The sequence below is a fragment of the Mercurialis annua genome, linkage group LG1-X (genome assembly GCF_937616625.2).
Source record: "Mercurialis annua linkage group LG1-X, ddMerAnnu1.2, whole genome shotgun sequence".
NCBI lineage: Eukaryota > Viridiplantae > Streptophyta > Magnoliopsida > Malpighiales > Euphorbiaceae > Mercurialis > Mercurialis annua.
The window spans coordinates 46,060,427-46,131,896 of record NC_065570.1 but is presented as its reverse complement, the minus strand read 5'-3'; the positions used below and the strand labels follow the sequence as shown (position 1 = coordinate 46,131,896).

General features: G+C 33.8%; 7 protein-coding genes across 8 annotated transcripts; 3 read left to right on the top strand and 4 right to left on the bottom strand.

Moving 5' to 3' along the window:
• Positions 1-6,352: 6,352 nt before the first annotated feature.
• LOC126665418 (F-box protein SKIP16) lies at positions 6,353-9,597 on the top strand. Its single transcript, XM_050358227.2, has 5 exons — positions 6,353-6,624; positions 6,980-7,711; positions 8,254-8,472; positions 9,071-9,177; positions 9,373-9,597. The coding sequence occupies exons 1-5, from the start codon at positions 6,421-6,423 to the stop codon at positions 9,449-9,451; spliced, it is 1,341 nt and encodes a 446-aa protein (XP_050214184.1). The 5' UTR covers positions 6,353-6,420; the 3' UTR covers positions 9,452-9,597.
• A 9,880-nt stretch (positions 9,598-19,477) lies between these two features.
• Positions 19,478-24,558, top strand: LOC126664355 (probable transcription factor PosF21). The gene is made up of 4 exons (XM_050356712.1): positions 19,478-20,538; positions 21,188-21,320; positions 21,534-21,618; positions 23,827-24,558. Exons 1-4 carry the CDS (start codon positions 19,877-19,879, stop codon positions 24,210-24,212), a joined length of 1,266 nt encoding a protein of 421 aa, XP_050212669.1. The 5' UTR covers positions 19,478-19,876; the 3' UTR covers positions 24,213-24,558.
• A 14,124-nt stretch (positions 24,559-38,682) lies between these two features.
• On the bottom strand, positions 38,683-42,028 carry LOC126671465 (ricin-like). Its single transcript, XM_050365235.1, has 4 exons — positions 41,174-42,028; positions 41,079-41,129; positions 40,775-40,948; positions 38,683-38,847 (listed from the first exon to the last, which is right to left on the bottom strand). Exons 1-4 carry the CDS (start codon positions 42,026-42,028, stop codon positions 38,683-38,685), a joined length of 1,245 nt encoding a protein of 414 aa, XP_050221192.1.
• Positions 42,029-47,247: 5,219 nt separating this feature from the next.
• Positions 47,248-51,617, bottom strand: LOC126671453 (uncharacterized). Its single transcript, XM_050365227.1, has 5 exons — positions 51,583-51,617; positions 51,032-51,139; positions 48,936-49,030; positions 47,601-48,291; positions 47,248-47,557 (listed from the first exon to the last, which is right to left on the bottom strand). The coding sequence occupies exons 1-5, from the start codon at positions 51,615-51,617 to the stop codon at positions 47,248-47,250; spliced, it is 1,239 nt and encodes a 412-aa protein (XP_050221184.1).
• Positions 51,618-51,779: 162 nt separating this feature from the next.
• Positions 51,780-52,715, top strand: LOC126671443 (transcription initiation factor IIB-like). The gene has a single exon (XM_050365218.1). It carries the CDS (start codon positions 51,780-51,782, stop codon positions 52,713-52,715), a length of 936 nt encoding a protein of 311 aa, XP_050221175.1.
• Positions 52,716-53,049: 334 nt separating this feature from the next.
• On the bottom strand, positions 53,050-54,301 carry LOC126665426 (uncharacterized). Its single transcript, XM_056105497.1, has 2 exons — positions 54,197-54,301; positions 53,050-53,747 (listed from the first exon to the last, which is right to left on the bottom strand). The coding sequence occupies exon 2, from the start codon at positions 53,703-53,705 to the stop codon at positions 53,253-53,255; it is 453 nt and encodes a 150-aa protein (XP_055961472.1). The 5' UTR covers positions 53,706-53,747; positions 54,197-54,301; the 3' UTR covers positions 53,050-53,252.
• Positions 54,302-57,200: 2,899 nt separating this feature from the next.
• On the bottom strand, positions 57,201-67,655 carry LOC126665376 (electron transfer flavoprotein-ubiquinone oxidoreductase, mitochondrial). Of its 2 annotated transcripts, XM_050358156.2 has the most exons (17): positions 67,049-67,650; positions 66,314-66,420; positions 65,655-65,736; positions 65,468-65,576; positions 64,317-64,363; positions 64,132-64,206; positions 63,300-63,416; positions 62,538-62,606; positions 61,503-61,595; positions 61,170-61,272; positions 59,618-59,742; positions 58,853-58,902; positions 58,702-58,768; positions 58,299-58,378; positions 57,878-58,006; positions 57,730-57,796; positions 57,201-57,452 (listed from the first exon to the last, which is right to left on the bottom strand). In XM_050358156.2, the coding sequence occupies exons 1-17, from the start codon at positions 67,568-67,570 to the stop codon at positions 57,369-57,371; spliced, it is 1,926 nt and encodes a 641-aa protein (XP_050214113.1). In that variant the 5' UTR covers positions 67,571-67,650; the 3' UTR covers positions 57,201-57,368. The 2 variants fall into 2 exon arrangements, with proteins under 2 accessions (XP_050214113.1, XP_055962405.1); XM_056106430.1 differs by lacking the exons at positions 57,201-57,452; positions 57,730-57,796 and having other exon boundaries at positions 57,888-58,006; positions 58,209-58,378; positions 67,049-67,655.
• Positions 67,656-71,470: the final 3,815 nt, after the last annotated feature.

The window sequence follows — 71,470 nt, the reverse complement described above, 5'->3', positions numbered from 1 at the left end:
CAAATTTCATGTGTTTCAGTATGTCTGCGCCTAATAGAGCTCATTTGCATGTGGGGTCTGATCCACATAATGTACCAGGTTTGCCTGTTATATCTGACACATCTGTTCCCATGAGGCTGTTGACTCAACGTCAGCATGGGACATGGACATATGGGAGGATGCTATTGGAGTGGAGGAATTAGAGAGAATTTTGAATAAAGACATAAATAGTACTGAAATAGCCATAGCTCTGTATCTGAATCGACAGCTACATCAGCTTATCTAGGATTTAAGGTAAAAGAGTTCTTAGCTGAGGTGGACCATCTAAGGAGGGTTCAACAACAAATAAGACACTCGCTGAGTCCGTAGTGGGAATACGTGAGCGAGTGGGAGATGCAGGAGAACCAAAGTTTAGATAGGCTGAGGAATTATAGGGACAAGTATACTATAGAAGATTTGAATGTGGAGGCATACACTATCGAGTTTATGCGTATATGCGAAGAAGTACCTGAGCTTCTTCGTGATGGTGAGGAAGTTGCGAGTAGGTACGTCAGAGGTTTGGGGCCGGAGTTCGAGAAACTCACGGCGGTAAAGTCTGATTCTGTAGCATATCTGGCAGGGCGCGTAAAGCAGATAGAGAATAAGTTGAGGAGGAACAACATACCCCTCCAGCCATACTATTATACCAAACCTGAAGAACTTACTACTACATTTCCTAGGGTAGGAAACTCTGGACCCGCGAGCTAAGTCCTGGACCACCACACGGTTCTCAGAAATGCGTGTGGGTCAAAATAACTAGGGTTATTCAACCAGCATTTCTGAAAATGTGATTTCGCTATATGAATATTTTCAGAATGTGATTTCCACGTTAAACGGGAAAATGTTTTAACTGTGTTTTCTGAAAACGGGTCGTATGCGAAGTACGATCTAGATTTATATTTGCGAAAAATTTATAGAGGTTTTAGGCTTGCTACGGGTTTTGGAACAACCATTCTCATTCCCTAGCGCCAGTCTCGGCTCGAGTTTCAGAGTGGAAATCGGGTCGTGACATGGGCCGAGAGGCATGAGTTTCCAAGTTTGACAAACCCTCCTTTTTAACTGATTATATCAAAAGCTTGTCGATTACTCGGGATATTGATTGGTTTGATTCGAAGGTCGGGACCGACTTGTCAAATCTAGCTTGTCTTCATGGCTTCTCGGTATGCTTTCCTATTTTTCTTCTCCTCCCCTTTTTTGTTTGTATTCATCTTTTTTCCTTATTTTTCTTTGTTTTTCGCAGGCCATTCAAACGATTTTGGTTCTAAATGATAGTCGCTAGTTAGCCGAGGGTGAGGTTCAGAGGCTTACTGCTTTGTTGGAAGATTCTGATTTCGATAGGGAGAAGCTGAAAACTTCTCTAAAAAAGCATGATTCGCTACTTTTGAAGCTGAAAGCTCAGAATTCTATTAATAATCGCCAGGTGGGGGTTATCAAGAAAAGAACTACAGATTTGACTCGTGAAATCGAGGATCTTATTTCCACCAACACTTATGTCGGCAATGGAAGGGATAAGTTGAGGACCGGAGTTGAAAAACTTCATATTCATCCTCTTGACACGAAGTCCTTTTATTCGACGTTAATGAGCGAATATCGCCTGACTATAGGAAATAAGCTTCGCGAGCAAAACCCTGATATTGATCTTTCGTGTGTGAATGAACTGGATCCTTTAAACTTGGCCAAGGCTTTGATGAATAAGATTGCAAAGGACCGAGCTGTTGTAATATTATCTTGAATGTAATTTTTGTATTTTTTTTATCATCTCGTCTTTAGGCGTGTTCTTTGTTCCATTTGTACCGCTTTGCTTTTAATAAAGAATTTCATTTGGGTAGTTGTGTGCCCTTTTTTATGTGTGATTTATTTCCTGTTTGTTTTTTGGCGCTTTGCCTTTTGAGAATTAATTTAAAGTATTTTGTTGAGTTAGTCTAAACTCGTTTTTCCTTTTTGGTTTTGGGCATTTCGCCTTTTGAGAATTAATTTAAACTCTTTTGTTGAGTTAATTTAAACTCGTTTATCCTTTTTGTTTTTGGACGTTTCACCTTTTGGGAGTTAATTTAAGTTCTTTTGTGGAGTTTGTCTAAACTCGTTTTTCCTTTTCGTTTTTGGGCGTTTCGCCTTTTAAGAGTTAATTTAACTCTTTTTTCCTTTTGAGGTTAGTCTTAACCTTTGGTTATTTTTGATTAGGCATTGGACCCTTCTTGGAGGTTCGGGATCCTTATTCCTTTTTGTGTTTTTCATGATTTTGCAAGAATGGGGAACTTTTATTGATGTAAATGAACTTGCTTACAAAATAAAGAAAATTATAACTTCCATCGGATAGGACATAAAGTCCCTAGTGACAATGTGTTGTGAATTCGACTTCATTCCTCCTTCTTTTCTTTCTTTTGCTCTTGGAGGTCGACAACTGACTCTCGTAGCATGTTTGGCGATATTTTGGTCCTCTTAGTGTCACCACTCCCTGTTCCGTTGGTATTTTCATAGCGAGTTCCTTGATGCCTGTGACTGCGGCTGAGTCGTGGAGGAATGGACTTCCTAGTATTACGTTGTATGCCAGCTCCATGGCCACTATGTTAAACAGGGACATGGATGGCCCTCCGATACCCGACAATGGGACTAGGACTCGGCGTAACTTGGCAGCGGTTCAGCCGAGGCACTTATAGGCCGCATTTGTCATAAGATTTACTGTGTTTCCTTCGTCTATAAGAATCCTCTCCATGTTCCATTTCTCGATGATAGTTGTTACTACTAGTGCGTCGCTGTGGGGTGCTTTTACATGCTTGTAATCTTAGACATCAAAGATAACCAGAGGCATGTGTGCTTCCCTGATGTTCATTACTTCTTTCCTTTGTTTCTTTCTGATGGTTGAACTACTAGGGCCCCTCCATTGATGATGTGAATCGTCCCCAGAATCTTAGATGCTCTTTCCTTATCCTTTTCCTTTACTTTATCATCTCAATGTCTTTTTTCTCCCTGGTCATTACTTTGGTTTTTTGGCAATAAACTTTCTGAGTTCCCCCGTGTTCGTCGTGGAATTTGTAAAACTTTCTAGTGTCTCTGATTTCAACTTTGATCTTGGGCGGCCATTAGACATTCTTTACGTTTTCTTTTATCCACATCACGACATTCATCCTACTTATGATGAGCGATGTGTAATTTCGCTCGACGTCTCGGGGTCATTTCTTGATTCGTATTTGTTTTAAGGAGCGAAGCGACTGTTTTCTTCCAGACCGCTGTGTCTTTCGTCTGTCCTGGATTTTGGCCTATCCCTCGATCTTTCTTTCGATTCATTGCTCTTTGCTTCCTTTCCTCTGATAGCTCTTCGACCTTTATCCAGCTCAAAATATTTCTGCATTATTCCTATCAAGTTCGTGAAGGTCGTTGTTTTATTTACTAGTAGCTTATCCACTAGCTTTCTGAATGGCGTCCCCTCTCTTAGAGCTTCGGTGACCATGACGAACGTTTAAATTATCGATTTTCATGGCTTGTTTGTTGAATCTTTTGATATAGCTCCTCGGTGTCTCTCCTTCTTCCTAAATGCACCATCTCAGGATGCTGGTGGTTGTTTTGGATGGAATATTGATGAGGTACCTGTTTAGGAACTCGGTTGATAAGGTTGTGAAGTTCTTGATTGACCTCGGTTTGAGCTTGTTGTACCATCTTTGGGCGGTTTTCTTCAGGGTGGTGGGAAAGACCCGACACAAGATTGCGTCTTAAACATTTAGTAGGCCCATTGTTACTGAGAATCTAGACGTGTGGTGTCTCGGATCCCCTTCTCCATTGAACGTCGGCAAGATGGGCAACTTCATGTCATGGGGAATCGTTTCCTCCATGATTTTGGCCGACAAAGGAGAACCTTTCAATCTCAGATAATCGATGTCTAGCTCTTTGGCTTTCAGCCTTTTTTGCGCTTCGGCTATCTTTTCCTCCAGGTCTTCTTCTGCCACATATGTGGTTTGCTTTTTTGTGGGGATTCAGACGATTCTCCCTCATCCTCCTGATTTTTCTTCTTATATTGTGCCTTCCCAGTTTTCTTTTCTTGGCTTTTGCTTTTTGCGGGAGCGTCTTCCTTCTCCTTTTCTCTTCGCTCCTCTCTTCTTGAGTTAAGTCCGCTTCTGGCTTCGTCTTGGTTTTTGCTGTTGGCGTTCCCTTGATTTTCCTCTTCTCTATCGGCATTCCTCCTTTTTTTCATTTTCAAGTGTCTCGCGTCCATCATTATTCCTTTCTGTTTCATCGTTTCCTATGGTGACTTCTTGATTATTAGGGTTTCTCCCTTCGGTTTTCATTCTTTGTCGGCATCAGCTAGGGGGCATGGCGAACTGGTCTCTTACAGATCTTATGGTTTCTTCATGGGCTTTGTTTGATTTTCGGAATTCATCAGCCATTCTATCCAGGTTGGCCTGGAAGGTTTCTAGCATCCTCTTTAGAACTTCATGATAGACCTCTAAGGATATCACGTTTAGGGTTTGTTCATTTTTTCCTCCCAAATCTGGAAAGATGATGGGATTGCTTCCTCTGACGTGTTGTCTTTGGTACTGGGGCGTGGAGTATGAAGTCCACCTAGTGTTGTTTTCTCTGGTGACGCTGGGACCATCATTTTCTGTAACATTAGATGTTTTTGTAGTGTTTGAGCCATCGTTTCCGGTGATGTTTATCCCTTGCGGGGGTGTCTGGTGTTGGCTTTTTGGATCTATCGGGTTTTTTTTAGGTTTGATCCGTCAGAAGTCATTCCTTCAATGAAAAATTTGTTTATGAGTTCAGAAAAACTCCTCCTTTTTCGAAGTTGTCAAGCTTTTTCCACAGACGGCGCCAATTGATGGAGTCTGCCTTCTGATCTAGTGAATAAACAATGCAAAACAGGATAGAAGCTAACCGAACAGTGGTTGTCTGATTAACTCTTCGATGCTAAAGTTAGTTTAGGCTTAAGCGGCGTTTTGTGTATACCTCAAACTATTTATATAGTAGTTAATAGAATACCTAGTAGACTTCAAATAGGAAAGTGATTCCTATTTAGTAGTATTGTGCTTGAATAGGAAAATGATTCCTTATTCAAAAGGGAGTCTTATTCAGGAATATCTTCCTAAATAAGCTTATCTTTGGAGTTTGTATCCGAATAGGAAAGAGATCTCGTATATTCGGTCTTCTAGAGATGATTATTCTTATATTTAGGCTTCTGCGAATTGCTTCGATGACGCGCTTTCTCCGGGTCATCATAGAATCGACCCTTCTGGGATTCAGACGAATCTCCCTTTAATCTTCAAGTTTGGTGAATCTCATGGACACAGGTGCTGATGTTATCAGGTTTTTGCCTTTTGGGCGAGTATTAGGATTCTCCCATGGAGTAGATTCTATACGACTCGATTTTCTTATAGTTATACTAGAATTTGGTTTCCATCAATTCTCATGAGTTGCCGATTCAGATAAAACACTTATTTAATTATTAAAAATTATTATTAATAGACAATTCACAATAGTTTTTTAAGTTGAACAAAATACTTATACCAAATAAATATTTTTATAAATTTTAAATTTAAATAGAACACTTATTTCATTTTTATGAGTTGTCAATTTAAATAAAACACTTATTTAATTGTTAAAAGTTGTTATTAATAGATAATTTTCAATAGTTTTCTAACTTGAATTAAATATTTATATCAAATAAATATTTTTATAATTTTTAAATTTAAATAAAACACTTATTTTAATTTTTACAAATTATTATTAATAGATAATTCATATAAATTTTTCAAATTGAATAAAATATTTATTTATTATTTTATAAATTATAAAATATTAAATTTTAGCCATTTTTGTATAAATTTATTTAATAATATAATTATTAATTAGATTTCGTACAAATGTACGGATTTACAACTAGTTATTAATAAAATTTAATTTATTTCAATAACAAATGAGAAAGATGTTAGAGAAAATTACTCTAAAACCCTTCACATTTGTCATAATTTGCAATTTAGTATCCCTTATTTAAAAATTAAACGATTTGATATCTCAATTTTGATTTTGTAAACTATAAGTCTCTTTTGTTAGTTCCGTTAATAATTTAAAATTTAATTTTAAATGATTTGGTGCCTCAGTTTCAATTATATAAACGATTTGGTATCTCATTTTCAAACGATTTGGTACCTCACATTTTTTTTCCGTTAACTATTTAGTACTTATATTTAACAGAAGGGTTTTATAGTTTTCAAAATAAAAAAAGAGATACCAAATCATTTGATTTGAAAGAAAAGATATCAAACTCTGAATTATAACCAATGTGACGGGTAATAGAATAATTTGCTTAAGATGTTATATCAATTTTCTCAATAGAGAAAAAAGGTAATCCTAGAAAAAGAGCATCGTTACAACGACAGGAAGTGAAAGAATCGACATTTTAGTTTTATAAAAATGGATTTAGAAGCAGTGGGTGATCTTGCTCTTAACGAAGTTCTATTACTTTTGGGACCCAAAGAGACAGCCTCAGTCGCATGTGTCAGCAAGCGCCTCAAAGCTTCAACTGCCGAGGAATCTCTCTGGTCCAAATTTTGTTCTGAAGATCTTCATCTTTCTTCTCCGCTTGATCCTCATGGAAATCCTCTTCCTTCATTCAAGGTTCTATTTTTGTGTTAATTTTTATCAGATAGTGTTTAATGAACTCTATTGTTATTAGGTTTGTTCAGTTTTTAGCTTAGCTTTTCAATGATATCTTTAATTTTGCGGGATTCTTTTTATTTGGTGCAATTGTTCGTGGAAAATTGTAAAGTTGTGTTCTTTTTAGATAATACCCACCTCTGAAAATGTGTACCATTGACACTTCATTTGTACTGAAAATGAAGGTTCTTATGCTGATTATCTAAGCTTTAATTCTAGCTTAGGCTTTTTAGATTTTACTTGATATCGGGAGTTTCGAATTAAAAGCAGGGTTTCGCTAACTCTCTCTTTTGTGGGTGTGTGGGCGCTTATGTAGCTTGCATATGCATCATGGCGCGAAGCTTTTCGTATGTATCCGTGGCCTCTTGTAAAACGAGTTAAAAGATGTTGGGACAGAATTGAGAGCTGGTTGGTTACGAACTTTCCTGAAGCTGCTGCTACTCTACAGCAGGGTGCATCAGAAGATCAAATTCGGCAGTTTGAGCAAGTTTTGAAAGTGAAGTTGCCTCTTCCCACAAGACTACTCTACCGCTTCCACAATGGTCAGGTTTTTCAAGAAAAAGATGAGCTAACAAGTTTTTGCGGTAATACGTTGGGCCTTATTGGTGGCTACTCTTTTTATCATCATGTGGTGAATGTATGCTTGTTACCGTTGGATCAAGTGCTCTTGGAAACTAAACAGATCATACGCCATCTAGGGATCACTGCTGGTTATGGCAAGACTAAATATATTGCTGTCGCTGCATCATCTGCGTATAGTGAAAAGCTGTTTTTCCTCAATTGTACAAGTGGTCAGTTGTATGTTGGTACCAGGAACCTTCCAACAGATGGAGAGATGATGCAATGTGTGCCAAATGCATTGATAAGGTCGGTGCATGATTCTAGAAATGAAGAGCAGCAGGATGCAATGCTGCTATGGTTAGAAGAACATGGTCGTCGCTTACAAGACGGTATTATCAAAATGCGGGGAGAAGGGGATATGAGAACAATCTGTCAATTTCCAGAAACGTCTCCTCTATGTTCCACTGCTGTCACCTATGGTGTAAAGGTAAGGGATTGCATAATGCTTTTATTCTGCCTTCTGAAGTTTTTTTTTCTCCGTTGGCTCTTGAATAAGTAATAAAAAAATTCTTGCGGGCGTTATTTAATTTGGTATATATGTGATGACTATATATCGTACATGTTTTGTGGCCACACTTGGAAGTTTGGAAAACTGATTAACTTTGCGGGTTCCTACTAGCCATGTCTTTCTTTTTCCTATATAATTGTGTATAGGAAGCTGCTTCAGTTGATAACTTCTTTGGTAATCATTTCATGATATGTGCAGATAAAAAACTTTCATCATGAAATATGCTCATTTTAATTCATTTATGTATGTCTTATAAAGCCACTTGAAGCAGCTCTGGTTGTGTAGTTTTCGTATATACAGAAGTTGCTTCTTTAGTGGTGATTCCCCTGGCTTCATGATTGGAAAATCCTAAGAGGAGGGAGGGGGGGTAGATAATGCATTTTAATCCTGCTTTTGTTTCTTTGAGATGTAATTTCTTTGCAGGTATCCGTGTTGAAATATGCTAATAATTTCTTTATCAGGTTCGTGCTTCTGCTGTTTTTGTGCCTGAGGCCTCAGACCTGGGAGGTGGTCCCGAGAAATACTATTTTGCATATTCAATTCGCATTTCCCTCCAACCAGATGGATGCATTATAAATGGAATGTATTTCAGCTCTTGCCAACTGCAGAAAAGGCATTGGATTATCCGTGCTAATGACATTGTTGAATCTGATGTGGCGGGAGAGGGTGTAATAGGCAAGGTGCGACTTGCTACTCTATGTCAATTCTTTTGAAGGACTCCAATAGGATTTTTTTTCATGAGCATCTTAGGTCCTCCAAGTCGTGTTGCAAAAAAATAAAATTTAAAAGAAGCGTTACTTTCGAAATATCAATAGCAGATACTGCAACCAACTGCATCATCAAGTCTGCCAATTTATTTTATCTAATTTTATAGTAATTTATAGTATCTAATTTACTCCTTATGGGTTTGGTGTGGTGGCTTATTGACCTATAGAAAATAATATGTTTTTAGTTATTGCAAGTCTTGCTTGATCGTTTGGTTTTCCTAGGACAACTCAATTTCTGAAATGCGAGAGGCAAATCCTTGATCAAAAGGTCAATTGTGTGTTTAATTTCGTGTTTTCCTAGGTCATTTACAGATTGAATTTCTATTCAAGTGATCACCATCAATAGGTATGAGAAACTGCCAAACTCACATAGCAGATGTAATTTCTTCATACCATAGCTGGAGCTGTCTTGTTCGCTTCTTTGTTTTTTCTTGATATATAAGGTGGTAATTCTATGATTGAGGACTTCGGCAACCATAACGAAATTTCATTGTTTCTTGTATGTTCGCAGTATCCACTGTTGCGTCCAGGTGAGGAAGAATTTGTATACGAGAGCTGCACACCTCTACCAAGTGCTCCAGGTTCAGTTGAAGGTTCTTTCACATTTTTCCCTGACAGGTACTCTGAAAGTAGACCTTAAATATCATTTATATATTTTAAGTAATATGATTAATACTTATTAGGTTTCTTAATTAATTCTTTTAATATTTAAATATATAATAATAACGAGACGGAAAGCTAGTTGATTTAGAAATCCTCATTGCTGTTTTTTTACGTTCTTTGTCTTTTCGTTTCCTTGATTGATTCTTGTAGCTTGGCACATTCAAATGGAGCTCCATTTGAAGTTGAAGTAGCTCGGTTTCCTCTCCAACTTCCAGACTACATTTTCTGATCAGTCATCTCTTAGAATAAATATCCTAGTTACTGCCACTGTAATTATTTACATCCTCTAGTTCTGTTCAAATGTGATAAAGCTGTGAAGAATTTGAAGGTTTTCTGCGTTTATATCAATAAGAACAGCTTCGGCTTTGTCGTGCATCCTTGAGATCCTATTGGCTGATTGTATTCCGATCTATCGGCCTTTAACATATAATTCAGTAATATGTGGTACTCGGTTTGGTTTTGAGAGTAAAAAAAGTTCAGTTTTGGTATAAATTAAATTGAAACTGACTGACTGATTTGGTTCGGTTTGAATATTTAAGTCTTATAAAGTCTACATTTGAGTTTGATTTGGTTTGGTTAGAATCGAATTTACAATCTTCAGTTTTCTTCCATTTCTTCTCGAATGCTTTATATTAGCTTCAAGATACGAAAACTTCACGATTACCTCCATTTCTCTTAGTAGCTGACGGTTAATCCGATTGTTTAACTGTATGAATAGATGATGTTCTAAAAAATAATACACTTTTACAATTTGACCATGCGAAGTTCTCATATTGTAAAACATCAAAATACTCGATTCTATAGTCTAGCAAAATTAATCGAATTTTGATTAGTTAATTTTTTATTTTTATTTTTAATTATATTTTTTTTAAGTTAAAATTTTAATTTAAACATTTTATACATATAACTGAGACTGGTTGATTTTATTTTATAAGAGCACCTTCAAAGTACTTTTTAAAATTGTCAAACTCTTTAGTTTAGAGAGTTTGACAATAAATATGAATATTTTATATTGTTTTATAAGTTGCATCCACTTCAACTAGCAGTTTCAGATGCTTCAGCCGCTTTAGCAATTCCAACCGCTCCAGCAACTCCAAATGTTTCAACATCTCCAACAACTCTAATAGGTCAGGAGATGTGGTAGGTCTAGATGCTCCGAAAGTTCCAGATGCTCAGCAGCTTTAGGCACTCTCCACTGTATTGCGGTCTTAATGTCTCCGCGGTTCCAATAATTCTAGAAACTCCAACAATAGTAAAAAAAAGGTGGCTGACATGCCTACTTTTCTTAAATTTATAGAATTAAGTAGTACGATACAAATATTTAAAACACAATATAAGTAGAATAAAATAAACAAATTTAAATGAGCAATAGATTGGACAAGTTCTAGAGAATCTGAATTTTTTTCTTGTTTTTTGCAAATCTATATTTTTCAAATTCTTTCAGGTTGTACTCTTTAGTTATGGATTCGCCCCATTTTTTTAAGGCTGTGGTTTTGGCCTTCCTTTTTACTTTCTATATTTTAACAATCTCCTCCTTTGTAGTAATAGGTCTTACTGCATTCATCTTTTCTTTTTGGCTTAATTGCTCTAAAAATCACCAATTTTCGTGTGTTTTTGGTATTTGACACGAACTTTTAATTTTGGCATATCAATACACGAAATATCAATTTTTGCATATATAACACGGGCACCGTTTTTGACCTAAAACGGCAACGTTTTTTACCTAAAACGGCAACGTTTTTGACCTAAAACGGCAATGTTTTATGTCTAAAACGGCACCGTTTTTCACCTAAAACGGAAACATGGTCATAAATGCAAAAAATTGATAGTTCGTGTATTTATATGCCAAAATTAAAAGTTCGTATCAAATACCAAAAATACGCGAAAGTTGGTGATTTTTTAATTGTACATTTAAGCCTTTCTTTTTCCTTTTGAACTTGGAATTTCACATTTTCACTTTTATTCTTTTGTATTTTGCTTTAAACCTTTGGAATGCATTTCTTCTCAATTTTGAGATTCTAGTCCTTTTATTCAGAAGCAGCTTCTATTTCTCTGATTGTATTCACGGATACCGCATGTGGGAGCAGATCATCAATCAACATAGCCTCTTTCTTAAAAGAGATCTTCAAGACTAATTTGTTGATTCTGTCATGTACGATATTTTTGAAACTCCAACACAAATTAGTAGCATGATTGAACCGTGATACTTACAATATTTGTTCCCTTTAAGTTCTTCCTTTTAAGGTGCCTTGTAATTTTTTGAGAAAGAGATGAATTGTTATCACCAAAAAATCAAAGATCTCTCATGTCTTTGACACATCAAATGTATATTTAGGTTGTCGCTTGACGCATGTGGTTTTTTCCACATGTCAGATACTTTCTTCACCAATATTGGACAGGCGCAAGAACTTGAAGAGTTCAAGTCTGCCACAGCAACATCCTGGTTCATCTTCTGGAAGTATGTACCTATTAAAGTTCTTCTCCTCTGATTCTCCTCTCTCAAGAGATCTTCATACTCTGTGACTTTTGCAATAAGTTCATAAAAATCACAAAACTCCATCCCTTGGAATTTCTTCCTCAATTCTATATCCAGACCCCTTTGAGCCAACTTTACTAATTCAGTCTCTGACAAATACACTTTGCAGCGACTCCTCAACTTCTTTTTGAGAATTGGCTACATCTTTTTCTAATACATTACGAGTCCTTGCAGCCATCTTTCTTATAGTCCCGCCAGGCGTGCCAAATTGTTTCTGTGTTTTTTTAAAAACCATTTGGTGCCTTTGAGTTGTGAGCATGTGAGAGGTTATACCTGAAATTAGGATTTTGAAATTAAATCAAGCGACTGTAAAAAGTTTTCAAAGGACATAAAAAAAACCTTAAAAGTTCTTAAAAAATCTTATGAGAGAAGCTTAAAATGATAGAAAGCTTCTGCAATTGAAAAAACTAAAACTCATACTATAATTGAAATTGCGATATAAACAATGTTGAAAAAAAATACAAGTTGTAGTACAAATAATTTCTAAGAATTAGGATGTTGACATTGATATCTAAGAGTTTCTAAATTTTTGTTGATTTTTGTAATCGTTGGGTTCCTTTTGTTTTTATAGCATTTCTTCAAAAACTGTCAGATGCTCACATCTTCTCAACTATCACTTTTTTTAACTGCCCACTTCTTTTTTACTTTCACATTCTCCAGTTTCCCACTTTCACAAAAACTGTCACTTTGATAAACTGTCGTAGACACCTATTTTCCGAAAAGGTACAAAATGATAAGGGACTGAAGCGTCCAATGATGATTTCTAGAGAAACCCGTCCGGGGGACGAGCTAAAAATTTGCATGTTGGGATCCAAGTAGGCGTAATCTATGCACAACTGTAAACTTGGGGGACTAAAACGCAATTAGCCATAAATAGCCCATAAAAATCAAAAGAGATCATAGTCTAAGTCCAGAAATTGGACTAATTGCAATGTCTTACAAGTTTATGGGCTAATTTGCAAGTTTTACATACTGAAATTGACCATAACCAGACTCATAGGGTCTTAATAGCCTTTTTGACACTTTTAGACACCACAACGGACTTTTAGCACATTTTTAAATAGCTAGCAAGTCAAACTCCGAATTTAATTAAAATAGTAGTAATTTAAACCTAATCCTAATACCTCTAGGCATATCACTTAACACTTATTCAATACTAATCCAAACTCTAGAAGGACGAGACTGTAAATACACTTAAGCAAACCCTAAACCTGAGCGGACTACTATAAATTCAACCGTAAGTCAGCCTAACTAGGGGTGGCACACAAACCCTGAAAAACAGACAAGAAAATTCGATCATCCCCCCTAGAATAGCATAACCGAATTTTTCAACACACACACACACACCAAATCGCACTAATTTTCAGTCTTAAAACACTAAAACACATGTTAATTCTCCAAGAACGCATCACAAGCACCAGATTCGAAGTTGGATTCTGCATCTACTTTGCCAGCAAACTCAGAACGGTAATTCTGAGGACCTCTTATTATCCCTTTGATTTTTCATGAATATATAATAATCATCATATTTGCTAAAAAATTATTTGCCAATCATCATATTTGCTAAAATTTTAGTTTATTTGCCAATTTTAGTTTATTTGTCAATAAACTAGGGTGTATGTTAGTTTATTTGCCAATTTTAGCCATAAAATAGCTATGATAGGTTCAATAACTTAATTGTTAAATCGCCATTAAACCATTGATAAGCATGTGAATTGGCTGTAATTGATTGTTTTATACTCAAATCCAGAAACCCAATTGATTAAAACCTCTAAAATGCATGTTTTTAGGTGTTGATTTAGCTATTTTTGCCATGAAAAATACCAAAAAATAGTTGCTGTAATTTTATATTTTTTTGTTCAAATCACCTTAAAACACTTTCAGACTGTTGTTTTTGCATTCCTTGTTCAATTTTATGCGTTTTGACTATTTTTGCATGAAAAATGGAGCTGAACGAGTGATAATTGAGCTAACAACGAACCAGAAAACTGCTGAAAACAAACTGCCGACTTGCTGCCCAGAACCGCCGCCGCCACAACTAGTGGCGCCGCCGGTTGCCAACTTCCGGCACTGGCAGTCACACCGGCGCCCAGTTCATCCTCCCTGCCTTCCCAGATTTTGCTCCCATATCTTCTATACTTCTCCCAGATCTTCAACTTAGGTTTCCGGGCTCATTCAGTCTCGGAATCAGGCTCAGTTTAGACCCATAAATAGGAATTTTTATGTACTTTAATTATCTGCACTGTAACAGGCCAGACTCGATGTAAAACGGACCTCAAAGTCCACTGATATACCATAAAATATAAACCGGTTCTACGAGCCTAAGGCCCATTAAAACAGCAACTTTCAAAGCAGATTTCGGGTTCACCAAAACGTGGAACCAACCGCCGTTTGAACCAGAAGAACGAGATCGACGAGATGCACAACTTTCTCGATCTGACCGAGAGCCGATTCCGAACTGGTCTATGGTCAAAACCCGCACGAGTGCCAGGCACTCAAATTCAACAAGGTTAAAAAGTATTTCTAACCTTATATGTATAACCAACTGCACTTGGACATGTCAAGAATATTTACCGGTTTCCAAAAGCATATAAATTAACTGGTTAAAGGACTGATCACATAAATTAGTTAATTGCAATTTCAGCCCATCACCTAGACATCGTAGGACTGCCATGAAACGAGTAGTAAATGGTAAATATAGGATTTTCAAGAGTCACTAATAAAATCAATCAAACCTTTACATTCTGATTTAGGCTTTGTGCATGTAAATTAATCTAGACCAGCCAGACTTATGCTATTTTCTAGAAACCTCTAAGGTTAGATGTATGATAAGAGTACCTGCTACTTACCTGAAAATGGTAGTCCAGATCGAGTAATATGCGGTCAAACCTGTTTACATGCTTTTAAACTTGTTTAATTCCAGCTTTCATATCTTGTGAATTACATATACTGTTGAGACGAAATTAATGCAGATATGTCCGGCAAATAAAACTGGTAACCGATAAGCCAAACACACGAGTCTTGGGGAGGTCCACGAACCTGGTCTTTTGATCCAATGTACGGTAATCTTATAGATAAACGAGTAAGATTTTCTAGTCGGTTAAAAGGCATTTTCTAGTTGAACTAGGTGGCGACTCCATTTTCAAAACCCATTTCCAGATCGAGAATGTCACGACCCAAATTATTGAGCCGCGACCGGCGCTAGGGAATGGGAGTGGTAGCTCCAAAACCCGAAGCAAGCCTAGAACAACTATAAATTTTTCTCAATAAAATATAATATAATTCATAAAGCATTTTTAAAAAACTACTTTAAACATTTTAATTATAAATATCAAGATATCATATTCCTTATCTGAAAACCGATGCGAAACAATTCTTAGAAACCAGTGTCTTACAAAGTGATATCTCATATCCAACACCGCCCTGTTTCTAGTCATAATCATGACCAATTCTACTTATGGAAATTGGTTAGAGAAATCAAATGGGTAAAATACAACTTTATAAACAATTAACATTTACATATTGTATCAGAGTTAACAATATAAAATACTGTTTGAAATCAAAACAATAATCTTCTACTGACACCTACTGACTACTGCAACTCTATAGGGACTCATACTTTGTGCAAGCCAAACGACTTTCGACACAAAGAAGATGGTCTGTCTAATCCGACTCCGATCACCTGAAAAGACAACAACAGTGAGGGGGTCAGCATTTTGGAAAATACTGAGTGAGTTTGCATATTACTAACGGTATTATAAAAATATAATATAAATCGATACATAATATCAGAAGATAATATGATATTCTCAAGCGATATATTCGATCGAAATCCTAGTCTTAAACTCCTAACTCATCTTACTATGTCGTATTCATATCGAATTATTTCAATCCAAATGGTCCGGTCCCGAGATAATTCAACCGAGTTCAACCGTGACCAATCACTTAATTCCAAGTCGTGGGTCCCGAGATAGTTCTACCGAGTTCAACCCACTAAATACGAGTTCCGGGATAGTTCCACCGAGTTCAACCTCGTATCTCTTATTCATATTCCAACTTCCTTATTCATATCATGCGCATTCATCTCATCAATAACAATCTAGACACGCTAGACTGACTCAAGTACTGGTGATCACACAACCTATTGACACCCAATAAGTAGTTAGTTTTTTCGGATCGCACACTAGAACATATATTCGAAACAATTGATAAAATAATATATCATACAATCAAATCGTATAAATGCGATGTATGTGATATTAATGTTCATAATATATGAAATTGGCTTATACGCGAAAGTAAAATGCAACTCACAGTGACCGCTATCCAAATAGGTGCAATGTCACTATCCAAATCACGCGAGTTCCATGCGTCGCTCGATCTCTTAGCTATTCTAGCTCGTCGGTCTGATAGCTTGTCGACACGTCAGTTACCTATTCGAATTACACGCACGTTTAATTCATAAATATCATCTGAATACTAAAACCCTAATCGTAACTTAAGCTGATATCATCTCGTTCTCTAAAACAATGTTTAACTTTGATGAACTCTTAATCGTATTTCGATTCTTATCTTAATTAGGTCTTTAGGTACCAATCTTCAATTGCGTCCTAGTCCTTTATAAAACCCTAATCATAAACGATATGTTTTACGTCCGAAATCATGTTTTCGGAGTCCGGAAGCTCTTATGGACTCAAGATATGATACGTCAAACTCTCGGGCACCAAATGGACCGAAAACGACCAAGGCAGTCTTGCCTTGGCATTGGCACGTCGTGCAGACGAGGGCAGCAATCCCTAAAAGCCATAAAAACAATCAAAAACTCATTCCAACTTGCTTGAGACATTTCCATACATACCAAACATCATCTTAACACAAAATCCATCTTAAAAACCATAAAAAAACGACGATAACAACGTGATTAAAGTGAATTCGATCCAACCGCAACGTTATTCAATACACAACAGCCATTATCCATCAATTCTCGCAACAAAAACGTCAATCTTACCTCGTTTTGAAGCTCAGAGATGATAGAGGATTGAATTCCGAAGAGATCGACACCAAGAACGCGCGATTCCGACGTCGAACGGCGAAACCCTATCGATCGTCACTTTTCCCTTCGTTTTCTTCTTTCTCTGATTCTTCTTCTTGTTCTTACTTAATTCATATGGTTTTCTTTATATATATAATGGCTAATTAGCCACTTTAGTCATTCATTTCATTAACTTAAACCATTTCCTTTATTAACTTATCCTTTTAATCAAACGGTTAATTACTCGCTTTAACTCAATTACCTACGTTTTATTTATATCCAATAAATAATACGATTTTCCGATTTACTATTTCTCAACGATAATCTTATATCCATTAATCTCTATTATACCATTACTTATTTTCAATAATTAATAATACGAGACCATTAAACTTTATTTTTGGCTTTTTCTTGGAACTTCTTTCGTCCCGATTCTTATTCCATAATTAATTTCTAATATCAAATTTTACATATTATAGACTTTTCAAAAGCGACCTACTCGAGTCTTGTCTTAATGTATTACTTCGATAATCTTTATCCTGACAAATTCTTTTAATTTATTTTCGGCTAAAATATTTATATATCAATCCGAGACGTAAATTTCTCTTTTTCTCTTTTCTCATTCCTTTCTCTTAATATTAGTAATTCTTACTTTATTCAATGAAGATATCCAAATTTCCTTATTCACATTCTTAAATATCGACGTCCTACTCGATATTATCCTTTTTATTTAATATCCAAAATTTTATATTTTTGCAATTTCAGTCCCTCTCTGCAGGACACGTTGCACCAAACGACAACTGAACTTACGGGGTATTACAGAGAAGTCAACCATAAGCCTTGAGCGAGCAGCCTCCGCTCTGCTCACAACTGCCAGCACATGTTAAATTGAAGATCCTAATGTTTAGGCAAATTGGAGATCGTAAACTCCTAGCAACTTGAAGATCCTGAGCCTCTAGCAACTTGGAGATCCTAAGTTTCTGGGCTATAATTTTTTATTTTATTTTGGGCTCTTGGTCTATTTTAATTTTTATATAAACACCTATGATATTAAAAAAATAAAAATAAAAAGATATAATATATCTTTTTCATTAGACTAGTTTTGCTTTACGTGTTTTACACGTGACTCGTAATGTGACTCGTCAAAATATTAAATGTATGTTTAGTTAATAATTATTTTTATAATTATAAATTATATTTAAATATAAAATATTAAATAATTATTGATATATATTAGTTAATTAGGAGTAGTCTATCTTATTTAAACATAATATAAATTAAAAATATTAAATAATAACTAAAATAATAATTTATAAAAATAATTTATCTTAATTAGAATTCTAAATAATTAAATAACAATAAAAATAACAATAACAATTGCTAAATATTAAAGTAGTTTATTCGAATTAGTACTCTAAACAATTATCTCTGCATAGTATTAGAAGTAGTTTATTTTAGTTAGTACTCTAACTCTAATTAACTCTAATAATTATCTTAATAGTTTTTAATTAATAAGTATGTTTTATATAAAAATATTAAATAATAATTCAAATAATAATTTATAAAAAATAATTATGTTAATTAAAATTTTAAATAATTAAATAATAATAAAAATAATAATCCCTTCTCCATCCGTGTTTTTATATATAGTATAGATAATTCAACAGTTTTTTATCATACAAAAAATCCAATTTTTATTGAATTAACTCTATAAAAAATCACGAATTTTACACGAAAATTCATTCTAATCACGACTTTTAAAAGTTGCCAAATAAAACTATAAATTTTTATTTTTTTTCAAATCTGTCCCTGATTATTTTTTGTTGTATTTTAACCTTTCATTTTCTTTTCAAATTTGCCGGATTCCGGTGGCCATGTCACCAAAAATATGTCGAAAATTAATTTGGTGATATATTTGAAAATAAATTGAAAATACATAATTATATATGAAAAATCGTGATTAAAATAAAATTTTTTGTAAAAATCATGATTTTTATGCGATTAAGTTTTTTTTTATTTCATTATTATCCACTTAATTTATAATTTTTATAGTAATACTGTAACAGAAATAAAATAATATATAATAAATATGTTAACAATCATGACCTTTCCTATATTTCTGAGGTGCAATACATCATCTTTTTTTTACAAATTTCTGCTATTTGAATTTATTACTACTTTTTTCTTGAAATATTGAATTAATTACTATAAGTGCATTTTGCTTTGTGAATTTCCTTATACTAATTTCATTTCTCAAACAAAATTAGTAATAAATATATTTCCATTCCAATAGAAATTTACAAATCCCACGAAATCAACAAAAATAGACATCAAATTAAACTCCACTACATCCACCGCAGACAATAATTCCCCTCCTTCATAAACTCTCCCAACTTCTCTCACTGTCCAAAAGCGAACGGCGTGGAAAAGAATTCCAATACATCCAACTCTATAATACTCATCTACGCTCATAGCATCAAATGCACCGTAGATGAACACGTAAGCATCTTTAAAAAGTCAACAAATGAAGAACCCTTTGGTCAATGAAGTAGACAGGAAGTTATGGTAATAGAGTAACAAGAAGCTTCTATTTCCATAAATGTATATAAAAGGGCTGATTGATTGATGTTTATGGTGAAAATTTTAAAAAAAATTAAAACAATCTTCTGATGTTAGCATGTGATTTTGATGAATTAGATTCTTGATAAAAAGTTTTTTATTCTCTTGTTAAATTATTTTGTTTCATATTCCTCTGTTTGTCTTAAAAAAAAAATCTAATTTTTAATGCTATATAAGGTCAGAAGTGAAAGGAATTGATCTGAATTTTGCTCTCATTTTTCTATTTTTGTAGATTTTTTTCATTTGGGTCCCTTTAATTTTCTCATTTCTAGGGTTTTCTGACATTTTTGGTTGGTTAGATCTCCAATCTTTTTAGGGTTTGTTTGATTTCTTTATAATCTTTGAATCGCATTGTTTCTATAATAGCGTGTTTTTTTTTAATAATTTTAGTCTGTTTATATTATTTCTTGAATATTGTATTTGTGGGTTTGGGTTTGAGTTAGGGTTTTGTTTTGAGATTTCTATAGATGGATAAGGATAAAATTTCAGGTCATAGCGGGTGTCTGCCGCCTCCGTCGGGGCGGTTTTCTGGGTTTTCACCAACTGGAAGTTCATTTAATGTGAAACCTGAGCCACCTTCATCCCCTGCTTTCCCCCCTTTGGTTCCTGGTTCTAGCTCTGACCCTAGTCATTTCGGTCATGTATCGGATTCTAGTCGATTTAGTCATGATATTAGCCGAATGTCGGATAACCCGCCTAAGAATTTGGGACATCGAAGAGCTCATTCGGAGATTTTGACTCTTCCTGATGATATTAGTTTCGATAGTGATCTTGGCGTAGTAGGTGGTGCTGATGGACCTTCGTTCTCTGATGAGACCGAGGAGGATTTGTTTACGATGTATCTTGATATGGATAAGTTCAATTCATCGTCAGCTACGTCGGCTTTCCAGTTAGGGGAGCCATCAACTCCTGCACCATCAGCACATGGAGGAGTTGATATGGGTGCTGGACATAGCGAGAGGCCGAGAATTAGACATCAACATAGCCAGTCTATGGATGGGTCGACTACTATTAAGCCAGAGATGCTAATGTCAGGTGTAGATGAGATATCTGCTGCTGATACTAAGAAAGCTATGTCTGCTGCTAAGCTTGCTGAACTTGCTCTTATGGATCCCAAGCGCGCTAAAAGGTATAATGCCTTTAGTTAATTGTTTATGTTTTTAATACTAGACCATCTTTATTGTGTTGTTTCTTATAATGAGATTGTTCCGTTGCTGATTTTAATACCAGTATATTCCTTTCATAAGTAAATAGAAGCTGTTGATATGGCACTAAAGGATAACGTACTTGTTGAAGTGTAGAATCATTATGTTTGGATGGAATGTTTTAGTTGAAATGTTTAAGTATCTTTGCGCTAAAAAATGTTAGTCCACAATGAATTATTTTCTTTGTTTCGTGAATCGTAGGAGTTTTATAGTTTACTGGCCCTCAAAATTATACTAAAATGCTGACTTATATTTGTTTACTTAAACATTGTGATTAACTGGGATCATTTTGTCAAGCACTTATCTTAAAAGTGGCTAGCAAGAAGAATGTTCCATACCCGGCTGATTTTCTTTTTGATGATCAAAGTTCATATCCCATTAATGAAATGTCCACTGATGTAAAGTGTTTCTCTGTGTTTTATTTCCTTTGCTTCTGAAATTGAGGAATCAGAATTCTGTGTTTTATTTCCTTTGCTTCTGAAATTGAGGAATAGGAATTGTTACTATTATTTTATTGTTCTTTTTGACGTGCTGTATAGTAAAATATCGTGTGCCTTTTGGTATGTATAATAGGATCTGGGCAAATAGGCAATCAGCGGCAAGGTCAAAGGAAAGAAAGATGCGTTACATTGCTGAACTTGAAAGGAAAGTACAGACACTGCAAACAGAAGCAACATCATTGTCTGCTCAATTGACTTTATTACAGGTAAATTGCATCAGATTGACACGCTTCTTAAACTCTTAAGCTGATGGTATTTGCTCTCAAGTCTTATCATAATCATATTTATACCTGCCGTATATATCATATGCTGTATGTTATGCACTTCATTGAATCAGTGAAATGTCTGGTCAGAACCTATGTTGCATGTATATTGACCAAATTGGATTTAACAGTCTCCTCTTATGTCTTTTTTGCCAGAGGGATACAAATGGACTGACTGCTGAAAATAGCGAACTTAAATTGCGGTTGCAAACAATGGAGCAACAGGTCCACTTGCAAGATGGTAAGGGTCTCATTTATCTCTATCCAATTATAAACCTTATTTGATTGCTTCAGTCCCTTTCTGGTTTAGTATTTCTGATTCTTAGGAGAGAAATATTTGAACCAAAGACTAATAGGAAGCCATCTGACCTGATTAAAGATATGCTATATTTTGTTTTGAATTTTTTCAGACTAGTGTATGAATTGTGATGCATTGCAAATTACATCCACACAGCTCTAGATTTTGTTACTTCTCACCACCCTTTTTTTATTATTATGTTTCTTTTTCAAAGTAAACTTGTTTTAGGAAGTTATAATTTTGAGATGTGGACTTCTATTCTTTTTGTTGCTTTCTGGGAAAATGACATAACTTTCCAATTTTGTACTTCCTTTCCTGGCATTTAGAAATTTCTTATTGTTTATCAACATAGGGAGCTAGCCATGGCCCTAATCTTATTATTTATCATTATCTAGGTAGGTAGTTAGAAATGGCCATAATGGTTATTTTTCTCCTGTCCATTCATAGATGTCTGTTGTTGGGAATATGCTTGTGTCTCGTGTTCAAGTTAGGTGTCTTTTTATATCATGGTTTTACATAATGCACAATATGTTATTTATCGTCCAATTCATAATGAAGTTTTTCCCTTTTGATATTTACTTAATGATACATTATAGGGGATCTGAAATCTCAAGCTGTTTCTACTTTTCCATTTCTTCTTTACAAATACCTTCCCAGTTTCAAGGGGCTCTTCACTAATGATATATTTTTTCTTAAATTTACCCTTTTAAATTGGATTATTCTGAAGGTTCATGGTGCCGGTGGCCAGTACAATTATATTGTCTGATACAATTAGATTGAACCTGTCCAGTACCATTGCATTGTTTCCGATACTGATATGGTGCATGACAAGTGTTATTGAAGGTTCTCTGTATCATTTGTTTATGGTTTCTTGAATGCTTGTTCATTGTTGGTAATAATCTGTCAGCATAGTTGAATGTGTTGCTATACCATCATTATGTGATAAGAGGAACTCATTTTATTACACGAGGAGAAACAAATTAGAGCATTTGAAACACTGCAATTAGAATGTTGCTAGGATAGATATTCCATTTGACTATTTGAAGTTGTATAGTTTGCAAGTATATTTAAGATACTATTAATGATACATGTAATTTGAGCCATTTAATTGTTTCTTGGCTCTTTAACTCATGAAATGATTTAACCAAGAAGACAGTACTTTGTTTAGATCCATTTAGTTATTGAATTTAGCTGTAAACTAAGGAGACTTATTGGAGGCGCAATCTGTGTTCCAATATTTCGGTATTCGCACTAACCCTTTTTTGATGATTTGTCCTGGATGCAGCCCAAACCTTACTGCAATGTTGCTAAACAACCCTGGTGTGCAAAAAAATGTATTTTGCAATTTTTCTCCCTGATATGCACGCACACATGTACAAATGCAAAATAGTGTTTCTCCACCAGTAGACTTTTAGTCTGATTGATCGAGTCATAGCCTAATTTTAGTAATTTCTGATAAATAGTAATTTATCGAGTATTTAGTCTGGACTCTGGACTCGTGTGTCATTATCAATAGGCTTCTCGTATTTATTTAGAAGAATTAGTTGTTTGAAGTCTTACTTTAATATTTTTTTCTTTTCAATTAGTTCATATGGCATGATAAAGAAACCAAACTGCAAAATTCTTTTACCGTAATTCTTTTAGAGTCAAGGCTTTCTTTTCCCCTATCTGATGTTGTGGCATTTGCATTCTCGTGGACTTGTAAAGTAGCTCATGTGAGTCTATTTATATGACTATTAGCTTAATAAGTTCAAGGATGGTAAAGCTGATCTTTTTTAGGTGTCATTGTTGCAAATGATAACATGTTTATGAATTTAAATATTTAAAGCATGCTTTTTTGGAATTTCAAATCCTTTGATCTTTTTGTGATATGAAATTAGGGATCGGCTGAAGTCTAGTTGTTTATAACTGTTGACTGTAATTTTGCATGCTGTTGCTATGCTTCCTATATTGGAGACGTGGCAGTGGCATCTCAGCATGGTAAATGTTACTGGTGGCTATATGTGAATAGCTCCTGGATCACATTTTCCATCATTAGTGGATATAATGCTGTAATTGCTTCTTATTTTGTGCACTAACATCGAATTTCTAATCTATCTGTCTGTCGGATTTCATATATTAAAAAGTAATGTATTTTTGTCTTTCTAATAGCATTGAATGATGCATTGAAAGAAGAAATTCAGCATCTGAAGGTATTGACTGGTCAAGCTATGGCAAATGGTGGTCCTATGATGAACTATAATTCGTTTGGAACGAGCCAGCAGTTCTATCCCAACAATCACTCGATGCACACACTTTTAACAACACAACAGTTTCAGCAGCTCCAAATTCATTCTCAGAAGCAGCAACAGCAACAGCAACATCCATTTCAGCAGCATCAACTGCATCAGCTTCAGCATCAACAACTACAGCAGCAACAGCAACAGCAACAGCAGGAACAGCAGCAAGCTGCCGAATTGAAGATGAGGGGAACGATGCCTTCTCCAAACCACAAAGATAATCCTTCAGATAGTAATCGTTCCTCAACAAACGATTGAAAAGAAATGGCCCTTTGAGCCTCGTACAAGGTTCACGACTTTTGTGTAAAATCCTAGTTGCAGTCTGGTGTTAGATAGAATATCCTTGGTATCTTTTTCCGTCTTCTTACCGAACCTGTCATTTTATTAATTTTTTTCCCGGTCTGATTAGGTACACAGATTTATATTTTATTTAGATCTATATTAGGAAGTTCTATGTTTAGTTGGAGACAGAGTTATGTGATATATACGCCGTATAGTTTATGTAGCATCTTTGTTGTTGTGATATTATACATTCTTTTGTGGCGATTTGTTTTGTTATGACTCCAAATTTGCAGATGATCTGATTCTGCAAGCCTTACGTTAACATGTTACTTGTAATAATGTTTGTGTTCTCTTATTTATGCTTTATTTGTCCTCTTGATTGGTTTCTCAAGATTAGCGTTACAGTGCAGCTGATGATTGTTTGATGGAGAAGTGGATTTGGTTGAATGAGAGTTCTGACAGAAATGAATACCATTACAGTGCAGTTTTTTCTGATATTGTCTTGGTGTATGTTAAAATTTCAAGAGAAAATTACACAGATTACGAGGTTGTCTTAAATTATTCTCAATATTTCGGTTTAAAGTCTCAATTTGCAAAAATATGGTTCACCTTTAGGGGCCGTTTGGTTCAAGGTTGGGAATGAGAATCGGAATGAGAATGGGAATGATTGTTTCCATTTTTTTATTGGTTCAAAATTAATGTAGGAATGAGAATGGATAAAGTTTAATAAAAATATTTATTTATTATATTAAAAAAAAAAAATTAAAAAAAAATTAAAAAAAATATTTTCGAAAAATTAAAAAAATATTTTCGAAAAAATTAAAAAAATTATTTTCGAAAAAATTAAAAAAATTTAAAAAAAAATTTAAAAAAATTATTTTTTAAAAAATAAAAAATTATTTAAAAACAATTATTAAAAAAGTTTTTTTTTATTATTTTAAGTATATTTTTTAAAATAAATATTTAAAAATTATTTTTTTAATAATTATATATTTATTACTTATTATTAAAATATTTTATAAATTTTGATTTCCATTCCCAAAAGTCCATTCCCATGAGGTAAGGGGGGAATAGCTGATTCCCATTGAGGGGGTAATCACATTCCCATTTCCTAGTACAATTTGACAAAACAAACACAAACAATGGGAATCATTCCCATACCCATTCCCATTCCCATTCCCCTCTTTTTATGGCGAACCAAACGGCCCCTTAATTTCTTTAATTTTTATGTTTCTATTTTCATTTTACGGTAATGTTATTCTTTAAATAAACACAACTATACATTCAACTTCTATATCAATTTTATGTAACAATTGCACCTTCAATTTTTTCTGAGGAAATCTATTTTCATTTTACGGTAATGTTATTCTTTAAATAAACACAACTATACATTCAACTTCTATATCAATTTTGTGTAACAATTGCACCTTCAATTTTTTTTCTGAGAAAATTACACCATATGTCTCAATATCTATAAAAATAAACGTTAGCGACTCAAAAAACAATTTTATGCAGAAATCTCTCATTTTATTTTTCATCTTTTCATTTACACCTTAAAATATTTATAAGCCAATTTTACCCCTCATCAAGAGTTAATGAATAAGGAAACCTCATGGACTCTGTACCAAAAAAAAATGAATAAGGGAATAGGTGGCGGTTGGACAAAAAATGGTCTGACCAGTTAGGGAATGGTCTAACCGGTCAGGGGATGGTGGTCGGACCGGCGGTCAACGGCGTCGGACCGGCGGTCAACGGCGTCGGACCGGCGGGCAACGGCGGCGGTCGGACAGGCGGTGAACGGCGGCTGTCGGCGGTCAGTGGTCAACGGCGGCGGTCATCGGTCAACTGTTGTGGTCAAATATTAAAAAAATTAAATAAAATGGCAATTTGCTCTTAGTGGGGTTTGAACCCATGACCTTCCTCCCTTTGACTAAGAGCCTAACCAATAAGGCAAACCTTATTTGTTGCATCTGTTTACTCTTTATTATATATACAAATACTCCACAATAATTATGAAAGTGCATGTAAACTAAATCTAAATCTCTTGTAAACTTGTTGTCAACCTGAAATAAATTATATATAATTTTAAAATAATTTTTTTTCCGTAATATACTTATTATAAATTATTATTTTTAACGCTAAATATACAAATGCAGATTATATTATAATATATATTTTAAAAGATTTACAATTTTTTTTATTTTCTTTCAATTTTTTTAAATTTAATAAAACTTTTCTTTTATAATTTGACTAGTTTTAAAGATAAATTAAATGTCAATCGAAAATCAACTACAAATAAACTGACAATTAACCACATATCAACTAATTGTCAACCAAATATCAATAATATTTCTTTTTCCTTTTCCTTCCGCAATACATTTCAAAATAATTATTGCTATTTTTTATTTTTAATAACGACTAACGTCGGTTTCTACTGTTTTGACGGTTTTGCTTGAATCTGTTGAAACTCTTATTTTATAAATTTTTAAATTTTAAATATTAAACAAATGTCAACAGATCAACCAAAAATCAACTGCATATCAACTGTAAATCAACTGAATGTCAACCAAATATTTTTATTATTTTTGACAACATTTATTTATTTAAATATTAGTTATTGTAATTTATTATCAATTACATATAAATTTGATCTTTACATGTAAAATGTCAACCGTGGTTGTGGGTTTATAAAAGTGGTCAAATATTAAAAAAAATTAAATAAAAATTATTTTGCTCCCAATGGAATTCGAACCCATTTCAAAACAATTATTACTATTTTTCCCTTCTTAATGTTGGGAAACGTTTACTTCTAATGTTTTGACGGTTTTACTTTAATCAGTTGAATCACTTATTTTAAAAAAAATCAAATTTAAAAGTCAAATAAATGTCAACAATAGATAAATCAAATGTCAACTTAAAATCAACTAAGTGTCAACCATAAATCAACTAAATGTCAACCATAAATCAACCGAATGTCAACTAAATATTTATATTATCTCCGACGAAATTTATTTATTTAGATTTTATATATGTTATCAATTACATATAAATTTGAAATCAAATTAAATTTATCTTTACATGTATAAAGTCAACCATGGAGTCGGCCGACATTTGGTAAAACATTTAAAAAGTAGAATAAAAAATCATTTTATTTTGGTGGAATTGGAATTCAAAACTTCTTCCGTGACACAATTCAAAACTATTATTACTATTTTTAATATTGATAAGTGACGATTTATACTGTTTTGAAGAGTTCGCGTAAATTTGTTGAAGCCATTATTTTATATTTTTATCAAATTTTAAACATCAACTAAATGTCAACTAAAATCAACTAAATGTCAACCGTAAATGTTGGAACAGTTGCTGTTGAAACTTAGAATTCTGAAAAGGCTGAGTCGCGGACTAGGTCGCTCTCTTTTAGACGTTTCGCGGCTCAGCTTGAAGGTGCAAAGATGACGATCAACCACGTCGTCCCTAGGATAAAACAGCCAAACTACTGCCACCACTGCACTGTGATGACAGTTCAAAAAACACTTATTCTGATTGCTCAAGATCGAAATTATAAACACTGATGTGTTTTTCTTTACTCAAGACTGAGTTCTGGTTTCTGGTGTATTTTACAAATGAGAGGACAACCTCTATTTATAGGAAAGTTGAAGGGGACAAAACATTAAAAGCCATTAAAACTGAAATCCGTTTTAAATAAAATAAAATCAGTCAAATACAATTAAATGCGAGGGAGCTGAATCAGGGATAGTGTTTAGTTGCAAAAAATTCAAATAAAAACGTTATAAAAAATTAGTGCTCGAAGCGAACCAACCAACCAAACCAAACCAGGCCAGGCCGGCCGACCGGACGGACGGCGCGCGCGCGTGTGTGGTAAATCGGTAAGGATTTAACTCCTAACCCACTCACAAAACTGGGTACCCCTTGGGGCCAAAACCCAAGTGAGTAAACCACTCCATATAAACCCATGATAAGTCACACTCCTTACCAATGTGGGAATTAATGCACTTTCCTTATTTTGAATTTTTCACACTAAAGTGTGTTCACACACACTTATTTCAACAATCCCCCACTTGAAAAACTTTAAAATATCTCGAACAATTTCTGTATCAATAAGATTGTGCATAAGCAAAAGTATCTTTCGATTTGAACTTTTGCGTAGTGAGTAGGATTCTGATTCAACAAGAGTGACTCGTAGTCTTGAACTCTATCTCGGACATCAAACCACACACAACCTTTTCATTAAGTGTACTCAAAAGCCCGTGCATTTATGGCCCTGCACGTCTATCCCAGTTTAGTGAACGCTCTAGAAATTTTTGCCTAAAAAATTTCATGGAAAGCGGCCCCACTTCCACATTCACAAAGGTGAAGCTATCAAGAGTACTCCTGTAGCTAGGTACTCCACTCCATATGGAGTATAGACTTCATTAAGAGATTCTATTAACTCATCCTCTAATCGCTTCAGGAATTATGCTTCGATATTGCAGGTTCTGTCTCATATCAATCATAACTTGTTATTACCCATTGAACCTATTTGTTGGGATCTCCAGTCAGTTAGGTCGGGTTACCATTATGAATGACTCATTCTATAGGCAATAGTCCCATTCCCTTGGAAGTTTTATGGACTTTCTCTCTAGCTAATCCTTTCGTCAAAGGATCTGCTAAGTTGTCATCAGTGCGTACATGATCCACTCTAACAACTCCTGTTGAGATAAATTCTCTAACAGTGATGTGCTTACGACGTATCTGTCGTTTCTTACCGTTATAGTAACGGTTCTCAATTTTTGCAATAGCCGCGGTACTATCGCAATGGATCAACACAGCTGGTATCGGTCTTTCCCATAAAGGAATCTCAGCTAGCAGGCTTCTTAGCCATCCTGCTTCTTCACTAGCAACAGCTAGTGCTATCATTTCTGACTCCATCGTAGATTGAGCCAAAATCGTCTGTTTCTTTGATTTCCAAGAAACAGCTCCACCAGCTATACTAAAGATATAGCCGCTCGTAGCTTTGGAATCATCTGACAATGTATTCCAATCGGCATCACTGTACCCTTCAAGTACAGCAGGATGCTTCTGATAATGTAGTCCAAGATTCATTGTTCTCTTAAGGTATCTCATAACCCTTTCGATATTATTCCAATGCTCAATACTTGGTCTACTAGTAAACCTGCACAGTAATCCAACGACATATGCTATGTCGGGTCTAGTACAATCAGTGGCATACCGAAGGCTGCCAATGATGCTCGCATAATCAGACTGTCGTACACTATCACCAGTGTTCTTAAAAAGTTTTACACTTGGATCATAAGGTGTACACGCAGGTTTACAGTCGAAGTAGTTATATTTCTTTAGAATCTTCTCAACATAGTGAGATTGATCTAAAGAAATTCCTTTTTTCAGATCTAGTTATCTTTATGCCAAGAATGACATTCACTTCACCTAGATCTTTCATATCAAAGTTGGCACCCAACATTGATTTCACAGCATTCACAACATGAATATTTGATCCAAAAATCAACAAGTCATCAACATATAAACATATGAAAGTACAAAGCTCATTCTCATATTTATAATATATACATTTGTCACTTTCATTCACTTTAAAGCCATTTGAGATGACAAGATTATCAAATTTCTCATGCCATTGCTTAGGTGCCTGTTTTAGACCATACAAGAATTTGTCTAACTTGCACACTTTCTGTTCCTGTCATGTATCACAAAGCCTTCAGGTTGATCCATGTAAATTTCTTCCTCCAATTCACCATTCAGAAAAGCAGTCTTAACATCCATTTGGTGTACTACCAAATCATAAAGTGCAGCGATCGAAATAAGCACTCTAATGGATGTTATTCTAGTAACTGGTGAATAGGTATCAAAGAAATCAACGTTTTCACGTTGTCTATAACCCTTAGCCACGAGTCGAGCTTTATATTTATCAACTGTGCCATCAGGTTTCATTTTCTTTTTTAAAATCCACTTACAACCTATGGTCTTGCAACCGGGGGGTAAATCAGTCAAATGCCAAGTCTTATTGGACTCCAAAGATTCCATCTCATCATTTATGGCTTCTTGCCAAAGATCAGCATCTAAAGAAGTTAGAGCTTCCTGGAGGTTTGCCGGATCCTCCTCTAAGGAATAAACTTGGAAATCAGGACCAAAATCTTTCGTGATTCTAGCTCTTTTACTCCTTCTGATCTCTGGTTCTATATCATCTGTAATCTCTTTATTCCTGACAACAGGAATATTACCAGATGATTCGCCCCCACTATTTCCTAATTTAAAAGGAAATTTCTGTTCATAAAAATCAGCATCCACAGATTCAATAATCACTCGTGCAGTCAAGTCATAAAATCTGTATGCCTTGCTATTGACTGCATACCCAATGAACACACATTCATAGGCTCTACTTGCTAATTTTATTCGTTTTGGATCAGGAATCCTAACATAGGCCAAACAGCCCCATGTTCTCAAATAAGACAAATTTGGTTGTCTTTTCTTTAGGATCTCATATGGTGAGATCTTACTGTTTGATTTAGGAACTCTATTGAGTACATAACAAACAGTCAATAGGATTTCGCCCCACCAATAAGAAGCAGCACCTGAATTCAATAAAATAGATACTACAGCTTCTGTTAGTGTTCTATTTTTTCTCTCGGCTTTACCGTTCATTTCGGGAGAATATGGCGCTGTTCTTTCATGTATTATACCATGCGAGTTATAGAAGTCTATAAACAAGCTTGATTCATATTCAGTACCTCTATCACTGCGAAATCTTTTGATTTTCTTATTGAATTGATTTTCAATTTCTGTAACAAATAACTTGAACATGTCAAGTGCATCACTCTTATTTTTCATCAAGTACACTAAAGTAAAATCAGAACAATCATCGATAAAAGTGATAAAATAACGTTTGCCATTTCTGGTCAAGGTTCCATCAAGTTCGCATATATCAGAATGAATTAAATCTAATGGCTCAGATTCTCTAATTACTGATTTATGTGATGTTTTTGTTATTTTAACCTGACTGCAAAATTCACATTTTTCAAAATCATTTAAGGTCATTTTAGGAATTAATCCTAGGTTACTCATATTATTAATAATCCGTTTATTAACATGACAGAGTCTAGCATGCTAAACATTAAAATCACACAGTAAGTAAACTGAAGTAGAAACTTTATTAATGTCAACATTCATTTTGAACATATTCTCACAAGCATAACCCTTTCCCACAAAAGTACCATTTTTAGTGATGGTATACACATCACCCCCAATAGTCTGAAAAAACCCAGCCTTGTTGAGAAGATAGCCAGACACCAGATTCTTTCTCATCATAGGAGTGTGCATGACATCCTTCAATATCAGCGTCTTTCCCGAAGTGAACTGCAGTTCGACACTTCCAATTCCAGCAACAATAGTGGTGTGAGTGTCACCCAACAACACTTTCTTATCTTCAACAGCAGAGTATGTCTTAAACATAGTACGGTCATGGCAGACATGGCGAGATGCACCAGTGTCTACCCACCACCCATCAGATCCACCAACAAGATTGATCTCAGACATCATCTCTGTGATCATAGCCACAAACGGCTCTTCAGTCAGGTTAGCCTGAGGGGCTGTACCTGGTCTGTTCCGACACTTGCGTGCCATATGACCTGGTTTTCCACAGTTAAAACACAAAAACTGTGGCAGGTCATTTCTGACAGGTGGTTGCTGTCTCACATTCTGATTTCCATTCTGTTTAGTTTTGTTACTGTTCACAAATTGGTTCGAGTTCACATTGCGATTCTGATTCTTAAAGTTTTTGCCTTTCGGCTTCAGAACCGCAGAACTGAACTTTCTAGTGCTGTTAGATACAACAAGCACTTCATCTTTCTGGTCTTGTTTTCTTGCCTGTTCTTCAATTCGAAGTCGAGTAATTAGACTTTCCAAAGAAAATTCCTTAGTTTTATGCCTTAGAGAATTCTTAAAATCCTTCCACGAAGGAGGCAACTTATCAATTAAAACAGCAACTTGAAATTGTTTGTCTAGTACCATACCTTCTGAAATGATCTCGTGAGCGATTTTCTGCACTTCATGAGATTGCGCCTCTACAGACTTATCATCCGTCATTTGATACTTGAGGTAGCGGCTGACTGCATATTTTTTCGTCCCCGCTTCCTCGGTATCATACTTCTTTTGCAACGCTTCCCAAGTTTCCCTTGCAGATTTTCCATTATTGTAATAATCGTATAGATCATCACATAGAGCATTGAGTATGAAATTTTTGCACATGTAATCCATGTTCATCCAGTTTTGAATTTCTGCATTTTGTTTCTCTTTTTCTTCATCCGCAGCATCCTCATTAACCACTGGCATATCAGTGGTAAGCACAGCAGCAACTTTCTTCATTGTTAAGAAGAACTCAGTTTTTTGTCTCCACCGTTTGAAATGCAGACCTTCAAACCGGAATGGTTTGTTGGTATCAACGCCGGAGGAACCGAAGGCAGTGACCTCTTCAGAATTCATAAATGCATCGTGACCATTTTTACCATTGAACCTATTTACCATTGAACCTATTGGAGGAAGAAATTTAAAACATTGATGTCCGAGATAGAAATTTAAAATCAAACCTTCATTTACCATTTTTATTTCTAAATTTCTAATTAATAATATTATTTTTTTTAAATCTGAAAATAATATTAGTTTTGATTTTAATTTAAATAGTTTGAGTATTATAATTCAAAAACGATGATTAGTTTATAACTTATAATTATATGATTACTAATTACTTGGGTATTATTAATTGTTCTAAATTTTGGTTTGGTGTGCCAGATTGGCTAAATTACAATCTAATTTTTAAATTTACATTTTGAGTTTTAAATTATTATTTTTTTAACTTATGTTAGTTAAGTAATTGTCGGTAACTATTGGTTACTTATATTTCAAGACTTTGAGTTTCGATTTTAAATTTAATTTTATCAAAGAGTGTTATTTTGGAATTATAAACTGTGGTTTATAAATTTGATAAACGTTTTGAGACGGGTTAGACTTGAGTCACCCGACATGTGAGGTTAACTTGGTAGTTATCGGTAACTCGGCTAACCCACTAGTTGAAAATTTACTTAATTTATTATTTAAAGATTATTTAACAAATATTTATGAAATGGATTTTAAAGCGAGAACTCAATAGACTGGTATTATTTTGGGCATTGTTATTTATTTGAGGTTTGTGTTCACTCTGGATTGCTTTACCATGATTTGTTGTTTGTGCTAGTCCTATGTGGTGTATAGTACTCTCTAGAGTTAGGGTCTGTTTTTAATTATGATTTTAATATCTTATTTAGACTTGTCGACTGTTCGTACTTCAGAGGCGAACCAGAGTTAGATTGCTTGTCAGTTTCACGTGAAATAGCAAGCAGTGAGTTTATATCTCTATTTACCTCTTTATTAAGCAAATATTATACTTTGTATATGTATATGTATAAACAGCTTTCGAACTGTTTTCGGCATTGTGGATTTGATTTGGAACGTGCTACTCGATGGGCATCATCGGGACTGCATGCGCACCGGTAATGATTACTATGGTATCGAGGTAGGTTTGAGATGCGTCTCACCTTAGTGAGGGCACCGGTGGAAGATACGTTTTCTGGGCTCACTATTTTATTAAGTGGTAGTCGGGGATCGGTTATTGAGATACGTCTCACCGACACGACAATGGATTTAGAATTGTGGTTTAGGGTTTCATTGATAATCCATAATGAAAATGTTTTATTAAACGTTTTTAAAGGTTTTCAACTTAATAAATGTAAATGGTTATATAAACTCTACTCAGTAAATCTGACCCCGTTGTTTTTCAAATTTTCCAGGTTTATGATTTGAGCATTGGTCGATCTCCGTTTCTTCATTCTCGGAGGTTCTTTATTTTATTTTCAGAATAAAAGAGTCGAACTGTTTTAAACTCTTAGACCGCAGTAGTAGTATCAGATTATTTATGTCTTAGTCTTTTACTTATATTTTAGACTATTGTTTGTTGGATAGGTCCAACTATTATTTTATCAGCTTTGGCATGATTACAGTGTTTATGGTATTTTATATATTGTCATGCTGTTGGAGATTATTTTGCAATAAGCGTACTTTAAATATATGTTGTTTATATGTACTACTAGATTAGGCTGAAGTCTCGGTTGCCCCCGAGCATGTGGTTTTATGCAAGTACATTGTTTTAAATGTGTTAAGTTGGTTATCCGCAAGGCTAGCTACGGGTTTTGGTACAACCATACCCATACCCTAGTGCCGGTCATGATTCATGAAATTGGGTCGTGACAAACTTTGTCTAACTTACACACTTTCTGTTCCTGTCCATGTATCACAAAACCTTCAGGTTGGTCCATGTAAATTTCTTCCTCCAATTCACCATTCAGAAAAGCGGTCTTAACATCCATTTGGTGTACTACCAAATCATAAAGTGCAGCGATCGAAATCAGCACTCTAATGGATGTTATTCTAGTAACTGGTGAATAGGTATCAAAGAAATCAACGTTTTCACGTTGTCTATAACCCTTAGCCACTAGTCGAGCTTTATATTTATCAACTGTGCCATCAGGTTTCATTTTCTTTTTTAAAATCCACTTACAACCTATGGTCTTGCAACCGGGGGGTAAATCAGTCAAATGCCAAGTCTTATTGGACTCCAAAGATTCCGTCTTATCATTTATGGCTTCTTGCCAAAATTGAGAACCGTTATTATAATGGTAAGAAACGACAGATACGTCGTAAGCACAACACTGTTAGAGAATTTATCTCAACAGGGGCTGTTAGAGTGGATCATGTACGCACTGATGATAACTTAGCAGATCCTTTGACGAAAGGATTAGCTAGAGAGAAAGTCCATAAAACTTCCAAGGGAATAGGACTATTGCCTATAGAATGAATCATTCGTAATGGTAACCCGACCTAACTGACCGGAGATCCCAAGAAATAGGTTCAATGGATAATAACAAGATATGAATGATATGAGCCATAACATGCAAAATTGAGGCATGATTCCTGAAGCGATTAGAGGATGAGTTAATAGAATCTCTTAATGAAGTCTGTACTCCATTTGGAGTGGAGTACCTAGCTACGGGAGCACTCTTGATAGCTTCACCTTTGTGAATGTGAAAGTGGGGCCGCTTTCTATGAAATTTGAGGCAAAATTTCTAGAGCGTTCACTAAACTGGGATAGACGTGCATGGCCATAAACGCACGGGCTTTTGAATACACTCTTAGAAAAGGTTGTGTGTGGTTAGATGTCCGAGATAGAGTTCAAGACTACGAGTCACTCTTGTTGAATCAGAATCTAACACACTACGCAAAGGTTCAAATCGAAAGATACCTCTGCTTATGCGCAATCTTACTGGATCAGAAATTGCTCGAGAAATTATTTTTAAAATTCAAAGTGGGGGATTGTTGGTACAAAAATTGAATTTGAAAAGATAAGGAAAAGAAAAGTGCTAAGTGAGAGTAAAGAGAGTATTGTGGAAATCCCACATTGCTTAGGAGAGCTCATTTAATTGAGCTTATAAGGTTGATCTCTCACACTTGGGTTTGGGCCCCAAGGGGTACCCAGTTTTGTGAACGGGCTAGGAGTTACATCCTACCCGATTTACCACACACGCGCGCGCGCGCCGTCCGTTCGGTCGGTCGGCCGGCTGGTCTGGTCAGGTCTGGTTCGATTCGGTTCGGTTCGGTTTTAGCATTTAATAAATTTTTTTATTTCTGAAATCTTTTTGTAACGTTTTTATTTTTGAATAAAACACAATCCCTAATTTTCCTCCCACGTCTTGACTCACTGCTTTAATAAGTTAAATCCTTACCGATTTACCACACACGCGCGCGCGCGCCGTCTGTCTGGTCCGCCGGCCTGGCCTGGTTTGGTTGGTTGGTTCGGTTCGAGCACTAATTTTTTATAACGTTTTTATTTGAATTTTTTGCAACTAAACACTATCCCTGAATCAGCTCCCTCGCATTTAATAGTATTTGACTGATTTTATTTTATTTAAAACAGATTTCAGTTTTAGTGGCTTTTAATGCTTTGTCCCCTTTAACTTTCCTATAAATAGAGGTTGTCCTCTCATTTGTAAAATACACCAGAAACCAGAGCTCAGTCTTGAGTAAAGAAAAACACATTAGTGTTTATAATTTCGATCTTGAGCAATCAGAATAAGTATTTTTTTAACTGTCATCACAGTGCAGTGGTGGCAGTAGTTCGGCTGTTTTATCCTAGGGACGACGTGGTTGATCGTCAGCTTTGCACCTTCGAGCTGAGCCGCGAAACGTCTAAAAGAGAGCGACCTAGTCCGCGACTCAGCCTTTTCAGAATTCTAAGTTTCAACAGCAATTGTTCCAACAATTTTTAGACGATTAGTGCTCGAACCGAACCAACCAACCAAACCAAACTAAACCAGGCCAGGGCGGCCGGCCGACCGGACGGACGGCGCGCGCGCGCGTGTGTGGTAAATCGGTAAGGATTTAACTCCTAACCCACTCACAAAACTGGGTACCCCTTGGGGCCCAAACCCAAGTGAGTAAACCACTCCATATAAACCCATGATAAGTCACACTCCTTACCAATGTGGGAATTAATGCACTTTCCTTATTTTGGATTTTTCACACTAAAGTGTGTTCACACACACTTATTTCAACAGTAAATCAACTACATGTCAACCGCAAATCAACTAAATATCAGCCGTTAATCAATCTATGTCAACCGAAGATCAACCAAATATTTCCATTATCTTTAATAAAATTTATTTATTTAAATATTAATTAGTGAATTTTGTTATCAATTTCATATAAATTTGAAATCAAATTAAATTTAACATCTAGATGTAACATATCAAATCAAATTTATAATTATTTTTTTATTTCTTAATGTTGACAAGTGACAATTTTTACTGTTTTGAAGAGTTCGCTTAAATTTGTTAAAGCCATTATTTTATAATTTTACCAAATTTTAAAGATAAATTAAATGTCAACTAAAATCAATTAAACGTCAACCGTAAATCAACTAAATGTCAACTGCAAACCAACTAAATGTCAACCGCAAATCAACCAAATATTTTTATTATCTTTATTGAAATTTATTTATTTAAATATTAATTACTGAAATTTGTTATCAATTCCATATAAATTTGAAATCAAATTAAATTTAACATCTACATGTAATATATCAAATCAAATTTAATATCTATATGTAAATAATGAACCAAATTTCAATAAAAATCTGTTGAATGTCAACCAAAATTCAATCTAATGTCATCTGAAGATCAACCAAATGTATTTTATAAGGGTGTGTATATATTTTATATATAGTGAAAGCTAACAACATCCGGAGGTGGCCGGCGGCTGCCTAGAGGGGTCGCCGGAAGTTAGATGGATGTGTCCGGAGTGTGAATGGTGGCTGATCGGAGGGTCGGCGGAAGTTACCGGAGGTGGCTATGGCCGGAGGGTCGACGGAAGGTTGCCGGAGGGTGGATGGTGGCTGCCTGGAGTAATCCAAATGTATCTGAAGGGTCGTCGGAAACTGCCCGGAAAGTCGTCGGAAACTGCCCGGAAAGTCGCCGGAAAACTGCCTGAAAAGTCACCGGAAAGTTGCTGCAAAGTCGCCGGAAAACTGCCCGGAAAGTCGCCCGGAAAAACGGCCCGGAAAGTCGACGGAAAACTGCCCGGAAAGTTGTCTGGAAAGTCGCCGGAAAACTGCCCGAAAAAGTCGCCGGAAATCGGCCGGAAATCGGCCGGAAATCGGCCGGAAATTGGTCGGCCGACGGTGGTCGGCTGGAGATGGTTGCCCGACGGTGGTCGGTTAGTGGGTTGGTCAAACCAAAAGGTATATTGTATATGAAGGTAATATTGTTTCTTTCTTAATAAAAATATGTCTATTTTAAAGTTTGAGGTGGTCTTGAAAACTTCTTTTTTTGTTTAAGTGATATTTGCATAAAAATAAATGGTGAGGTATAAATGAATGGAAAGACATGTTTTAGGGGATTTGTGTACTTAGCCCTTTTTTTCTTTATCTCAAGATGGGCCGGCGACGGCGATGCCCACACTGTGAATCTGAGTTCACGAAAGCGGTGAAGAGATTTTCTACAAAAAATGGAAAAAAATCGGAGAAGATCAAGTTGATGTCAGTCGGTGAATTAGCCAAGAATGTCCTCTTGGAGAAGGGGGCGGGTGGTGGCGCTGGTGTGATTGGACGGAGCATGGGTTGGTGGTGAAAAAGAAAAGGAAGACGGCGGCAGATGATATTAACGGATGATGCCACTTTCCGCCTAAGACCCGATTATCCGTTTTCATGTTTGTTGTCGTGGCCGCGGATGTGGTGGTTGATCTTTATTGTCATCTCGGATCAACAGTTCAAAGAGATCAATATGCTCCACTTTTTCACTGCTATTTTCTAGGTTCGACGACTTGTTTCATTATGTTACAAAACAGAGAGAACAGAATAAGAAATGTCCAACTTTTTCTTGATTCTTTGAATTAATGATAAGAAATTGGCAGGGCAAGCTTTACAAAGAATGTTATTCAATGTGATATTCAAATAGTACTGCAAATGATACTCACAAAATGAGAGCTTATCGATCCATATCTAAAAATCACGAAGACTGAAATGAAGAGAAGTAGAAATCAATCTAAATTTAGAAATCTCGAAGAGAAGGAATTTGAAAGAGAGTTTCATTTTAGAGATTTTTAATTGTAAAAATGAGAAAAAAACAGGTTTGATTTTAAATGAGATTTTCGTTGCTAGAGAGTGTTTACCGGAGAATAAAGAGTGTTAGATTTTTTAATTTCAGTGCCTTTTAAAATGAACGACGACTTTAACTTTGTGTCTTTAGTTATAATTTGATTAATTTAGTAGACTATTCTTGTTGTTTAAGGACTAATTGTTTTTGGTCCCCGATTAATTCGTCCGTAATTTGATAATCGTAGTTGATACTCTAAAATTGAAAGTTATTACAGTACAAGAAGTAAATTATATATTTTGCCAACTTATTCCAACTCAACATAAGCGAATAAGGAGAGTACATTAAAAGAGTGTTTATCCCATACAATAGATGTGTCACGTCATTTTTACATTTAAACATGACTAACACATCATTGGTTTGTTCCACGAATAACATGGTACAACCGTAGCGTTGTATAATTATTCACATTAAAAAGGGTGAGAAAAAGAATAAATCTTAAGGGTACTATGGTCGTCGATTTAAGAATTTATAGAGTGCAAACATCAACCACGGAGTGCAAAAATCGCGCCTACCCTATATCAAACTATCATGATTTTAAAGTAGAGGTGGCGAATGGGTGGGTTTGGGTTTAAATGGGTGATCTACCCATTTATGACCCGTTTTAATTTTATATGGGTGCCCATACCCACGTAACCCTGTATTACCCTAACCCACCCATTAACCCACTTAATATGTATAATGTTAAAAATTGACTTTTTAAAATTTAAATTATATTACATTTTAATTGTACATCTTGTGAGAATTAATAAATTTTAGAGAGAATATATTCTAGGAAAAAATACTTCCCGAAAAAAAATTCTGGAAATCCGGGAAAAATTGGAAAAATTTATTTTTCGACAAAAAAATATTTTCTGGGAAAAAAAATTTCTGGAAAAAAATTCCCGACAAAAAAAATTTCTGGAAAAAATATATTTTCCGACAAAAAAAAATTTCTGGAGAAAAAAATATTTTCTGAATAAAAAATATTTTCTGAAAAAAAATATTTTCTGAAAAATAAAATATTTTCTGAAAAAAAAATATTTTCTGAAAAAAAAAATATTTTCTGAATAAAAAATATTTTCTGAAAAAAAAATTATTTTCTGAATAAAAATTATTTTCTGAATAAAAATTATTTTCTGAATAAAAAATATTTTCTGAATAAAAATTATTTTCAGAAAAAAAATTATTTTCTGAATAAAAAAATTATTCCGAGAAAAAATATTTTGGTTCTTTAAGATTTTTGAATATTAATTTAAAAATTTAAAATTTATTTGATATTTTAAATAAAAACAATTACTCTTAAATTGACATGTGTCATTCAACTAATTTTGCATTTTAAATCATTATGGGCAAAATATGGGTACCCATGTCAAACCCTTTTATTATCCTTATCTTAATGGGTTGGAAGAATTTTATCCATTTACTACCCATTTAACAAATAACTACCCTTTTATAACCCATACCCTTTATGTAATGGGTGGATATGGATAGGTAAATGGGTATGGGTGGAAATTGCCAACTCTATTTTAAAGTCACAAACTATCATGATTTTAAAGTCACTATATTTGGCAACATACCATAGTTATTGTGAGTATATAAAAACATTTGCCAAAATAAAACAGTGGAGAATCTTTTATATTGACAAAACTACTAATATAATATCTAATTTATGTAATAGTTTTTCTTATTATAAAAGAGATTATTTTCTTAACATATGAGTTTCATATCGACTCTCTTAATTTTATTAAAAAGAAAATATAACACACTTGAAGAATTGAATCAAGGCATTACTAGCCACTTTTGGTTAGCATGTTCGTGAGATTGCCAAATAATAAGACTGGGATCCGATCCTTTAACATCAAGCACTAGACCATAGTCCAAATTCATAATAGAACCATCATTTGGAAACACCCATCGCTGAGCAGAAGATGCAGAACTACAAGATGAAATCTCCACCATTGATCCCTGAGATTTATTACTACTAGTGAGGCAGCTATTTGTGTCCCGGTTTGGCCGAATCGAACCGTCTGGATACAGATACCATTGCTGATTTAAATCACCCGAACATTTGATCATGCCTTATATTTTTAATTACCTTATAAATAATTTCTGACTTCTCCCCTGCATATCCGGTAGAACCATAGACCTAATAACCGGAGAATTTAACAGAATCAGTGATCTATGACATACAAATTGCATAAGAGCTAGATTATTCCTCAGTTCTGCCATATTTCCCACAAGTCGTCTTATACCGTACATTGTCCACAGCAAAATGGCAGCAGAAAAAACTCCTCCATCAGTCGATTCTTGAATCGCTCGCGAAAGCGATTCCCAGTTGTCTTCGAGGATAACCATGGTTTCATCTGATAGAAGATCAGCACCATCAATGCTTTGGCTCACTCGTACCTCGATGATATTGAACCGTGCCGAGTCACATATCATTTGAGTAATAACTAAGAGGTGTTTAGCCAAATCAGCTTGCGGAGTACTGTCCATATTATACAATGAATCAATAGCATGATGAAGATCAGAGCTTCCCAGTGAGATGCTATACTTTCGCTCTATTCCAGCAGTAGCTTCAAGACCACGGTAGCTACCTCCGAAGGCGAGTTTTCGCTGATCGCTGCCTTGGAAAACATTACTCAAGGCCTCCCCAGGAGCGCATGAAAGGAAATAGGACCGACCTCCGTCTCCGCCGCAATAACCCACTATGTTAACGTTAGAGACATCGATAGCTAATTCAACCGATGTTTCTTGCCAACTTTTTAGCTGCACTATGACAAACCTTTCAGAGCCCTGCAAAGATGATGCAGGTTTCAATATTGGTATGTCGTGTATCGTCTCGTGTCCGTTTTTTCTTAATCTGCCTCGGAGCTGTTCGACGAAGGTCCTGAATGTCTCGGATTTTCCAGACCTGAGGTTAAAGGTTAACGCGTCTTCATTGGGAGGTAATGCGCAGACACAGCACCATCGGCTACTAGTCCAACACAGCCACATTGCTGTCACCGTATATATCCATAACGTGACTGTTTTGTTTCCTTTCATTGCCAACTTCACATCTCCAAATAAATGATAAATTATTAATAAATTTCTATTATGGAACTGATAATTAAGCAAAAGTCCAATAATTTAATAATTTTTATAAATTATGATATGTAGTTACAAATTAAAAAATAAAAAAAGTATCTGAAAAATGTTGAATTCTCAAAAAGTAAATTTTTTTATAAAATTATAGAACCCCGTAGCAGTTGACGGCAAAAACCTTCAGAAAAAGGCTAAAAGATCACAAAAGATTGACAAAAGAATGCAAATTACGAAATATATCATTTATCGAGTATTCAAAATCCGAGTTCAAGTCTTTATAATAACAGGTCTTTATAATAAGCAATTTTGCATATGGCAATATAGACCACACTTTCTAATTCAATAAATTCTTTTTGTAAGAATAAATTACATTATTTTTTATTTTTTATTTATACCCTTTATCTGGTAAATGGACCTCTTTTCTCTCGTATTTTTTTCCCTATTTGAATACCGTCAATGATTTATTTAACATTGACCGTATTCACTTTTTATGTTGTTTATTTTCGTAAAAAATAAAATTAGAAATTGAAATTATGTTAGAACAGTTTTATATTTATATTTTATTTTATTTTGGGATCAGCGAATAAAACTATGCGTATAATTGTCAAATGTCTTATTTTGTGTGAGGTTTATAAGTAAATTTTTATAATTGTAATATCTGAGAATTAATAGATTTTTTTTATATATAAGTAAATTTTTATATTTGTAATATCTGGAATTAATGGAATTAATGGACTTTTAGTGTTATTTTATAGAAATGCAAATAGTAAAATGTCATAAAAAAACTATTTTTGGCGTAGTGTTATAAGTATTGCACAGTAATTATCAAAATAATAATAATATTACATCATACTCATAAAGACTTTAATATAAAGTATATATGTTCTTACTAGAAACATGTATTTTACCTTAAGAAAAATATGTGGATTAAATAGATAGATATAACATATAATTAATTAACTAATGAGTTATAAACGCTCGATTGTAAACCGTCAAATTGCGAGTTGAATTTTTTCCACAAACTCTCCCCCTCTCCAATTATTAAAAACAAAAAACATATAATTCATTATTGATGGTTTGACCTATTCTAAAATTATTATATTTTTCTTTATTTTATTTTTAGACGTTTTATTTATTTCTTGATCATTATATTTTCAAAGACAATGTATATTTTTTTTTATTTCTTTACTTAATTTTTATACTGTCAAAAACAGTTTCATAATCTCTGTGAGTGCACCATATTTTTGCACTTCCGTCGACGAAGAATTTTAAAAATTTATTTTCAAAAGTATATAAAAAAATTGGAGACTGAATAAAAAAGTAGAAAGTACAGGGATTTAAGAATAAATTTTGCCATTACTGATCATGTGATTAAGCTCCATCATAGCTATGTGGCATTAAAATATAAATTATAAAATAAAATGGTAAATTAAACTATAATATTTTAGAGTTTAGTAACATTAAAAAATATAATCTTGCAAGGATTTAATACTTACCAAGGGATCGAGGAGCTGAGGCAGAAGCGGAAGCGAGAAAAATGAGAGAGAGCACATAAGGAGAGGAAAGTTTATAAAGCCATGAAGGGGTGACATCCTTTTTGTTGGAAGGATGTGATATATTTTCCAATAGAAGTACTACCTTTTTTTTTTATTAAAATATATAATTGAACAAATTATTCTAAAGCTTCTATATATATTATAATTCACATTTTGGTACCACTACAAGAAAAATAACCTTTAGTTACAGTCTATGATAACGACTAATAAAATCGTTATAAAATATATATCTTTCATAACGACTATTTTAGTATCGTTTCTAAATATAATTATTTGACAACGACTAATAAAGTCGCTTTAAAAGCTATATTTTTAGCAATGATTTATTTTATATTATTTCTAAATATTACTTTTGACAACGACTAATCAAATCATTATAAAATATATACTTTTCCAACCATTTAATTTGTGTCGTTTTTAAATATAACCATTTCACAACAATAAAAAAATTCATTGTTAAATAAAAAAGTTTATGTTGCAATGTCTTCCCCTCCACACTTAAACCCTAAACTTTTCTCGTTCATGGAATTACTTAAACCTTCAGAATGCTTTCGAGAGGTATGACCTCTATGGTAGGATTTCAATTGCAAGGAAATTGAATTTAGCAAATCGTTGCTTCGGGTTTCTACAAATTGATTCGAATATCCAGATTGATTGAATTATTTCACAGATAAACATAATCTCTATTGGGAAGAATAGGTTGCGTGCTTTTATTGCACGTTTTCCAGAACCGCAGAAAACCAAATCAGCAACTAGAGTACCTCCTGTGATCTCATCTCCGAACTTGGATCTGCCGAGGCAAGCTGCACCTTCTTCCTTTACAGATGGCAGGAAATTTATTGATGTTTTTCGTAAACCCACAATCCAGGAAAAACAAACAAAGGAATCAGTCTCTTATTTTTATTCGGATTCATCTAAAGTTTCTGACTGGTTATCCCATTCCGTTGCTGTTAATTTGAAATCCCCATATTCGCTACTCACTGTTAATGACTACCTAACAACATTATGTTGGGTTTTCTAGGTTCACAACGCAGCGAATTTCAAAAATTTATCAAAAACCCAAACCAAAATCAATGTAATTCGAATAAATAGATTAATAACATAATTAATACTCACTTGTATGTCGAATTCCAATAGCAATGTAGGAAGGAAGGAGGTGGTTCACTTTGATGATACCTGGCCTCGGATCAGAAACGCCTCCAAAAAAACGCGTCCTCTACGAGTATCCACACGAACAGACCTTAGCCAAAACTAGTGCTTGTGTGCTAGCACTATTGCTTCACAAAGCAATTACGGAATATTTAATGATTGTGTGTCTTGTGTTTATTTCGAAAAACACATATGTTAAAATCCTAGGCTTAAAAGTCTATTTATAAGAAAATAGGACATTTAGGGTTCAAAAACGTGTTTTGCGATCATATGCAAACACTACGTTTTTTATAACTCTTTTGAGTTTATGTCTATCAAAAATTCCTTTTTGATAATTACACATATATATTGATTATTATTATTATTATCTTTAAAAGATAATACCTTAAGAAAACACTTATCCTTAATTTTCGAATTTCAATTAATATATATTTATTATGATATATATTACGAATTATATATATATAATAATCTATTAATCACTTAATTCCATTGGGCTTGTACAACCCAATAATTATTTTGGGCCTGTTCTTAGTGTACGACCCTGTAGGTTCATATAACGTTGTTAGTGGGACCGAAATTCCTATTTCGACCCACAAGTCATAAGTGGCCTCAAGTAAGACATTATGACTACCCAAGTTATATGAATATCGATTATCCGATTTAACCATTTATAATAATATTTTAATCTTTTTGTCTCACGATATCCTGATTGAATATAAGGCATAGTTCTGTCATCCTTATAATACTCAATCATTAGTTTCCTGATTTCAAGTAGACTGAAAATGATAACTCTTTGTCAATTCATTTAGCATAGCCATACATTTCCTTCAGTGGGGCCCATAAATATCTTACTCAAATAAATGAGAGACAAATTCCTTCTCAGTCACTCATATTTCTCACATCGTTACTTTCATATTCAATGAAGGTCTATTCCATTATCCTGTTAAAGATAATGTAATACTGTATAAAAATATGAAATAGCTATATAGAAATCCATGTTGATTTCAAGGTCAAAGGATTATACTAATAGAAATGTAATGAGAATTACTTATGACAGTGCTCTATGTATTATTCTCAAGGTGGGTCATCTAGTGCCTTATTTCTCAAATAGCACATATGATTTGACTTAATATCTCATATACATGATTAGTAAAACATAATCATCAGTCAACATCATATTAATCTCAATGTTCAATTAAGACTAGGGATAGATGGAATATAATTCTTCATTAAAGTTAAGGGTTCTACTATCAAGTCACATACTTGATGACCTTAGAAAGAATTAACCATTCAAGTATTTTAATCATAATATAAAATGATAAAAACAGCCAATCAATAAATAACAAAACGATAAAATCAATACATGGTCAAACATGATTGACCTAGTGCATATCACTAACACATTAGGTATCGACTTCGAGAAAATAGCAATCCTTGGTGGTTTAGATATCCTGATTACGTTCACCACAGCTGATGAAGCAACACTTTTTCTGCATACGTAACAGGTCTGGTTCTAATGATGGAATAATTTAAGCTGCATGTAAAGCTGAAGTCTATGAAATATCTGCCTACTGTTTGGCTTGGATTAATATTCAGGATGTCCGTTAAACTTGTGGACCGAGAATTTTTTCATGTTCATCGGTAATTTGATTGGGGATTCAATTACAGTTCATGAAGAAATCAGCCTCAGGTAAATTAATTCCCATAATAGAACTTTTATGGTAATTAATTGTCAAATCAGAGATCAACTCAATACAGCTAAGAACCCGAGTCAAGTTCCTAAGTTGTTCAATATCATATGGAAGATAAAGAATGGTGTCTTCCATAAATTGCAGCAAAGAGATGGGATCATGATCATCCGAGAAAGAAAAACCCTAAGTGAACCCAAGCTCCTCTGATCTATTAGCAAATGTTTCAGACCTTCCACAGCAATGAGAAACAGATAAGGCGAAATTGGGTCAACCTTGACGCACACCTCTCTTAAGCGGAATAGGATCAACATGACTATCGTTAACTAACACCACCGTAGTTGCTATAGACAAACCACATGATATCCACTCAATCCACTTAGCTGGAAAATTCATACAGCGCATAATCGTGAACAGGTATTTCAGTCTATACTGTCAAATGCCTTATGAAAGTCAAGTTTTAGAACAAGTAATTTTTCCTTCCTCCTTGTAGCAATATGAATTAGCTCATTTGCTATCGTAGAACACTCTAGAAGGCTTCGACCTTATAGTAAAGCATGCTGATTATCCGAGATCACAGATGAAAGCAAAGGCGCTAGCCTCCGAGAAAGAACTTTAGAAAGTAACTTGTAGATGCCATTGACTAAGCTAATAGGACGGAAATCCTTGATATTAGTCGAACTTGCCACCTTAGGAGTCAACACCATAAAAGAAGAATTAATACCTTTGGGCAAGATATTAAATCTATGCAAATTCAGAAACAACTCCATAATAGCATTCTTCATCACATGCCAAGATTTCCTGTAGAAATAAAATTAAAACCATTTGGACCTGGCGCTTTTTTAATTCCACAAGAATAGAGAACATTGACAATTTCAGCCTCCTCAAACAATTTAACCAGCGAATCTGCCTGCAGATTACTAATCTGAGCAAAGTTAAGGCCTGAAATGTCAAAGTCCACACCCACCTGCCGACTACAAAGCTTACTATAAAATTCTCTGATGTAAAGACATATATTCTTAGGTTTTGAGAAAATAGTACCATCAACTACCACTGAAGAAATGTAGTTGTTTCTATAATGGTTAGAAGCTACGCTGAGAAAAAAATTTAGTGTTCTTATCCCCCTTCAAGTTCTACTTTACTCTGGATTTCTGAATCCAAATAGATTCAATTCTCTTTTCAGCCTCCAATAATGAAATTTTTAGGTCGCTCAATTCGGTTTTCTCTACCTCTAACAAAATTCTCGACTCTGCTGCTAAATTCTTAACCTGAATCTTCTGAGAGAGATCTTGAATAATCTTATTTTGATCCCCGAAGACCTCCGAGTTCCAGCTTTTAATTGTATGCCGAAGGTCCTTGAGTCTCTGAATAAGATTTGGAGAGTTGCCGCAAGCTACATCCCAGTTGTTCTTCATAAAGTCAGCAAACTCACTATGATCCCACCACGCATCCAAAGCACGGAAAGGCTTTAGACCCCAATCAAAGCCATTTGCAGAGCGAAAACAAATCGGAACATGGTCTGATTGAACATTAGGAAGTGCAGTTAATGACATGTCTGGCCAAAGAGTACCTGCAGTTGCTGAAACCAAGCATCTGTCAATTCTTGATTTAGAAATTGAGTTCTGCCAAGTGAAAAGACTTCCATGTAAGGGTAAGTCCAATAATTCCGAATTATTTACAAGTTCTCGGAGTGCCAACATCGAAGCCGTATAACCCGAACCATTCCATCTCTCCTCTAGAATCATAGTTTCATTAAAATCTCCACTAATGAAAATATTGCCCACAAACCCAGCAAGTAAACTCAACTCATGCCATAATAACAACCTTTCTGAAGCCAAGTTCCCAACATAAATAAGGATGTGACGATAGCAGACATTATTATGAATAAAATCCAAGCAAATCCATCTCGCACCTTTCGATAATGAAACATTACTCAACAAAATAGTATTCCAAATAAGAAGTAAACCACCCAAAGCTCCAATAGATGGGACCCCATCAAATGAAAAATCCAAGTTAGACCAAAGGTTTTTAACAAAAAATCATTAACAATTTCCTTTTTCGACTCCACCAAACCAATAAACGCTAAGTTGTGATGGATTCCACTAAGTATGGTTGTGCTTTTCATTAATATTGATGGTTTTAATATTAAAGAGATAAAACACAAGAACAATAGTTAGAGATTGAAATGGTAAAGGTAGAGCTGTTAGCTGCAAAAGTTGTGTGATCAGAAATAATATTATCATGGTAAGGAAAGATTATCTAATTCTTTTTAATTTAAAGATGTCAATGGATACCTTCAATAATTTTTTTTTACCTTGTAATAATATTAGTTTGATAGTACAAGATTGTTTTAGTTTGAGCAGTATGTTTTTTTTGGTAAATGATTATTATTATAGCACAATCACAAGAAGTGAAAGGCAAAATGGATCTAGTTTCTAGTAAAGAAAACTAGATTACAAAAAACATCATTACCACTATAACAAAAATTAGGATTGTGATACTTAAAGTTATTCACACCCTTGTTGATGCAAATAAATAATAAATCTACATAATCTGTCGACTCGTTTCTGAATATGTGTAAAAAAAATTTTATCACAACAGAAGTTTACAGTATTTAGCAGTTTGTATAGATAAATGAGGTATGTCCAATTACTCCAAATATTTAAGGATTAATGAAAAAAAACCCAAACCTTTCAGACTTGTTGCAATTTTATCCAAACTTTTTAATTTTTGCAATAATATCCAAATTACATTATTTTGTTGCAATAATATCCAAATTGCACTTTTTATGTAATTTTTTTTTTTAGTTTTTTGCCATTTCTTGGGACTTTTACTATGTTATATACATCAAAAAATAATAGTAGCCTAATATCTTAATTGAAAACAACAAGTTTAGCCATCAATTTGACTATCATTATAAAAGAAATGCAATTTGGATATTATTGCAACAAAAAAAATGTAATTTGGATATTACTATAAAAATTAAAAAGTTTAGATATAATTATAATAAATTGTAAAGATTTGAATTTTTTTTACCATTAGTCCAATATTTAAATTCCAAATTCTCTTTAATTAATGTTTGGACCAAATAGGCGGAATTGCGAACCTTTTGAGGTAACAAAAAGTTGATTTGAGGCAATGCAAACCTCACATGATATCTCAGAGAATAAATTTACTTTTAAGCCAATAGGGAGGGAATGATTTACACACTATATATGTTTTAACTTACTACTGCAAAAGATTCATCAGTTTATCATTACTAGTTTTCTATTACGTGCTACGTACGTGACTCGTAATGTGACTTGTCAATTTATATATTAATTAAATTAATTATAATTTTATCAATTTATTTTATGTATAATTAATATTTCATTAATTAAATTATTTGGCGTCAAAACATTTATTATAACTATACCAATGTATCTTATGCGGTGTTTTAAAATCCGGTGGTGACTGAACCAATAATTATAATGGTTCACGGTTCATCTGATTTAAACCGTTGGTTCAATTTGTTAAATAAAAAGTAGAAAAATTGTACAATTTACAATATGTATAATATATTTTAAAATTAAATTATATATTTTAAATTTAAATACAAATAATGAAAAATAAGAAGACTAAATGAAACAAATTAAAGAGATAATAATCAATTATAGAAATCATAATGAAGGGTCAGTTAGTAATAAAAGGCGAAAACAATATTAATAATAAAATTGACATGAGAGAATACCAAAAAAAAAAAAGAATTGGGTCGTCCATGGCAAAAAGAAAATCCATACAATTTTTTGCTCTAAAACAATTGCGTCCTTCAGCAAAGAAAATAAATTTAAATTTATAAACCTATATATAGAGAACAGAAATCAGAGATTTATGTGTGTGAAGTAAAAATTGATAACCTGCCATCATTTTGGTTTCGCATCCAATTAAGAAGTGTTATAGCTGTATTAGTAATCTAAATAGTTATATTAAAATATCGTCTTTAGTATTTTATTTTAACCAGTGTCGCTTTACGTGTTTCACACGTGGCTCGTAGTGTGACTCGTTAAATAATGATAATTATACTTATAATGAATTTAGGGTAATAATATTTTTTTTAATTAATAATTATATTTTTTTAAGTATAAAATATCAAAATAATATAAAATATTAAATAATAATTTATTAAAAATAGTTTAATTTAATTAAAATTCTATAAAAATAGTATATTCTGTAATTTAATTCTTTTATTGGAAACATATGATATATTAATTATCGACTTGATATTCGAAAATATATCGTCAAAATATTATATATTTTGTAATATATTTATTTTATATTAGGAACATAAATTTTGTTAATTTTAAATTATATATCCTTTAGTCATACACCATGTGAGATGGTTATATATATATATCCAACTTGCAATTGGATTAGGAATGCCACCAATTAAAAATGTGCATTATTCTTCCCAAATAGCAAATACATAGGCTACTTTTTTTGCTAACAAAAATTCATATTGGTTACTCTTATTTGTTTTTTTCTTCTCCCAATCTTAATTTCAATTCCACCACCTTTTCTAGGGTTACTACCTCGGGAGAAATTTTTCTTTAACTGTATTAATCAAGTTCTTCTTCGCCGAAATTATACAACCATCAACAATTTTTTCTACAACTCTCTTAATTTTGTTGAAGCTGGTGCTGTTGAATCATGGATATACTATGCAAGCATCAAGTTCAACATCTTATAATAGAAGTTTATTGTCCTAATTTGCCCCCTCGGTTTCCTCATTGCTTTTTTGGCTATACATCATTAACGACTCTTCTAAAAATTAGGCATAGATCAAGCATTAAATAAGTAAGTTACCTATAATAAAATTCTATTCTAATTAAAACTCTAGTCATAATATACTATCTAATTAGAATTCTAATTGTAATATATCTTTAGTAATAAATTAAATAAAGAATTAACTAATGACTATTAAATCCTTATTTAGTAATAAATTAGAAAGGATTATTCGGTAAATTTGCCTGTCCACCCCCCATCCGTGCTTTTATATATAGTATAGATTAGCATTCTAAATCAAATAAATGTTTGGAGTAATTGGAAAAGACTTTTGAAATTTCAGGGACCAAATCAGTACTTTTCGTTATTCTTTTGGTTATCTATTTTTCTCATTATGAGCAAACTGTTTGCAAGTCGGCGCCTTCCAAAATACAAATCCTAATCAAATATGGATCTCAGTTCATATATAAATAGAGTAGAGTGGCCTTTCACACAATTATTTCTTAAAACCATAGAACATACGATTAAAGCTTCAAAAAACACTTGAACAAAATCATGAGTGATTATATGGCTTACTGCACCGATTGCAAGACACAAACAGAAGTGGTAGATGATCATACGTCGGGAGATACAATCTGCACAGATTGTGGCTTAGTTCTTGACCATCACTTCGTCGATCAAACTTGCGAATGGCGAACTTTTGCCGACTCCGAAATGGACGATCATGATCCTAATCGAGTCGGCAACGTCTCTAATCCGCTCTTAACCCATGGAAACCTTTCCACCACAATTGTAGCAAAACCCGGACAGAATCTTAATAAGGAATTTATTTTCAAGAACCATGATTTACTTACAAACCCTGACAAAGTATTGACGGAGGGTTTTGAATCAATAAGTAGGATGGCGGAAAGGCTAAGTATTGGTAAAAGTAGCAAGATTAGGGCTGATGAGATATACAAAAATTTACTGGACAAGAAATCCTGCAAAGGAAAGAACGTGAAGTCGATATTAGCAGCGTGCTTGTTCGTTGCTTGTAAAGAGAGTAAAATGCCGAGAACTGCCAAGGAAATCTGCTGTGTTGCACAAGGGGTTTCAAGAAAAGAAATAAATAGAGCTGCGGATTTTATCAAGAAACAAACAGACATTGATGTTATTGCCAGTGCCGAATGTTTGAACGGAAGTGGGCTTGTGAGGCGGTTTTGTTCAAATCTTGGCATGAAAAACCAGGATATGAAAGCTGTACAAGAAGCTCTTGAAAATTGTAAAGAAGTTGATATAAGGAGGAGTCCTTGTTCTATCTTGGCTGCCATTATCTTCATAATCGCTCAGCTTTCGGGCCAAAAGATTGCTATCCGGGATATTGCAATGGCTTCTCAAGTTGCTGAACAGACAATCAAGAAGTCGTATAAGGATATTCATCCTCACGCTTCAAGGGTAGTGCCCCGGTGGTACGCCATGGAACATGATCTCAACAAACTCTGCAAACCTTAAAAGGGCTTCGTTCATGCCTCGTTTGTTTTCCATGTTGTTTTTGTTTTTGTCAGAATTTTATTCAACTGGTTTTAGAGTAATTTTTAAGAATGATAAACTTAGGAACTTGGATTATTTGGATACTTTTTAGCCATTTTCTCATCATCCAAATACAAACCACCACCACTCTTGATCTAATAAAAAGACTAAACAGATTTATTGAAGTAAAAGAATTCTTTAAATTATCTCTAGTCTATCCAAGCAGGTTGATGATCAATGAAACACTTCAAATTCCAGGAAGCAAAGCCAAGATTTGAGAGTATTTGATGAAATCATAAAGTTTTCCTGAGACTATACCTTTACCAAAAGAAATAATCTTGACTAAAACAATAACCCTTGTAAATACAAGCATGAAGTAGCCAAAAGCATAACAAGATCTCAAATTACAATTTGACATCAGACTAAGTTTCTTAGAGGCAACATCTTATTTATTCAATCTTGACCTCTGAAGTTTTATAGCAAGTAGAACAAAGTCCTATAGGTCCATGCATGTCTAAACTATAGCTGAGCACATAAGTGTATAAGCAAAAACAGAACAACAGACCAAACATATAAAAACAAGCCTATATGCACCATTCCATCTGCGATTTGACATAAAAGTTCGATCCCTCGAAGGTTATGGTCGAAAGGGCACTGTTGATCGTCTTGGTAATAATAGACGAGAATCATAAAAGCAAGATCTTCCAGGAAATCTTCATACCACATACCACGCCAAAATGCATTTGCTACAGTCCTCCATCTCTCTATGCATATCTGAATTACACGCACGCCAAAATTATCACCGGCGCCACCGTTACCATTACTGTTACCACTAACGTCACCGTCACCGTTACCATAACCGATATCTTGTGCTTCTGCTGTTGCTTCTCCTCCTCCTTCCTCACCATCAAGAATGCCAGCACCATCATCAGCTTTCACAGAATTAATCCCCTCACTGTCTGCATCACTCATCTTGAATGGAAGTTTCTTGTCCTCTACAGTTGATTTTGATTTCTGGAATATGAGTAGTATTGTAATTAGTAAACAATTACTTGACAAATTTAATGATCATCATACAAAAGAAGAGCTTAGAAATGTCCACAACAGTTTCTTCATATTCCTAAGAGAGACACAGAAGTAAATTCTTGATTCTTTTGATGATGAAAGAAAATACATTTATCTTTTTCTCTGTTTTCCCTCTCTGTTTCTACCAACCAAACAGAAATCTACCCACCAAGATACAAAAACAATTGATCCACCAAGATTGTTTATCTAATAAGCAGACCTTCAAGATTGTTCACATTAATTCCAATTTATCAATTAAACTCTTCAAAGGCAAGATTTCATAACCAAAACAATTACCCATGTCAACAAATGCACGAAATAACCAAAAGCATAATCAGATTTGAAACTACATTTTCTTTTCCTAGAACCCAAACAGAAAGTTCAAAGAATCACTTTACTTTAACATCCGACTGAATTGCTTGCTATCAGAATTCATTTTATTTATGTTTTCTTGAGAAGAAAAGAAAAGAAAATGAGAGAGTACTATGTAGTGTTTTCTTGATTTTTCTTTAGGAGTAAACTGAAATGTTGTTTTAGGACTAAATTTTTGTCCGAGTTCGTTATATAAAGGGGTCGTTTTCAAGATTCACTCGAACCAATTTATCTATGCATAACGGTTTTTCATTCTTCTTCAGCAAATTGTATCCTGCCACATGTATTATTTCAATTAGCACAAACATTAATTTTAGGGTTAATTTCATAAGAAGTCACAACCGAGTTAACCATAATCCGGAAAATGTGAAAAAAAATGAAAGGTAAAATTTACCGAAAAAATAGTTGGTGATAGATTTGAAAAAGATGAAAGGTCATGGTTTTATATAGCAATTTTTAAAAATCGTGATTAAAATGAAACTTCGTATAAAGGTCGTGACTTTTTATGGAATTAATCCTTGATTTTAAACCCCTTTATTTACTAGCTTTAAGTTAATATTTTTAGCAACATATTTTGTCATTACTGACGGAAAAATCCGTCGCTAAAATGCTTTGTAGCCCATATTATTTACGTTATCCATTGTTATCAATTAAAACATATTATTATAAAAAGGCTTCATTATCAAAAATAAAGTTCATTTTTACCCCTCACATCTACTTTTGTATAAATTAATCTAAAATTAAATAAAAAAAATTACAATAATTAATTTTTAAGAATCTATTCAAAGTCAAATATTTAATTTAATTTATTTATAAAATCATTTTTTATAGTTCAAAAATCACAACAGCTTGTGTCCACCACACGTCAATTTTAGAATTTTTGTAAAATTATTTATTTTATTTTAAATTAATTGTAATTACTAATTCAATATATTTTTATTTAGTAAATTATAAAAAAAATGTATGATAAGGTAGTATATGTTTTTTATTTAATATTGCAATAATTATACATAAATCCAAGAGAATGGAAGATCATGCTAAAGAGTAATTTAAATTTTTTATAAATGAAAACTATAATGACATTTAAATAAAAAATAATTATTAGATTTTATTATATAAACTGTAGATATTAGTAACTATGTATAAAAGTATATAAAATAATTAATGAATATTACAGAGATGAAATAAATTGAAGTATTATATGAGAGAGAATAAATGCGTATAAGAAATTATATGAGAGAGAGATAGAGAAAAAGCTTATGAGCGTCCGAAAAGACATACATGGGTGAGGCTTATATGTACTTTTTTGGACAAAAAAACTGTTGTTTTTAGACTAATATACAAAAACCGGATTCGTGCGGTTTTTATGAAAAACCGGATTTTCCAGTTAAACCTAAATTTTGACCGAATTTTAGACTTTTGGATTTTAATCATCTGACCAGACATGTAGCCGGCTCCTAATTAACCCAGTCTAACCGGCCGACCTGGCCCGCTTTTCAAAACATTAGCAATTGCAATGCAAAAACTAAAATGCTCACATATAAAAGTATTTTCATTATTACGATAAATCAGTCTCACAATGCTAAAATCTAGCATTTAATATGAAATGTAAAACTCCATTACAATGCTATATCTTGTGCTAAATTTGGCGATTTGATGTTAAATCTGGAACAAAATTTAGCATATGTCAAATCTTCTTATACATATAAATCAAGAGTAAATTACTAAAACCCCCCTGTGTTTTAGTGAAATAGACTAACTCATCCCTTGATTTTTATAAATCCACTATGCCACTCACCTCATGTTTAGATATATTGTACGCTCATACCCATCTGGTAACTTTTCCATTAGTCAACTCGGTCAAAGGATTAAATTGACCCTTAAACTTATTTTTTGTTCAGTTTCATCTAAAAATTGTCAAAAAAATTAAAATTAATTATTTATTCATTTTTCTAAAATAATAATAAATTAAGTAAAAAAATTAAATTATGATGTAATATTTTAATAAAATTTAAAAATTCTAAAAAAATTAAATAAACTCTCAAAGACTAAATTATTAAGATACGAATGTTTATAAAGTCTTATTGAACATAAATATATTAGATAAATCATCACATTCTAATGATTTTCATATATCAATATAGTTAATAAATGATCCTTATAAATAAAAATTAATATTTTCAACATCAACATAGTTAGCTAATAATTTATTTGTTGACATGTTATATAATTTTAATTTTATTTATCAAATATACAAATATATTGTTATTGATTTTTTTTGATTTTTTTATTATTATTATTTTAGAACAAGAAATGATTAATTTAATTTTTTAAACACAAAATTGACAATTTTCAAATGAAACTGAACAAAAAAATAAGATTAAGGGTCAAATCTAATCCTTTGACCGAGTTAACTATTGGAAAAACTAGCACAATATATCTAAATATGAAGGGGGTGTCATAATGGATCTACAAAAACCAAGAGGTGAATTAATGTATTCCACTAAAACACAGGGGGATTCTCAGTTCGTATCATAATTATCATTTTCTTTAGGATTTTTTTAATAGTTAGAAAACAATCATGACTTGGAGGTGACATGAGTGAATCTTTCAGCATCGGGGGTGGTGGCGGCATCTCTTTTATTCTTGGTGGCAGTGGGAGGTTTTCTTTAGCTATCGCCGTTCTATCTATCTTGAGATCCGATCAATAAAATTTATTTTAAAAAATTAATTATTTCTACAGACGTCGCCAAATAATGAATCTTGAGATAGTGTAGGTAATTTGATGAGTGTCTAGATTTGGATGGAAAATCTGCAATAACAACAGAAAGATGAGCTTGGAAATTTTAGACCCAAAGTCCACTCCGAATCTTAATTGAGGAAGCGTAATCAAGTAATTAATTGGCAGTATGAGAAGTGGTGATGTTATCTTTTATAGGTCATTTAGCGATTGTTTCCTTGGCGACGTGAGATTATGTAGTATTCCATTATTTATTATTCAGTTTATATTTGATAATACAATAATTATAATTATAATTAAATTGTTACTATATTTTTATTAAATAATTACAATCTGAGAGCTGATATAGAAACCTTAAGCTCTCGTGTCTGAACAGAATGTTGTTACTTGTAAACTAAACATGCAAAGCCATGTTGATTAAATTATTGAGATGGTTGTAATATGAAGCCATGTAAAAACTACAAGACCGAGTAGCCTGGGCCACCTCCGCCTTCTGGCACTGTCCACTCAATGTTCTGCTTTGGATCTTTGATATCACATGCCTGTAATAATATTCAACCACAGTCAAATGTATAAAATAAAGTAATCAACAAACAACAGCTTAGAACTTTATTGGGTGGATGCATTTAACTGTTTTCAGATTAAGAACCCATCCTAAAGACGGAAGACGTAATACCAAAACGAATAGGCAGTAAAGAATTCATGCCAGGCAAGGGACTCGGCCAACTCCGCTAATGCAGAAAACGAATGCCAGCTACAACTACTATGGGAGATATTACACACTCAGTTGTTTCAGAGAACCAAAGATCTTAACAGTACCTTGCAGTGCAGACAATTCTGAGCATTGATATGCAACTTCAGCCGACTCTTTTCATCTGATACATACCTGCATTTTGAAGCACGACAAAAAATTGAACTATTTGTACACGAGAGCTTAAAGCACAAGTCATAACAACATGCACATTACTCGTATACACGTGCAGGACAATATCGTGATTCTGGTCCAGCATATTCTGGCAAATTTACAAGCTCGGGAATCTTTGGGTCCCTCAGACGAAGATGAGCTGGTTGATCATGTTCATGATTTGTGTTGCTCCTGGATAATAAAAACAAGGGGAAAGAATTTGCTATCATGTAACCACGAAAAACCAAAGAGAAGAAATCGTAATACCAATAAAATGATCACTACATCGCAAAAAGAATATCAAAGTCGACTGCGAACTATGATAATTGACATAAAAAGCCAACTCTCTCAAAATATAAAAAAAAAATGACATTTCCATCTTAACACTTTTTACCAAATCTAGATGGGATTCAGCATGTTTCCCACGAAAGACATGTGAAAGGATAAATAAATGCGAAATGATGGAGCTTTAATGTTAAGAAACCTGTGCAAGGAGGTTGGTACATCAAAAGATATAACTCCATCTGGCTTTGAATAGTCAATTGGAGAGTGTAATTGTGCAACCTGCAAATCCATATACACTGATCAGCATTCGTTTTATATATTGATTTACTATTTTCTATTTTTCTCCTTTCCAAACCACTGGATTTCACTCTGTACTACATGGTTAACTTATCAGGTTTAATTTCTACTTGAAAAATGAGGACAAATGAGTCAAAAAAGTCCAGTTCACTCTTCAGGTAAGGATCTGACCCAAATTTGTACGGAGTGGAAGATATTAGTACATACATTAGCTTATTTCCTAAAACAGTGTCTACTTAGATCAGTTGCTTCATGATGAACTTAGTACATACATCAGCTAATTTCCTAAAACAGTATCCACTTACATCAGTTGCTTCGTGATCCGGTTTTCCATGTTTCAAGGTGAAGGGGAACTTTCCTTTCAGTATGTAGCTGTTGGGGAGAGAGCTCGGCCATGTGAGTTACAGAATTATGTCAAAGCAATAAAAGAAAAAGCTCTGAAACGTTAAATCTTACTGCTCTAATGCACTTATAGCAAGTCCAGGAAGAAGCCCATGCTCAAATGCCTACAAGAAGAACATCATCTTATAGAATCAAAGATAGATTAAGGAAACAACCTTGTTACTCCGTCCCAAAATAATAGGCATAATTTCAAAAAAAAATCCTCAAATTATAGACACTCAATTATTACTTAAATGATTAATTATCATATATGCTCTCATTAATTATAGTAAAATGTAAAAGAAAGAAAATAGAAGGTTTTAAAAGACATAAAATGACTATTACATGAAATAAGGGTAAGTGTTGGAATTTTTTGTAAATTAGCTCATTTAACCAGCATAAACTAAATTTATTAATATATGTATTTGTCTTAAACTACTTGGATAGAGGGAGTATTTTCTAAGTTGAACTCCAAACTAGAAACACATTCCACCTAGTGAAGAAGCCACATCATCTTACTCATTTGCTTATCAGGTAAACTCACGGAGGCTTAAATTAATAAACAGACATTCTTTGTTTTTGATATCAATTTCACGATTCTCTGACTAATGAAGATATGACAGCACTAGGGAAATGTCCACACAATTTACATCAATTGTGTTATAAAGTATAAACTATAGACTAATAAAGGTAATGTATGATCACTATCCATTAGAAGAGTCAAATAGCAAGGGCAGAGTCGAAAAATCACAATAACAGAGAAAATCCACATGTAGATCATCGAAAGCAAATATTTTATCTAAAGAGAAGAGAGAAAATACAATGGATTGCATCACTTACAGGTCGGTAGTTCCGAACTCTATGGAGCTCTTCCCACACCCATGAATTCTTTAAAGTTTCCCAATACAACTCCAATTTTGAGCCAACGTGAAGAGCACCAAATGCAGCTTCTGCAGCTAGCATTCCTGTAAAACAGCTAAAACTATAAACATCCATACCTACAACTGCTAATATTAAAAGACAACCAGTAATCCCATAACATTGCTAGTTTAGTTACTGAGGTAAACCTTACACATTAGAATGCAAAAGATGCATCATTAAATTTGAAGAATATGATTGCTGTATCAAATTGGTTTGAGTCACAAAAATGATGATTACGGACTGTAACCCAATCAATTCTTGTATGATAAGTACAGAAACAAACCTAAAGCACTTTATTGACTTGAGTTAAGATATCCACTATTGAGAGGTTATCTCAAATTCTCAATATATAAAACATAAATAGTGACTCACGCATATACAAATGCATGCACACAAAAGACAGAAAGGTCAAGACAAACATAAGCAACACTTCAACAACAATATCTCAATCAACGATTAGAGTAATGTAAAAGAGATGTCTCAGGTTCATATCAAAACATTGAAAGCATCAGCCAAAAGGCAACATGATTTTTTTTATCCACAACTTTGACCATTTTGTCAAATATATCCCTATAAATAATTTAGACATTCTCGTCCGTCAATTTTGCAGATTGGGACAATTATATCCAGATCCCAAATTATACCTATTTTCGAAATTTGTTTTTCTAAGATTTTGATTCCATAAATTATTATTTTACGTAATTGATCTTTTATTTCAGTTTAGGCAAAGTTATATGAGTTTTTTTTTTGTGAGAGAAGGGTTATATGAGTTTAAAATGATGATTATGTATCCGAAAATAGGTTTAAATTAAGGATTGAGTTTATTTATCCCAGTTCGCACAATTGACGGACCAGGATGTCCAAATTATTTTTTAGGGATGTATTTGACAAAATGGTCAAAATTGTGGATCTTAAAGATCAATTCGCCTAACAAAAATTCTTATGAAATATGCCCTCAAGTTTACAAAAACAAGTGAACAAAGCATGACTTTGCCAAGCAGCTATTAAGATGCCAAATAAATGATGTCCCTCATATCGCATCTAATTGAAACAATGTTTAATTTGCCGATATGGTTTCTTCTAAATACATGACATAACTTCCTTTTGTATTCTTCTTTCTCAATCAAAATGATAACATAATGTAAAAGCGAAGAGGCTAATATTTATTCAAATTTAAACTAATTAGTTCTCTATGCCAAAGCCAAAAAAAACCTTAATGTAACTCCTATTATATTCTTCTTTGAGAAAAATATGCACAAGTAAAATAAAAGCCTAACCACATAAAGATATGATATGAAATGTCATAAACTTAACATTCATAGCTTCTAAGTTTTTTTAATTATACGATTTGAACTGCAGTAAAGCTTATACATGTATATATAATTGAGATCATCTAATCTGAGAATATTCAAGCATGGGAAATAAAATGAAGACCACGCATCATTAAGTGTAATGGACCTGTAGGCTGTACCTGATTTCATAGCAGTATGTGTTCCCTTTATTTTAGGTACATTTATGAAGCCAGCTGAACATCCAATAATTGCTCCACCCGGGAAAACTGGATATGGAATAGACTGAAATTTAACTAGCATCATATTCATATTTGTACAGCATTTTACAATAATAATGCCGTGAGTAATGCTTCACATTCTAATAAATTGTTACATAAACTTGGAGTCGTACTTCCATTATTAACTATATGAACTTGGCAATAACTTCACTAGTTCACTACTTTAAATATAAACTGCTATAATATAATGCATGATGCAAACTGCAAAGCATCTATGGATGAGAGCCAACTCACCTGAATACCGCCTTCATTTAAAGTTCGAGCCCCATATTGAATGACAGATCCTCCTTCCAGAAGTGGTTTAATCGCGGGATGATGCTTAAGTTTCTAAAACCAAGAGCCAATAAGCAGAACTTGAGAAAATTAATACAATGACAGACATTGGATATTTAGCTTCAGAAATATTTCAACAAAATTAAGCTTTAGTCGTAATACCGACAAATGCAATTTACTTTGTATTTAACAACTAAGAAAAAAGGCAAATGCTTCAGTATTCTCTAAAAGCAGGGTATTTTAGTTCTTTCGTTAAATTGTGTGTTTGAACCCACATCACTCAACAAACACAGATATTTACCAGATAACAAATGAACTGATTGGAAAAAAAATCCACAAAACAACACCTTTTCCCTTTTTGCTTTTATTTTTTCAGATCTGCCAGCTGCTCTCACTAATAATTCTAGGAAGTCTCTTCCATTACATGGTTGGTAAAATTTCTTGATGCTAGGGAGAAGGTGACGAGCTCTTTGGAAAATGATCTACTTTCTATGTTTATCATGTCTTGATCATGAAATTCCGTTTTACATGATCAGATAAAATACCCAGCACCAGTTCTCATAAAATGCTTGACCCAGAACATTGAGCATGCATTATTATCACAATCAGTGCAGCTATGTTTTAGGAGTTAAAAGCTATAACTGAAATACGGCTGTTTGATGACAAAAGTTGCATTACAACAATATAACACCATGCAGATCAGGATATAATCATAAGGAATACCGACACAGAAGTTCTGCATGAAGCATTTGCTAGAATGCAAGATTATATATAGTCTTACAAACCAGACAGGGCCTTCGAAATCAAACAAGCATTAGCTGTATTAAAACCACCAATCTCCCAATACAAGAAAGGAAAGAAAAAGTTTACTCATATGACATAAAAAATATGACACAAGAAAGTAGAATCAAATGTCTACATGTCATAGACCTAAAAAAATGAAGTAAGGCAATTGTCATGACTCATGTTAACAAAGACCCAGAGATTCTACTTTACCTGAAATTCGTCATAAGGGCTTAAGTAAGGATTCTGATAGTTCAAAGCAACGACTAGGCCAATTGAAACCTACATAATCCAGAAAACAATAAAATTAATGGTATGGCAAGGAGCACGATGAACGAGTCTAAAACATGAGATTTTACACAGTAGATAAACAATCAAATGATGTCCACTAGATGAAACATTAAATAATGACAGTCCAAGTTTATCAAAAAAACAGCCAGATTTCCAGATAAAGAAAGATGAATCAATACAAATATATGATTCATCTTAATTCTCAAAGTTGGACTTAATTGGGTATTGAGAAGTGGGAAGAAAATTTAAATTTCTTATCTAATAGTTATAAACGAGTTTAGCCTTTAGTTGTATGCAGAACCATAATTAGATATTTGGTCAATCTCGGGCAAGGAATCCATGACAGTTCAAAGACACTTAGAAATATGAGAAAGATTTAATATTTTTAATTTTCAATAAATTACTATTAAATTGTCATAAAAAATTGGAATTTTTTTTCAAGAACCGAGAAATCCAACAATTGGTCAAAGTCCTGGAGAAATGATAATAGAATTAAATGTGGTGCCCCAGCTGCGAAAGTAATGAATTAACAAAGAAACGAGAAATATACTATGTATTGGATAGTGATTTATAGTAAACAAATTACAACAAGAAAATATGGGAAATTGTTGTTGATTCCTATTATAATACTTATAATTGGCTCCTTGTGAGGTGGGGTAAAGAAACCAGGGAATCTTTAGTTACCTGCCTATCTTTCATGTGATACAGAAATGATCCCCCATAGGTTTTCCGATCGAGGGGCCAACCTAAAGTGTGAAGAACTGCACCAGGCTCATGCTTGCTCTCTTCAATTTCCCAGACCTGATCAACACGCAAAGGACATTCTTTTAGAACATGGATGAGATAAAAAGTGTTGACCACATGGACTAAAACTCATTTGCAAGAACAATCAAAAAGCGAGATCTTCCAAAAAAAAAGTTAGCATTAGTTAAACACACAGTTGACGTCTGCTTCCGACAAAGCATGGAAATTAGCAGGTGCCCAACCACAGTTAAGTGAAACCATTGTATTTGTACAAATTATGCAGCGAACTTTAGATTTATCTTTTGAAAGAATAATACAAGTTCCGTCTTTCCTGAGCATCCCTTGAAAGGAAATTCAGGTAACTTCAAAAGTAGGGACCAAATTTATTGGCTTGTAGGAATATGAGGAGATATGGCCAATGAGGTTTTACCCAACTGAGACAGCTTTTAAATGAGGTAGAAATAACTCTGGCCTCAGTTTCTGTGAGATTGTAGTAGTTAATGTTGTTGCAAGGAAAATTTGCCTATAAAGTAACAAAAAGGACAAACAGCCTAGAGACAATACATAGTATATTGGGTGTTCTGCAGTGTGGATTAAAGAGTGAGAATTCTATTAAGGATGTGATTTCCTTGTAAAAAGAATTTGCAGAATGAAATGAATAGCTGTACATTTTACAATTCTGTATTCTTCATTATTTTATTTTGTGAAACTTTTTCATTATAGGACATCTGAGAGTGAGTAAAGGGACATAAAACAGTTGAAAGTAGGTCACCTCTTTAATTCCCAAGGCATAAGTCTGATGTTGAGCATTGACCTTCTCTCTCAATTTGTACTTTTTGATTATTTTCTGTTGGCAAGAATAACGAAACTAGATGTTAGCTTATCTTTAACTGATGAAGCTTTTACAATTTTAGCATAAATGGCTGCCAGTGTAGAAGGAAAACAATTTATGCTAACCTCTGACAAGGATCCTCGACAACCTTCGGCAAGAAGTGTTATGCGACCTGCATATTTAAGTCATCCATCCCCATAATTAGTACATAGATGCTACAGTAACTTAGCCTGTGACTTGTGAAAACAGGCGATTCTCAACAGAAGTATACCATATTCAAAGCTAGTATTTATACAACAAACTTTAAGAATGAGAAGACAACTTCCAGGCAGGTCATAACAATGCCTATGTGACCTATCAATTCGCACGATAAGCAACCAATAAAGTGACACAAAAATCTTTGTTTATATGGGCTAGTTGCTCAATGAAAAGATATACCAAAAAGGGAAAAAAAAAGGTGTATCTAAAGGATCCAACAGAATAAGCTTGAGAAGACAATGTGCACTAATGTATGGAACATGACAGTGGGTAAACCTGAAGAGAGGGTATCATATGTAGAAGTTAATAAAAAGCTCCATTTTTGCCTTGAAACTATTAACGTGAAACTGAAAAAATGATATGAAAGCCAAACCAAAGGTCATCTACACTAATCCTGGCTTCCTGACTGGAACTTAGGTCTTGTTCACAGAAAATAAATTTGTTGCATGGAAGTCACTTGAGCTTTTTCTTCAGAGTCCTGATAGAAGATGAACTTGAAGAAAAAAGATTACAATGTTTGCAATTCTTGAAGGGAGTCAACCAAGCCCAGCGCGTTAATACTACCACTTCGTTAAAAGACCAAAATACAGTGAAAAAATGTGATACTATAGGTAGTTAACAATCTTTTGAACCACAAAGGAATAGTGCTTTACAATGTGGAATTGCATCACTAGGAAACCAAATCCTTAAAATACTACCCAAAATCGACTGAGATTGAACCTACTTATGCTGAATGAGCAGCCAGACTTAACTTCACAAGTCATTTATGTAATTATACAGCAACATGATAGCAGGTTAACTATCACATCACTCTATTACCAACTCATGCAAGACTTTATTCTTTAGGCCAGTTATGTTCCGAATATGACAAATTTGATAGCTAAGAATATTTTGTGTACAATAATAGGACAAAACTGCTGCTTAAAATGAGAATTTACAAGAATTCTGTAAATTGGCAGCCAACTTTACATCTTAACATATTCATAAAATATGCACAAGAGTAAGAGCGAGATCAAACCTTTTAATTCTACACCACGTTGAAAGTTGTCTTTCTTGGAACCATCTTTGGAAATTCCCATATCGTTAGTTCCGATGCCAACAACACTGTCATTCTCGCTATACAGTATCTGTCAAGATTGCATATCTTGTACATTAACACTTGTGATATAATAAGCAATATAACATCAGAGCCAAAACAGAAGTACCTCACTAGCAGCAAAGCCTGGATATATCTCCACTCCAATTTCTTCAGCTTTCCCAGCCAGCCATCGCACTAATTGACTTAAACTGAATCAAAATACCTACAATAGTAAAATCTTTCTTTTCCAAAAATTGACTAAGAAATAACAAGAGTGTGCTAGGAAAATATTTATGGAAGGAAAAATAAAAAATTTACAGCATAATGTGAATGTTTAATCAAATTCACATATTATAAAATACGAGGATGAGTAAGGAGTTCTTTATAATCAGTTTAATCAAGAAAATTTGCTACAAGAAGAATACAAGATGCAATAGTCCAAATAGAACTTCTTTTCTAAATTTCCAATATGTTGGCTCTGCAGTGTAGACCTGAGACTAAACTAGGGTTGAATGAAAGTGAAGAAACTTTTAGGACTGTATTAAATATAAGAAAACTAACACGGAATCTTTGAGTAGTTTATACAACTATTTAGATCAAATTGGCAAACTGATTCATGAGAACTTATAATCCAACAAAAATGAGAGAGAAAACATGACAAGTACTGAATACTCAAATTTGAGGTTTCCTTTAAGTAGATGAGGCCAGTTGTATTAATCATCATATTTGACGTTCACAATATTCTCGAAATGTTATATGGAAGGTTTAAATGTATGATATAGCTACCTTATAACATAGTTCCCCTTGTTATCAAAAGGAGATGGAAGTGAATACGCACGGCTCTTTGTAAGAAACCAGAACTTGTCGGAAGAAGTAGGGACAGTGATTGGTGCCTGCAACCAAAATTTGACAAAGAAAATAAGGTGCTGCAATTGATAAATTCTATGTGTGGAAAATTACTTCGCTAATGAATAATGCCTCATAAAAGACTGACTTCTTGTTTAATCTTGAAATGACTAGGTATGCAAATAGATTCCACTCACCATTTCTAATTTTCAAAATAAACAAAACTAACTCAGAATTTTTTCTAACTAATGCTTACACTTTACTCTTTATTCATAACAACTTCCTCCTTCCATTGAAACAACATAAACAATCAAATGTTTCAATTACAATTATCAGACCATATTGATCAAGCATGCAATGGAAGACCTCTCATGTATATATATACAACAAAAGCAATGTAATTTTCTACCATTTTCCCTCTCCATATGTGATCTTAACATGCTAAACTAGTATAAATACTGAAGAAACATTTTTTTATAATTTTATTTCCAATCAATGAAAATGCCACCATTAAAAAAGGAATTCAATCCTTAAAAAAAAAAATGAATTCAAGAACCAAGGAGCTATAGCTCAAATTGTTAGGCAGCATTCTGCCAAGGTCGTGGGTTCTATTCCTCCTACAAGCGCTCGACTTCCGCAATTATCATAACAAGAAATGGAATTCAAGAAAAGCACCTCTTCTTGTCTCCAAAGAGGAATAAGTTCATCAAGAGCCCTTGGTTCAAAGACATTGCCAGAAAGAATATGAGTACCAACTTCAGCACCTTTTTCAACAACACAAACAGACAAATCCACACCCTTTTCATTACACAATTGTTTCAATCTTATAGCAGCTGATAAACCTGCTGGGCCACCTCCAACAATCACAACATCATACTCAATGCTTTCCCTCTTCTCTGCTTCACCGCTGTAATTCCTTTTAAAGCCTCTGCTCCCATCAAAATTTCTCAGATTAACACAATTTGGCAAGTACCCAGATGAAGAATTGCGGTTGTTAATGGCAATAGAGTCTGCAAGACTTGAAATTTGATTGAAATGGAATGAGTAAGGAGAGCCATTTGAAGATTGAGATTGACATGGATTTTGATTGTTTGAACTTAAGAGATGTGTAAAACATGAAATTGAACAGGAAGGTGATAAAGAAGATCTGTGTTGAGTTAAAACACAGTTGGAGAACCGAGAGATTAGCCTATGCATTATTGATCGATTGATAGACTAGAATATGGTGACTGATTTTCATGAGATTAATTGTTTTTTTTTTCCTGTTATAAAATAGGATGGTTTGTGGATTAGAAGAATAATTTTACACGTGGGATCTTTATCTTAACATTTATATTAGAGACGTGGCAGTTTGGCAGGATAATTACTTAAAAGTTTCGCCTAATGACTTTTATATATGATCTAGGTCAATGCCCATGCGTTGCGCGGGTGGGAGTTCTTTTTTTCTTTTTTTTCAAATTTAAAACTTTAGAATATATTATATTATTTAAAATGTTTCATGTTAAATTTTGAATTTTTATTATGAATATGTATGTATTGTCTTATGAAGTTAATTGATTAACAATTAATATATACATATATAATTATTCTAGAAACATGATTTTATGATGTTTATAATTTAAGGACTTTATATGTCGAATTGTTTGTTTGTGTTATAATGTTTTCTAACTCGTGCATATACCGTGTTCATGCAATTTATGCTATAATTTGTATAATTTTAATTTTAATCAATTGTATATTTAATATTGATACTGGTATACCATATTTAATACCAACAAATTTCAACTATTTTTGAATAAATTGATATTTAGGAAGATAGTGGTAAAATAACTTACTCATTTTTCATTTTTTTTAAAATAAAATAAAAAAATATTAAATCAATTATTCTCATATTTTAAGGAACTTGAATTCTAATTTGAGAGTGTAAAGAGAAAATAAATATAGAAATTGGGAAAGGGTTGATTTTTCATTTCATAATTTTAGGGCAGTGATATTTCCAGATCAAATTTTAATAAGACCAGAGAACTTTTTATGGTTTAGACATTATTGTCCTTTTCCTAATAAGCTAACAATTCAATTAATTAGGTTCATCTTTTTATTTCTAAATTAATACTTGTTTAATTAGGAAACAAATACTAAAAAAGTTAAACTTAAATAATATTCTCTCCATAATCAATTCCTTTTCCAACATCGCTCTAAACAAACAAACAAAAGATTGACCTTAAAAAACAAAACTCTTAGCAACAGGGAAAGAAATTACACGCATAGCATATCATCATTCATCTTCATCATATTGACTTGGTAAGCTAAATTTTTTGAACACTTTTATTATAGTTTTATGAGAATAATACTTGTGAACTTTCATATCTGGGTAATGTTGTGAAAAAATTGTTTTAATTTGTCCTATTCTTAATTTGTCATTTTGTGTTATTTCAAAACAACATAAATCCCACATGGGAAGTGTAGAGCTCCAATATTGAGTTTATAAGGGTTTATGCAATATAGGCTCATAAGTGTGTTGAGGGGGAAGCAATGGGCTCGCGCCCCCCCCCCCCCCCTCTCCGGAGTAGGCTTGAGGGTTGGAGTTCGGGATGAAAGTCAAGTGGGCTTGTCCGAGGCTTGACTAAACTTTTTGCAGCCCGTTATAATTTTATTTATTATTTAATAATTAAAGCCTTATATGAGAAGGTCCTATTTTAGCATATGTTAAATTATTTTTGCTTGAAGCCTAAAAATCTGGAACAAATCTTGACTGAGTTTAATTAAAACGTTTTTATTTATTTAACCATGTTTTTAATTAAGGATCCTCCACTCACTGATTTCGGTTATGTTTAACTTAACCTCTTTTACGTCCTCATTCATTTACTTGCTGATTACGAATTTAAAATTGAAATGAGATCATGGCTGGATTAGTGGGATACGAAAATCGTATCAAATATTTTATTCACTGCTACTTCTGATCCTATTTTCGAATTAAATAGATGGCTTAGTTGTATCCTGGGGTATACGCTGAATATAGCGAAATATACTTTAGGTCAGTGAAACATTTTCACGCCTCAAAACTTTTACATTCTGTTCATCTCTCTGAATTTTACAACAATCTAAAGTATATTGCTATGACTACTGAGACGATGAATACGAGTCTTACTGGTGCTGACAAGACAGACGCTCCACCTACGGTCGCCCTTCCTACTGGTGTCGTTCCGCCGACCTTAATGGCAACCGTTCCATACGCCAAACCCTTTCCAGACATCTCAAAGATACAAGTCTTTGACGGTGAAACCTTTCGTAGATGGCAGGAGCGGATCTTTACTGTTCTCGACATGCATGGTGTTGCCTCTGCATTAACTGAGGCAAAACCTCTTCCTACTGCTGTCAAGGAATCCGAAACATGGCTTTATGCCAATAAGGTTTGTCGACACACAATAATCAGTACATTATCTAATGAACTTTTTGACGTTTATTGTGCGTACAAGGAAGCAAAACAGATATGGGAGTCCATGATCAGCAAGTACACGGCTGAGGATGCTGGCAAACAGAAGTTTGTAATTGGCAACTTTTACAAATGGACGATGGCCGAGGATAAGGATATGATTTCGCAGATTAATGAATACCACAAACTGCTGGAGGATCTTAAAGGAGAATCGATTGCACTCCCTGAGGAATTCGTTGCTGGAATTCTGATTGAGAAACTGCCTCAATCATGGAATGACTATAAGCAGAATCTGAAACATAAGCATAAACAGCTTACTTTGCAGGAACTGATCACTCACATCATCATTGAGGAGACGAACCGAAAGGAGATCAAAGCTGCCCGAAATAAGGCACTAACAGCAAGGGCAAACATGGTGCAAAGCAAGGGGAACTTCAAGAGGTATGATCAAAAACCCCCTGTAGTTGTGAATTCCGATTACATGCCCAAGTTGCTAACTCCACTGCTTTTAAGAAAAAGAGTACCTGTTTTGTGTGTGGAAAGCCAGGTCACTTTGCAGCTCAATGCAGAAAAAGAATGAGAAATGGCAATCCTCCTAAGCCAAATGCGAATTTGGTTGAAGGAGATGACATAGTTGCTGCAGTCATTTCTGAAGTGAATCTGGTGGCTGATGCGAGAAACTGGGTGGTAGACTCTGGTGCTACCAGGCATATCTGTGCAAGCAGAGATGCTTTTTCCTCCTACAAACCAGTGGGGGATGGAGAAGAACATGTGTTCCTTGGTGATTCCCGAACAGCTCCTGTTCTTGGAAAAGGAAAGGTTCTTCTCAAGCTCACATCAGGGAAGACATTGGCTCTGAATGGAGTACTTCATGTACCAAATATTAGGGCTAATTTGTTGTCTGTTGCACTAATGGGTAAGGGTGGAGTTAAAGTGTCATTTGAGTCTGACCAGATTGTAATGACAAAAAATAATGTCTTTGTGGGAAGGGGTTATTGTAATCAGGGTTTATTTGTTTTGAATGTTGCTGAAATAATAAAAGAGACTGCATCTCCTTCTGCTTATATTATTGACTCTATTGATTTATGGCATGCTAGATTAGGACATGTGAATGCTAGCTATATAAAGAAAATGCAATCAATTGGAATAATTTCTGGCATTAATAAAACGAATTTGGATAAATGTCAAATATGTGCTGAAGCTAAATCAACAAAGAAAACCTGTCATTCTATTGTTAGAGAATCTGAACTACTTAGTTTAATTCACACTGATTTAGGAGACCTAAAACAGACCATGACTAGAGGTGGTAAAAAATATTATGTGACCTTTATAGATGACTGTTCTAGGTATGCTAGGGTGTATTTGCTAAGAAATAAAGATGAAGCATTTGATATGTTTTTAATTTATAAGGCTGAAGTTGAAAACCAACTTAATAAAAAGATAAAAAGAATTAGATCAGATAGAGGAGGAGAATACATAACATTTAATGACTACTGTGAAAAAGAAGGAATAATACATGAAGTAACCCCTCCATATTCCCCTGAATCTAATGGTGTAGCAGAAAGAAAAAATAGAACCCTAAAAGAAATGATGAATGCACTATTAGTTAGTTCTTCTGCTAGTGACAACTTGTGGGGTGAAGCAATATTAACTGCCTGTCATTT

Excerpts from the sequence above, each read along its gene's own strand:
- LOC126665418 (XM_050358227.2), top strand. The coding sequence starts at position 6,421 with ATGGATTTAGAAGCAGTGGGTGATCTTGCTCTTAACGAAGTTCTATTA. Across the intron at positions 7,712-8,253 it reads CTGTCACCTATGGTGTAAAG|GTTCGTGCTTCTGCTGTTTT; the intron begins GTAAGGGATTGC and ends TTTCTTTATCAG. Across the intron at positions 8,473-9,070 it reads GAGAGGGTGTAATAGGCAAG|TATCCACTGTTGCGTCCAGG; the intron begins GTGCGACTTGCT and ends GTATGTTCGCAG.
- LOC126671465 (XM_050365235.1), bottom strand. The coding sequence starts at position 42,028 with ATGAAAGGAAACAAAACAGTCACGTTATGGATATATACGGTGACAGCA. Across the intron at positions 41,130-41,173 it reads ATCTAGCTCTTATGCAATTT|GTCTATGGTTCTACCGGATA; the intron begins GTATGTCATAGA and ends TCCGGTTATTAG. Across the intron at positions 38,848-40,774 it reads ATGCTAACCAAAAGTGGCTA|ATATGGATCGATAAGCTCTC; the intron begins GTAATGCCTTGA and ends CGTGATTTTTAG.
- LOC126664355 (XM_050356712.1), top strand. The coding sequence starts at position 19,877 with ATGGATAAGGATAAAATTTCAGGTCATAGCGGGTGTCTGCCGCCTCCG. Across the intron at positions 21,321-21,533 it reads CTCAATTGACTTTATTACAG|AGGGATACAAATGGACTGAC; the intron begins GTAAATTGCATC and ends CTTTTTTGCCAG. Across the intron at positions 21,619-23,826 it reads ACAGGTCCACTTGCAAGATG|CATTGAATGATGCATTGAAA; the intron begins GTAAGGGTCTCA and ends TCTTTCTAATAG.
- LOC126665376 (XM_050358156.2), bottom strand. The coding sequence starts at position 67,570 with ATGCATAGGCTAATCTCTCGGTTCTCCAACTGTGTTTTAACTCAACAC. Across the intron at positions 61,596-62,537 it reads GCCCTTATGACGAATTTCAG|AAACTTAAGCATCATCCCGC; the intron begins GTAAAGTAGAAT and ends TCTTGGTTTTAG. Across the intron at positions 58,769-58,852 it reads GCTATAAGTGCATTAGAGCA|CTACATACTGAAAGGAAAGT; the intron begins GTAAGATTTAAC and ends TCTCCCCAACAG.
- LOC126671453 (XM_050365227.1), bottom strand. The coding sequence starts at position 51,617 with ATGAGAAAAATAGATAACCAAAAGAATAACGAAAA. Across the intron at positions 51,140-51,582 it reads AACCAAAAGAATAACGAAAA|CACCAGCTTCAACAAAATTA; the intron begins GTACTGATTTGG and ends ATGATTCAACAG. Across the intron at positions 48,292-48,935 it reads TCCTAATTTTTGTTATAGTG|AAAGGTTGTTATTATGGCAT; the intron begins GTAATGATGTTT and ends ACTTGGCTTCAG.
- LOC126665426 (XM_056105497.1), bottom strand. The coding sequence starts at position 53,705 with ATGAGTGATGCAGACAGTGAGGGGATTAATTCTGTGAAAGCTGATGAT.
- LOC126671443 (XM_050365218.1), top strand. The coding sequence starts at position 51,780 with ATGAGTGATTATATGGCTTACTGCACCGATTGCAAGACACAAACAGAA.